Source organism: Hippopotamus amphibius, chromosome X (genome assembly GCF_030028045.1).
Source record: "Hippopotamus amphibius kiboko isolate mHipAmp2 chromosome X, mHipAmp2.hap2, whole genome shotgun sequence".
NCBI lineage: Eukaryota > Metazoa > Chordata > Mammalia > Artiodactyla > Hippopotamidae > Hippopotamus > Hippopotamus amphibius.
In genome coordinates this window covers 6,390,970-6,448,690 of record NC_080203.1, presented here as the reverse complement: position 1 = coordinate 6,448,690, position 57,721 = coordinate 6,390,970, and the positions used below count along the sequence as shown (strand labels likewise).

At 58.4% G+C, this 57,721-nt stretch overlaps 4 protein-coding genes across 8 annotated transcripts; 2 read left to right on the top strand and 2 right to left on the bottom strand.

Annotated features, from left to right (window-relative positions):
• Positions 1–8,542: 8,542 nt before the first annotated feature.
• Positions 8,543–20,425, bottom strand: LOC130842305 (melanoma-associated antigen 8-like). The gene is made up of 7 exons (XM_057718940.1): positions 20,297–20,425; positions 19,578–19,661; positions 13,672–13,764; positions 13,256–13,431; positions 9,697–9,793; positions 9,509–9,605; positions 8,543–9,396 (listed from the first exon to the last, which is right to left on the bottom strand). Exons 1-7 carry the CDS (start codon positions 20,423–20,425, stop codon positions 8,543–8,545), a joined length of 1,530 nt encoding a protein of 509 aa, XP_057574923.1.
• Positions 20,426–20,519: 94 nt separating this feature from the next.
• On the top strand, positions 20,520–21,578 carry LOC130842304 (melanoma-associated antigen 10-like). The gene is made up of 2 exons (XM_057718939.1): positions 20,520–20,633; positions 20,835–21,578. The coding sequence occupies exons 1-2, from the start codon at positions 20,520–20,522 to the stop codon at positions 21,576–21,578; spliced, it is 858 nt and encodes a 285-aa protein (XP_057574922.1).
• A 21,398-nt stretch (positions 21,579–42,976) lies between these two features.
• Positions 42,977–44,483, top strand: HSFX4 (heat shock transcription factor family, X-linked member 4). The gene is made up of 2 exons (XM_057718938.1): positions 42,977–43,462; positions 43,884–44,483. Exons 1-2 carry the CDS (start codon positions 42,977–42,979, stop codon positions 44,481–44,483), a joined length of 1,086 nt encoding a protein of 361 aa, XP_057574921.1.
• Positions 44,484–45,080: 597 nt separating this feature from the next.
• Positions 45,081–50,509, bottom strand: EOLA2 (endothelium and lymphocyte associated ASCH domain 2). 5 transcript variants are annotated; one of them, XM_057719364.1, is made up of 4 exons: positions 50,372–50,509; positions 48,738–49,423; positions 46,789–47,068; positions 45,081–46,027 (listed from the first exon to the last, which is right to left on the bottom strand). In XM_057719364.1, exons 3-4 carry the CDS (start codon positions 47,039–47,041, stop codon positions 45,804–45,806), a joined length of 477 nt encoding a protein of 158 aa, XP_057575347.1. In that variant the 5' UTR covers positions 47,042–47,068; positions 48,738–49,423; positions 50,372–50,509; the 3' UTR covers positions 45,081–45,803. The 5 variants fall into 5 exon arrangements, with proteins under 5 accessions (XP_057575347.1, XP_057575346.1, XP_057575350.1 ...); XM_057719363.1 differs by having other exon boundaries at positions 49,352–49,423; XM_057719367.1 differs by having other exon boundaries at positions 49,352–49,423; positions 50,380–50,495.
• Positions 50,510–57,721: the final 7,212 nt, after the last annotated feature.

Here is a 57,721-nt window from a genome sequence, read left to right as displayed (position 1 = left end):
ATGAGCAGTCTTTAAAGGTGAGTAACCTGAATCAAGTTTGTTAGCTGCTGAAGCACCAGAACCCTGTCCAGAGTTTTGATCTAGCTCCCCTACCCATCCTCCAAGTGGAGTCCAGTGTCTACCCCTGAGGGGTTCCTAATGAACATATAAATATAGAAGAGAAAGATGAGGCGCAAAGAAGCTTGTATGATGTGCCCTTAGCTGCCCAGCTACTAAAGATGTAGGACTTGGGGTCCTGCCGAAACTGCAGCCCACACTCTGCAAGAAAGAGGTACTTGCCAGTGACCAGATTGGCCAGCACCACCTTAATTACTGGTGGCCTCATCCCAAATATGCATCAAGATTGAGATTGTCAGGTTAAGGCACTTGAGTACCAGGTGCTGTTGCCCTTTCAAGAGCTTCACAAGGTAGGCTGCTCAGAGTCCAGAGCCTCGAGGGCAGGCACTAATCTGGTGAGGTCCTGGGGTGTCCCAGAGCTGACCCACTGCTCTGAGGCCCGCAGTGCCCTCTCCCCCACATGACCAGGCCATGGGGGCTGCCTAGCCTGGGGAACAGGACACCAATACACAAACAACTGTCAATGTATTCTCTTGCTCTGACAAGCCAAATTGCCAAGAGAGCATAGAGGCCTGTACACGAGGACATATGGGAAGAATTGGACTACCCAAGGCTTCCCATCCCCAACCTTCGAGAAATGGATGAACCTAGACTGCATCAACTTTATTGGCGGCCCCACCATGTACTCTTCTGGTGCTCCCATGGAAATAAGAATCAGAACATCCGGGAGTCCCTCCTGTCCCCTCTCCAACAAGTACAAAAACCCTTGCTGCCAATCTGCTGCCCACCTCAGACCCCTTGCTCAGTATCTCACCCTGGGCAGAGGCCCAAAGCGTCACTGGCCTGTGCGGACAGACCCATGAATGACCTGAACATTGAGGAAAGACCCTGAGCCATGCACAGGATGACACCCTCATCCTCTCCTCTAGCCACCTTGGACTGGCCACCACATTTCAAAGCCACCTTACTTAGAGGCTCCCAACAATTTTCACACACAGGCATGAAATGGCTCTGGATTGAAAAGGCACGAGCCCCAAATAAGCCAGAAAGAACATCCATGTGGCTTTGGAGTGGACACATGTTACAGTGTTCCAGAAAATTCAGTGTATATCTGGACCATGTTTTTAAAGACTATCTTGGATTTGTGCCACCCTTCTGATAAGTTGGTGGTTTGTCCAATCCAACATTTGTATTGACTCCAATGTGATGGGGTGGAGGGCAGGCTTCTGAAGAGCAGGGCCCTGAAAGAAGAGAATTCTGGTGCCTTCAGACACTCTGGTCATGGAGGACCTGCGTCAGGGAAGGAAGTGGCTGTGGCGCAGCTCTCCATGCCACCAGGGCTCCTCCCCCAGGTCACCGCAGCAGCAGAGTGGAGGGGCATGGAGTAAGAGGACTTAGACCAGCTTCACATCTGCTCCAGTGGAGGGAGGGACAGCTGGGAGCCAAGCCCGGGACAGGCAGGGGTGGAGGGGCGCCTAGCCCAGGGTTCCTGGGGGACCAGCTTGACAACTTCTTCAGCCAGGCTGGCCCTCTCTCAACCAGAAATTCTCCACTCTGATTTCCTAAAAGGCCACACCCTGAATGCCACCAATGAGAAAATCCCTGGAGTCCCCAAGACTTCACTTGCAAGACGCACATGCCCCCCACTCCCCACTTTCTGAGAGCACCCTTTGTTTCTGGCTACTTGAGCTTGACTTGGTAAGTACATGGTCTTTCTGGTCCTGAGAGCTCCCTGGGAGGCAGTTGGAGCCTGGCAGGGGTGCAGTAGAACACAAGGGCTGGGTTTGGGGGCCTGTGAAGAGGCTGGGGTGCAGTGGAAGGGACTGAGGTGGTAGAATCTTTGGTTCTGCTTAGATTGCAGCAGCCCCCATCTTCTGTAGAGCCCATGAGGGGCCACCCCTCACCGGAGAGGCTTCGCTCAAGACTTGCAAACTGTAGCTCCTGAGACAAGAGGGAGAGAGGGGCGTGTCAAGGCCCCACTGGCCCTCTTGTCACTTGGCCCTGGGAGCGGGTGGATGAGCACCTCTCCTGAAGCAAGCTTCCCAGGAGGAAGGTAGCAGCGGCTGTTTCCTGTTGGAAGGGCAAGTGGTGAGGCGGTATCTGGGCCTCTAGAGCCACCAGGATGTCCTTGTGCTTCCACTCCGGACCTCTCTTGCCGCCAGGGGCTCCAGGAAGGCTTCCCAGGTGGAGACGGAGACTCCTGGGCCTCTGTGAAGCAACATCTCGGTAAGGCAGTTCTGTTGTAGGAAGGGGACCCCTTCCAGGGCCCAAGAGTGGGCTCTTGTCTAACACTCAGAAACGAATTGTCTGAGGAGATACACGTGCTGACAAAGCAAGAGAATTTATTGGGAAGGGTGCCCAGGCAGAGAGCAGCAGAGTGAGGGAACCCAGGAAGACTGTTCTGCTCCGTGGCTCGCAGTCTCGGGCTTGATGGCAATGGTGTTAGTTTCCAGATGGTCTCTGGCCAATCATTCTGACTCAGGGTCCTTCCTGGTGGCACATGCATCACTCAGCCAACATGGATTCCAGCAAGAAAGATTCTAGGAGGTTGGTAGGACATGTGGACTGGCGTCTCCTCTCTCCTTTTGACCTTTCCTGAATTCTTCTGGTTGGTGGTAGCGTGTTAGTTCTGTGCTTCTTACCAGGACCTCCTGTTGTAAGATAACTCCTGCAAGTGGTTACCATCATGCCTGGCCAGGGCGGGTGGTTTCCGTCAGTGGTTCCCCTAACAACTCCATACATTTGTCAGACAGGTAGATTGTTTTGTCACAGTCTCTGGTCTACGCTGGGATCCTGCTACCTCCTAAAATGTTTTCTCCAGCCCCATGGACAGAGCCCCACCCTGCCCTGGCCTCCCTGCATTCTGGGGTGAGGGTGGGGGGTCTCCCGGACCACTGTCTCCTGAGGGCTCAGCTCAGGAGGTCCGTGGGCTCCCCGCTACCCCCCTGCACCCCTGCAGCCCGGTATACCATAGGTGCTCAGCGAGTGCTCAGGAAATGAATTTGGGAGTCTGACCCACCCAAGAGCCCCACTAGCAAGCAGCTCCCCCTCCTCCCAGGCCTCAGCCTGGGTCCCCCACCTCTGCCGGAACCAAGATCTCTGCTTCCTCAATTTCTTTTTAATATTTATTTATTTGGTTGCGCTGGGTCTTAGTCATGGCAGACAGGCTCCTTAGTTGCAGCTCACTGGCTTCTTAGTTGTGGCATGCAAACTCTCAGTTGTGGCAGCATGTAGGATCTAATTTCCTTACCAGGGATCGAACCCGGGCCCCCTGTATTGGGAGTGTGGAGTTGTAACCACTGTGCTACCAGAGAAGTCTCTGCTTCCTCAGTTTCTAGTAACTGCAGGCAATATCTGTGGGCAGCCGCCTCGCATTTTCCCACCACATTCTTGCAGGGCATGGACACCCTGAGGCTTTTTGAGTCTTATTATGGAACAAGTCATACCATATTTGCATAGATGTGAGACACTTCATCCATTTGATAACATATTTTATTTTTAAAAAACATTTATTTATTTATTTACTTACTTACTTACTTATTTGGCCATGCTGCATCTTAGTTGCACCACACGGGATCTTAGTTGAAGCATGCAGACCTCTTGGTTGCGGCATGCACACGGAATCTAGTTCCCCGGCCAGGGATTGAGCCCGGGCCCCCTGCATTGGGAGTGCAGAGTCTTACCCACTGGACCACCAGGGAAGTCCCTGATAACATATTTTAAATGGAAAAAGAAAAAAATGCATCAAGCAATGTACAAGTGGATCATAAGACATGTACAGATTCGGGAATGTTAAAATGTGGGGGAAGATACATCTTGGATATTCAGTAATAATAGCTCCTTGTCATTGAGCACCTACTTTGGGTCAGGCACTTCATATGCAGGTGACGCCTTGTGTCATATTTGTTATGGTTTAAATTATGCCTCCCAAAAGATATGCAGAAATCCTCATCCCCAGTACCTGCGAGGGGAATTTATTGGAAAATAGGGCCTTTGCAGATGTAGTCAAGTTAAGATGAGGTCATTAGACTGGGCCAAATCCCATATGACCAGAATCTTTATAAGAAGAGGGAAAATTGGATGTAGGCATGTCCAGAGGGGAGACAGCCATGTGAAAATGAAGGCAGAGACTGGAGTAATCCAGCCATAAACCAGGGAAGACTTGGGGACATCACAAGATGGAAGTAACAAGAAAAATCCTCCTCCAGAGCCATCAGAGGGACCATGGCCCTGCCAGCACTGTAACTTTGTTCCCTTAAGCCTTCAGAAACGTGAGAGAAGTCGCACCTCCCACCCCCAATTTGTTGTACCCTGTTGGACAGCTCTAGGAACCTAGTACAATCTCATATCAAGGCTCAGAACTTGTATGGTTATACTCTCCATTCTACAGATGAGGAAACTGAGAGCCTGATGCTGGACCCTGCCCACAGGGGCCTTCCTAAACCCCATCAAGACATCACCTTCCTTGAAAGGAAGATGAGACCCTGGAGGAGAGGTGGGACCTAGCACAGAGGGTGTGAGGAAGGAGAAAGGTCCTGGACATGGAGGTCAGAGGCACGGCCCTCTGAAGGCAGCTCTTCTGCACAGGCATGGGCCCTGCTCTTTCATTCCATGGACCACTCTGCTCCCCTTCTCTCCCAGCTGCTTGGTGGCCCCACGTGCTCCTACAGGCTCACTCCCCTGGGCAGACTGGATGTCAGGCAGGTGGCAAGCCTGTCTTCAAAGCACAGCAACCACGGGGCTGATGGACTCTCACAGCATCCACACAGGTGTGAGTATCTGAGCATCCAGGCCCTTTGGATGCAGCTTCTTCTGGATGCTTGAGCACACATGGCTTTGCACCCTGTTACTGTCTTGTGAATGTCCCTTGGCTTCACACCCTGTATCCTGCCACCATCCCAGCCCTATCCCTGTGCCCAGCCTCAGCTCAGTGACCAAGAACAGGCAAAGACCTGGGACCCCTTACTTGCTCATAAAGGCCCCTAAAGCAGCAGTCAGTGATATTTGCCACAGAGGAGGGAAGGAGAGAGCTTGGCAGGTGGTCAGCCCTTTGCCAAGGAGGCTGGAGTTCAGAGCAGACATTAGCTGTGGCAGGGGAATGGAGGCTTCTCAAGAAACAGGGGCATGGCGGAGACAATGCACACAAGCCCCTAAGGGGGCAGGCTCAGGGCACTTAGAGAAGATCAGACCTTCCTGCTGATGGGTAGGGAACTCCTGTGTGCTCTGCCCCACCGTAGTTAAGACTGGCTGGATGCCGGGGTGGTGTGTGCTCATCAGGAGTCAATTGGGGAGGATATGCCCCTGGAAATGCCTCCCTGAGTGTCCCTGGGGTGCTCTGAGCATGAGTGGGCATCTGCTGCTCTGCCTGCTGGCGCCCCTCTGAGTGAGCATTGTCCCCCATCAATCAGTTCACTTCATGAGAGGGCACTAGTAATCCCTGCTTTCCCCCGGGAGAGCCCCACGGGGGTCTGGTCCTGGAGCACCCATTGTCTCAAAAGCAGCAATTTCATGACGTGGTCCAGGGCTGCAGCTCGCCTGCAGCGGCATCTGCTCCCACGTCCCGCCCCCGGCCAGCCCAGCGCAGGTCAGATGGGATGTGGTGGGTGCTGCCCCGTCCACCTCTCTGGGGCAGCTGACTCCTTTCACAGCCGGCATCACCGGGACCCCAAAGCCCTCTTCTGCCTGGCTCCTTCCCAAATCCTCATTCGAGTCTGGGGGCCTCTGGAGCCTAGGGGAGCACCCCAGGACCACGCCTGCCATCTGCTACAGCCTGTCCTCTGCTCAAACACCCTGATCGGGGACACCAAAGCCCTGGCTGGCCCTGTGGGTGGCTGACAAGACACCCCTCTGCCTCTCACACTCAGGCTCAAAAAGCAAAACCTCATAGTCACATTCACAAGACCATCAGTTTACTCAAAGCTTTGGGCATGACACAGGGAAATATTTGAAAATAACTTGGAATCATGGAGATTCAACCCACATTCACACGGGAACGATGATCATTTACCAACCGCCAGGAGACTCGCCGAGGGGCTATGTCACGTCCTGCCCACTCCACCTGAGCCACGGTGATATCTGTGGAAGCGGATGCTTCTCTGGGACTTTCAGATAAACATACGTGCATGGGGTCATCAGGAACGGGGCCCAAGTGGCTCTTAGTCGGGGGAACAGGCGCGGCAAAATGCAGGCTGTGCAGACCGAGGCTGGGCCCCACGAGGGGGACGCCCCCAACCCCAACAGGGCCATTCGGCAGCTGGCTGCTGCCCTCCTGATAGAGACTCAGCACAGCCCTATGTGGATTGGTGGGTGCAGCTCAGGGGCCTAAGGGTGCAGGTGGCTTGAAGGAATTCCCACAGCCAGCTCCCTGGGGGGCAGCCTCTCTCTGGGACAATTCCAACCCTGCCCAGGGCCTGAAAGGCACAGAGTCTGGCGTCTCGCATCTTAAGGGTCAAAGGTGCAGGACTTAAGACCCTGGGAGAGGAAACACAGTGGTCTGTGCCTGTGTGGTCATGGCTTGGGGATTAACCCCCGGCTCCGGTGTGCCTTCTATGCAAATGGCCGTGACAAAAATGCTTCTGCTCAGAATTCAGTGGCACAAGGTCATCCCATGACCCTTCCTAAGTAAAGAGGGCTGGCTGTGTCGTGTCCCCACTTGCACAGGGACATCTCTCCAATTCCACACTGCCTAGTAGATGCTCAACAAAAGCAGCGGTTACAATTGGTGATGACAAAATCCCCTTTGTTTCTGGGAGGAGTGTCTGAGCAGGTCACATCGGCCTTGAAATTCTCCACCTTTTCCAAGTGTCCACTCACCATGTGGAAGGTGCTTCAGATCTGGGACCACGTCTAACGTTCGTGTTGCTCTATGACGCTCAGCAGGGAGGGCTGCCTCTTCTGTCTGCAGCACCCACCTGCACCTCCCACCGCAGTGACCTCACAATCTCATTAGGTCCAGAGGTCGCTCCTTCCTTTTCATGCCAGGTCACACAGCCTGAACCTGTGAGTCTCTGCTGCCGCCACATTTCTGAACCTGTCTGAACCCGGGGACACTGGCGGACGGTGCATCTCTAGTGGCTAGGACTTATTTCTAGTATTACTCTGATCCCAGACTCTGTCCCTCTCTCCTCTGGAAATCGTTTTGTTTTCTTGACATCTCAGAGAATTTGCAGCTCCATAGGAAACAGAATAGAAAACCAGCCAAAATTGCTGCTCTGTGTGTTTTCCTCCTGGAGGATATATTATTCAATTTGGATTTGGGGGGGGGGGGGGAGGGGGGATTCCCCAGCTGGGGGCAGCTAACTCAAAGCTCCCAGGATTCCAGTCACACAGCAAGTCCTTTCCACTTTTGCAGCTTCTCTTCGTTCAAAACACCTATTTTCACTCATTTCATCCCACTGCAATCGAAACCAGCAGTCCCCAGCCTTTTTGGCACCAGAGACTGGTTTCTTGGAGGGCAATCTTTCCCCAGGGTGGGGGTGGGGGAGATGGTTCCCGTGGTAATGCGCGTGATGGGGGAGGAGCACATGAAGCTTCTCTTGCTCTCCTGTGTCTCACCTCCTCCTGTGTGGCCTGGTTCCTAACAGGCCGCGGACCGGTACCTCCCACAGAAGGAAGCCCCGCTTCCCAAAGCCCCAAATTGCCCTGGCTCGGGGCACTTACACTCGAGTGCTCGCTCCTGGACCCCCACCGCCTTGCCCCATGATTCCTCGCTCTGTGGGCCTTAGGGGACATCTCAGCATCTTCCTCACGTGACTGCAGCTCCCAGACCATCACTCTAGGTGTGGCTGTGTCCTGCTGTTCCTAGTGTCCCCACCACTATCACAGGGCCTTCCAGAGGGCAGAGGCTCTGTGAAGGTCTGCACAATAAATGAACCAGAGAGCAGGGGCTTATTTACTCAGACCAGTTTTCTCCTAATTTCTTAAATAACCCATGCAAATCCAACTAAACAGAGATAGCATACTTGTACAGAATGACAGACAAGAAGGAAAACAAGCAAGAATTCACGAAAATTACTTTTATTTTTCTTATGCGTCCCCCATCTATATTACTGCTAAGCACTTTCACATTTCTAAAATAGTTGTAATTCCAATTCCATGTTATCTTGCTCAGGGTCACAAGATGAAATGGGAGATTTCCCAGTCTCTTTGACAAAACAGCAAATCTCTTTTTCTTGAACTGGGTAAGTACAAACACATTGTGATCAATGACATTCACAAAGTTAGACCCTGAAGCTTGCTTAGACGTCTACAAAAGAACCAACATTTGAAAAATTCCTAAAGAAAACAGAGGTGAAATTTCCTGTGATCACACACAACAGGAACCCCAAAATGCTACACACCGTGTTCCCCCAACTCACCCAGGCCCTTGCTACTTAGAAGGCTGACGGCTCCCTCTTCAAACTCAGTGAAGGAGCAGCCTCCCTTCCTGCCCCGCGGGAGAAGCTGCTGGACGTGGGGCTGGAAGGAGCCTGGCTGTTGCGCTGGCTCAGGCCCCCTCTTCCTCATCGCTCACAGGCTCTGCACACAGGGATAGGAAGGACCTGGGATCCCATCGATTGACCCTGTGCAGATACTCCCGGACTTGCAACCTGTTAATTTCCGCATGGGCCCGGGGCCCCCACAGGAACTCGTAGCGGGCAGGGTTGCTGTGGGGCACCTGCCGGTATTCCACGTAGCCCTCCTGCACCCACACTCTGGTGAGCAGCTCCCTGGGCTCCCCATAGATGTGGTGCTCCCTCAAAGGACGCACCCCCATCTTCCTAAGTGCTCTCCAGACTTTCTGCTCAGAGGCCCGCTCGCCTTCCAGGGCGATCACACCCAGAAGCATCACTAAGAGGCCGGCCTTGGGGAAGCTCTGCCCATCACTCAGCATCGCATTGCAGGTGAGGCCCAGGGTGGGGACCAGCACGTAGGTGTGCTCCCTGGGGTCCACCTCCTTCACATCCATGCCAAAGACCAGCTGCATGCACTCAGAGGCTTGGCCGAGGACCACGGGGAAGTGGTCCTGATGGTCTTTAAGGACCATATTCAGGATTTCCGCCTTGGAGGTGGGCTCCTTGGCGCGATACTTGCGGAGCAGGAACCACACCAGGTCAGCCACCATCATGTTAAGTGCCTCCTCCAGCAAGGCGTCAGCACGGGCGGCAGAGGAGGAGGCTACTGGGGGGGAGGCGGTCGAGGGGGATGCGGCCCCCTCCCCCACAGCCCCAAGCAGCTGCACTTCCTCCGGGCCCTGGGCCTGGACCTGGTCTTGAAGGTCGGCCTCAGTCTCGTGGAGCTCACTTCTCTGGAACAGGGGCATGATGACAGTGGGCGGGGTGACAGATGGGGACCACAGGCCTGGAGGAGAGACAGGGTGTGAGTGGTCTCGGCTGAGAAACGCACCCAGGGCGGCTCTGAGAGAGCCCACTTACTTCCGGGTCTCCTCTTCAGGGGTGCTCTCAGGCCTCACAGGGGCGGTCCTCCTGGGCGGTCTGTCCCCTGCAAACCTGAAGGAGGAAGTGAGGGGGCTCGTCAGGGGGCAGCCACCTCAGCCTGAGGTTCCGGGGCTGACAGAGGGTGGGGGGATGTGGGCGTGGTGCGGGCCCCTCTGTTTGGGGATAGGCAGCTCCTGGGGACACACTCAGGGCAGCTTCTCACCTTGACCCCTGGCACTGCCTGGGCCTCCTCTCCTCGCTGACCTGAGGACTCACTCAGGATGCAGGACCGGGCCTTCACCTCCAGGTTCCTGGAGCCCCTGGAAGAGGAATGAAGGCGCCCCTCCGGTGTAGTCTGTGCCACAGCCCCGGGCCCCAAGTGCTGGCAGGAGAGCTGGGCTCTGTGAGGTCCTCTCTGTTCTGGAATGTGTGGTCCCCTCCGTGATCACTCAGGGTCCTCACCTTTCCCTGGCAACACCTGGCCCTCCCATTAGTCGACCTGAGCCCTGCTCCTTAAACCAACTCTCCCATCTCTCTCCCAGACCAGGATAAAGAAGTCAGGAAATTCTCCGTGGCCTTATCCTGCCAGATGGCCTCATAGGGCCCCCTAAGTCCTCCCGCAGGGTCCTCACTTCCACTCCTGGCAGGACCTGCGATTCTCCCCTCTGCCCTCCTGAGGCCCCGCCCCTTATCCCAGGTCCCCAGTGTCTCTGAGACCCGATGTCAGCAAGTCAAGATAGGCCTAATGTGCTCATCCCACCACGGGGTATCCCAGAGCCGAGTGCAGGGCCAGGGATCGGTGGGGTACCCTCAGATTGGGGTCCAGGGTGCCCTCAGTCCTCCCTCAGGGTCGTCCCCTTCACTCCAGCAGGACCTGGGATTCTCCCCTCTGCCTGCTGAGGCCCCGCCCCTTACCCCGTGCCCCCAGTGTCTCTGAGAACCGGATGTCAGGTAGTGCTGCACGTGCTCATCCTGCACTATGGCCTCCCAGGGCCAACACTGCTCTGGGGTCCAGGGTCCTCTCAGTCCTCCCTCAAGGTTCTCACCTGGACTAAACACGGGACCTGAGATCCTCCCTTCTCCCCACCTGAGGCTCCCGCCTTATACCAGATCGCCGCCTGTGTCTCTGAGACAGGGATGTAGAAGTCAGGACAGGGACCAAGGGCTTATCCCGCCCGGGGCTCCCGAGGTCTGACTGCAGGGGCCGGGGATATGTGGGGTCCCATCGGACCCCCTCCGGGTCCTCAGCATGAACCCTGGCAGGGCCTGGGATGCCCCCTGTGTTGAACCGAGGCGGGACCCTCACACCAAGGCCCTCACGGCCCTGAGACTCCCCTGGGAAGGCTGCCGACATCACGTCAGGCCACCAAGCCCAGGACTTCCCAGTGGCTGAGGTGATCCCACAGGGTTCCTCAGCTCTCCTGCTGCTCCTCACCTTAACTCCCACCTGGCCTGGGCTCCTCCCTCTGCCCACCCGACTGTGCTCCCCTTAGACCCAGGCCCTCCCCAGCCAGGACCCCTGAGAGGAACGTGGGGAGTGAGGTGGGGGCTCGTTCCCACAGCCCTGCTGGGGTCTCTCAGGGCTGAGAGCAGGGCCAACCTGGATGCCCTGCGGCCTCCGAGTCCCCCTCACGGTTCTACCTGGACTCCTGGAGGGGCTGGGCTCCTTCCCTCTGCCGACCTGAACCCGGCCTCCCTGACCCAGGCCCTGCCCTCCCTCTGCCAGGGGGATCAGTTCTCTTCCCACCTGGACCCCGTGCCCAGGGGCTGGGGTCCCAGGGCTGTCCCGAGGGCCCCAGATGCATCTGCTTGGGGCCCTCAGTCCCCCCTCAGGGTCTTCACCTCTACTCCCAGCAGGACCAGGGATTGTCCCCTCTGCCCTCCTGAGGCCCCATCCTTTATCCCAGTTCCCCAGTCGGTCTGAGACCCAGATGTCAGGAAATGCTACACGTGGCCAACCCGCCCTATGGCTTCCCAAGGCCCCTCTGTTCTGAGGCCCAGGATCCCGTCATTCCACCCTCAGGGTCCTCACCTCCACTCCCGGCAGGACCTGCGATTCTTCCCTCTGCCCACTGAGGCCCCGCCCCTTATGCCATGCCCCCAGCGTCTCTGAGACCCGGATGTCAGGAAGTCAGGACAGGCCTAATGTGCTCATCCCACCACGGGGTATCCCAGGGCCGAGTGCAGGGGCGGGGATCGGTGGGTTCCCTGTGACTGGGATCCCGGTCCCCTCATTCCACCCTCAGGGTCCTCACCTCCACTCCCGGCAGGACCTGCGATTCTTCCCTCTGCCCGCTGAGGCCCCGCCCCTTATGCCATGCCCCCAGTGTCTCTGAGACCCGGATGTCAGGAAGTCAGGACAGGCCTAATGTGCTCATCCCACCACGGGGTATCCCAGGGCCGAGTGCAGGGGCGGGGATCTTTGGGTCGCATGTGATTGGGGTCCGGGTCCCCTCATTCCACCCTCAGGGTCCTCACCTCCACTCCCGGCAGGACCCGTGATTCTCCCGTCTGCCCTCCTGAGGCCCTGCCCCTTATGCCATGCCCCCAGTGTCTCTGAGACCCGGATGTCAGGAAGTCAGGACAGGCCTAATGTGCTCATCCCACCACGGGGTATCCCAGGGCTGAGTGCAGGGGCGGGGATCGGTGGGTCGCCTGTGATTGGGGTCCGGGTCCGCTCATTCCACACTCAGGGTTCTCACCTCCACTCCCGGGAGGACCTGCGATTCTTCCCTCTGCCCGCTGAGGCCCCGCCCCTTATGCCATGCCCCCAGTGTCTCTGAGACCCGGATGTCAGGAAGTCAGGACAGGCCTCATGTGCTCATCCCACCACGGGGTATCCCAGGGCCGAGTGCAGGGGCGGGGATCGGTGGGTCGCCTGTGATTGGGATCCGGGTCCGCTCATTCCACACTGGGGTCCTCACCTCCACTCCCGGCAGGACCTGCGATTCTTCCCTCTGCCCACTGAGGCCCCGCCCCTTATGCCATGCCCCCAGCGTCTCTGAGACCCGGATGTCAGGAAGTCAGGACAGGCCTAATGTGCTCATCCCACCACGGGGTATCCCAGGGCCGAGTGCATGGGCGGGGATCGGTGGGTTCCCTGTGACTGGGGTCCCGGTCCCCTCATTCCACCCTCAGGGTCCTCACCTCCACTCCCGGCAGGACCTGGACCCCGCCCTCTGCCCACCTGGGAAGGCGCCATCAGACCAAGCCTCTGAGCCCTGAATTCACTGAGGAGGTGGGGGCGGGGTGGGGTGCGCAGCCCGTCAGCCCCGCCCGGGTCCCCCAGGAGTCCATTGGGGGTGGAGTTCCATTCGGTGGGACCCTCTGTTCCGGGCCGGCTGCACCCCTCCCTCCTCACTCAGGAGGGTCCTCCTCAACCCTCGTGAGACAGGCTGCAGTCCCAGCCCAGATGCCGGCTGGGGGGCTGCCCCGCCCATGACCGTGGGGGAGCACAGAGCCCCGCACAGTTTCCCCTGGGGGCTCCTCACCTGCCCCCATACTTCCAGCACCTTCTGTATGAAAGATTTAGCTTTAGTTGAAGCAGCTGAGCAGATGAGTCCAGGGAACTCTTGGTGTGATGATTAGCTAATATTACCTGTTGGAGTGTCCTGATTTTGAATGCCTGTTTCTCATTCACAGTACGGAATGCATTTTACATGTCTATGTAGTGTATGTCCTCTATGTATCTATAACATGTGTGTAGATTACATGTGCTCACATACACATACATGGACATACCACATATAAGTATCGGGAACATGTCATGTGTGCTCCAGTACCCAGACGGAGGTACCTCCACAGGGCCCTGAAGGGCACAGACACGCACGCCCGTGTGGATGCCGTGAGAGTCCACCAGCCCGCGGTCGCTGTGCTTTGAAGACAGGCTTGCCGCCTGCCTCACATCCAGTCTGCCCAGGGGAGTGAGCCCGCAAGAGCGCGTGCGGCCACCAAGCAGCTGGGAGAGAAGGGGAGGAGAGTGGGCCTGGAGTGAGAGAGCAGGGCCCACGCCTGAGCAGAAGAGCTGCCTTCAGAGGGCCGTTCCTCCGACCTCCACGTCCAGGACCTTTCTCCTTCCTCACACCCTCTGTCCTAGACCCTCCCCCTCCCCCACGGCCCTCTTGTCCATTTCAGGAGAGACGGTGACCCGATGGGAGTGAGGAGGCCGTGTGGACAGAATCCAGTGTCAGGCTCTCACAGGCACCAATGCCTGGCTCCCTGTGTTTTCTACATCTTGTGGCGTCACGCAGCAGTGGTAGGACACCGTGGAGGACAGCTGGGTCCCCCTTGACTGTTGGGGAAATAGGTCTGGCCAGTGGGGGGATCGGGTTTTGCAGCTACATGCCGTTCAGCTTCAATACGAGTCCTGCTACTGATAAGCCGATCAAATCAGGGAGACTCTATGCCTCGATTTCTCCTTCTGTAAAATCGTCCTCGTAATAGTACAAGGTGAAAACATTGGTGTGACTTTCCACATGATGTGAGCTCTGTGTACAGAGCCTGGAACTAATGCAGTGGTCAGTGGATGTAGCTGTTGTTCCTGAATGTCTAAGATGTACCTTCCCCCACGTTGGGAAGATTTCAAACCAGTCCATGTCTTCCAACCTCGTGTACATTCATTGATGCAATTTTCCTCTTCTCGCTGAAAATCTGTTAAGGAGAATGCTTCGTCTCCCATATCAGAACTGTTCAACATGATATACCTTGTTCTACACCCAGCTGTGTGCCGGTCAGGGCTCCTGCACCAGGGCGGGGCCAGTGCATTTACTGGGCTGTGGGACTTGGCTGGGGAGGGAGGAGGCCTCAAGACCTCCTCCAGGTGCACCATCCTGACCCAGTCCCCACCACAGAGCTCCGCGAGGGGTAGGGGTCCTCTCGGGGGACCCACTGAATGTCAAGGGAAAGTGCTTGCCTTGGACCTGCCCCTTCCTGCCAAGTGCATGTTCCTGCAGGCCGGGAACCACATTCCAAAGTCTCCCCTGCACAGCTTGGAATTGGAGGGTCTGCCCCCCACGTGGTTATCTCGAAGCCATGCTTGCTCAGCCAAAGTCTTTCAAGGTGTCAAAGGCTTTCAGTCACCTCTTTCTGATCCTAAAGTTCTTCTTGCTCTAGGATTTCCAATTTCATTTTGTGCTTTTCCCCCTAGAAAGCAGCCAGATTAGGAATTATGTCCAGAGGACATGAGCCTGCACACACAATGTGCCCGACCCTGCCTCCTGATGCTTTGGGTAGGACTCTGCAATGCTTTAGCCTGGCTGTGCCTTTTCCAGCTTGATGACTAGTGAGCAGTAGCCGTGAGTAGTCACTTCATGATGTCTCTCTCTCTCTCTCTCTCTCTCTCTCTCTCACACACACACACACACACACACACAAAAACTACACACTTATTAGAATTGCCAAAGTCTGGGACAGGGACAACACCAAATGCTGGTGAGGATTTAGAGCAGCAGGAATTCCCATTCATTGCTGGTGGGGATACAAAATGGTAGTCACCTTGGAAGACAGCTTGGCAGTTTCTTACAAAACAAAGCAAGCTCTTCCTGTATGATCCAGCTTCCATATGGGTATTTACCCCAAGGAGCTGAAAATTTATGTCCACACACAAACCTACACAGGAGTGTTTTTAGCAGCTTTCTTCATAATTGCCAAAACAGATGCAAACAAGATGTCCTTCAGTCAGCCAATGCATAAACTTTGGTAGCTCCAGGAAATGGACTGTAACTCAGTGCTAAAAAGAAATGCGTTATCAAGTCATCAAAAGACATGGAAGAACCTTAAATGCAATTACATAGGGAAAGAGTCATTCTGAAAAGGCTGCATACAGTAAGATTCCAAGATGACATTCTGTGAAGGCAAAACTATGAAGACAGTGAAAATATCAGTGGTTGCCAAAGGCTATGTGGGAGGAATGCATAGGCAGAGGACAACAGAGGATGTTAGGGAATTGAAAATACGCTGATACTATTATGAGGGATACATGTCGTTTTATTTTGTCCACACCCATCAAATGTACAACACCAAGAGGAACCCTGACATGAATGATACTCTCTGGGGGACTATGGCGTATCAATGCAGGTTCATCGCTTGTGACAAATGTACCTCTCTGCTGTCGTGGTTAATAATGGGGGAGGCTCTGTACGTGTGGGGGCAGGAAGTACATGGGCAATCACTGTATCTTCCTCTTTATTTTTCTGTGCCCCTAAATGTGCTCTAGAAAACACACAAAAAACAAATGGGGAATTCCTTGGCAGTCCAGTGCTTAGGACTACCCGTTTTCACTGCCAAGGGGCAGGTTCAACTCCTGGCCCAGAGACTAAAATCCCACAAGTCTCGCTGCGTTGCCAAAAAAGAAAAGGAAAAAATGAGCTTAGAAGAAAAAATAAAGTCGCTAAAAAAACAAATAATGAAAACAAACAAAAAACAGACACACGATATGGACAACAATATCTAAGCAACAAAACATGAGAAAGCCCTGTGGAAGAGTCATGACTGGGGAGCTGGTTCCTGTGTTTACGGTGAGGGGGGAGCGGGCTGCATAGGTGCAGAGGGCGCAATGGGTAAGGAGAAAAGATTCTAAACTTTGGACCTGGTTCATTGCACAAAGCTGAGATAGGCCCCCAGAGCACACATGTCTGTAGCCCGGGGTAATACCAGGACAGCAGGAAAGGTGGGGGGATGGAGACATTTGACTGCTGAGTCTGTGCGAATACCCACCTGAGATCACCTCCCTGGTGAGGACTGGCCTTTCCAAAAAGACATACTATCTTAATAGATATAAAGGGGTCTTCCCTGGTGGCACAGTGGTTAAGACTCCGCATGCCAATCCAGGGGACACAGGTTCGATCCCTGGTCCAGGAAGATCCCACATATCTCGGAGCAGCTAAGCCCGTGTGCCACAACTACTGAGCCTACTCTCTAGAGCCCATGAGCCACAACTACTGAGCCCATGTGCCATAACTACTGAAGCCAGCATGGCTAGAGCCCATGCTCCACAACAAGAAAAGCCACCGCAATGAGAAGTCTGTGCACCGCAAGGAGTAGTCCCCACTCACCACAACTAGAAAAAGCCTGCCCAAAGCAAAGAAGACCCAACACTGCACCCCCCCAAAAAATTAATTAATTACCAAAAAATAGGGCCTTCCGTGGTGGTGAAGTGGTTAAGAATTCGCCTGCCAATGCAGGGGACATGGGTTCTATCCCTAGTCTGGGAAGATCCCACATGCTGCAGAGCAAGTAAGGCAGCAAGCCACAACTGCTGACCATGCATGATGCAACTACTGAGGCCCACGTGCCTAGAGCCCTGATCCCCAATAAAAGAAGCTACCAAATGAGCGGGCACCACACCACAACGAACACTAGCCCCCAATCGCCGCAACTAGAGAAAGACCACATGCAACCAAAACAATTTCTTAATTAAAAAAAAAAAACAGTAAATAAGTTCATAAAAATATAAAAACAGAAAACTAGAATGGACATAGGATAGGATGATGGAGCGATTCACACATAGTAATAGACACTCATAACTTAAGTATCTATATAGTCCACCTATAAACATATATATAAATACATGTGAAATAGAAATGTACCTACATATGTACGTGTTTAGTACATATATGGGGGTATGTCATTTAATGTGTATATAAGCACATACAGTCTAGGTACATGCTATAGGTACATATAGCACATACACTAGGTAGACATGTAAAATCTATTTCTCCCTATGAATCAGAAACAGGCACTGAAAATCAGGACCCTCCAATAGGTAATACTACCGAATCATCAAACCAAGGATTCCTCGAACTCACCTGCCGCAGCTCAGCCTCTTCAGCTCAAAATAAAACTTTCATACAGAAGGGGCCCGACATCTGGGGGCAGGTGAGGAGCCCCCAGGGGAAGCTGTGCGGGGCTCTGTGCTGCCCCACGGTCATGGGCGGGGCAGCCCCCCATCCAGCATCTGGGCTGGGACTGCAGCCTTTCTCGCGAGGGTTGAGGAGGACCCTCCTGAGTGAGGAGGGAGGGGTGCAGCCGGCCCGGAACAGAGGGTCCCACCGAATGGAACCCCGCCCCCACTGGGACTCCTGGGGGACCCGGGCGGGGCTGACCGGCTGCGCACCCCACCCCGCCCCCACCTCCTCAGTGAATTCGGGGCTCAGAGGCTTGGTCTCAAGGCGCAGTCTCAGGTGGGCAGAGGGCGGGGCCCAGGTCGGCAGTCGAGGTGAGGACCCCGAGGGAGGACTAAGGGCACCCAGCGGATGCACCTGTGGCCCTCCCGACAGCCCTGGGACCCCACCCCCCGGGCATGGGGTCCGGATGTGACGTGCGCTGAACCTGCTGCGAGGGGGAGGGGAGGGCCTGGGTCAGGGAGGCCGGGTTCAGGTCGGCAGAGGGAAGGAGCCCAGCCCCTCCAGGAGTCCAGGTAGAACCGTGAGGGGGACTCGGGGGCCGCAGGGCATCCAGGTTGGCCCTGCTCTCAGCCCTGGGAGACCCCAGCAGGGCTGTGGGAACGAGCCCCCTCCTCACCCGCCCACGTCCCTCTCAGGGGTCCTGGCTGGGGAGGGCCTGGGTCTAAGGGGAGCACAGTCGGGTGGGCAGAGGGCGGGGCCCAGACCAGGTGGGAGTCAAGGTGAGGAGCAGCAGGAGGGCTGAGGGACCCCGCGGGATCATCTCAGCCGCTGGGAAGCCCTGGGCTTGGTGGCCTGACGTGATGTCGGCAGCCTTCCCAGGGGAGCCTCAGGGCCGTGAGGGCCTTGGTGTGAGGGTCCAGCCTCAGGTCAACACAGGGGGCATCCCAGGGCCTGCCAGGGCTCAAGCTGAGGACCCTGAGGGAGGACCGAGGGGACCCCACAGATCCCCACCCCTGACATCAAGCCTGGGCGGCACTTGGCAATGAGTTTTGACTGCCTCATCCGGGTCACAGACAGCCTGGGGTCCTGGAATAAGGGGCGGAGCCTCTGGTGGGCGGAGGGGAGAATCCCAGGTCCTGCCAGGAGACAAGGTGAGGACCCTGACGGAGGAGTGATGGGACCCTGGACCTCAGAACAGAGGGGGCCTGGGGGGGGGCATAGGGCGGGAACGCCACATGTAGCATTTCCACACATCGGGGTCTCACACAGACTGCGGACCTGGGATAAGGGGCGGGGCCTCAGGTGGGCAGAGGGGAGAGTCCCAGGTCCTGTGTAGCGTGAAGCTGAGGACCCTGAGAGAAGACTGAGGGGGACCCTGGACCTCGGGACAGAGGGGCCCTGGGAGGCCCTGGGGCGGGGTGGCCACGTGTAGCATTTCCTGACATCCGGGTCTCAGACTGGGGGGCCTGGGATAAGGGGCGGGGCCTCTGGTGGGCAGAGGGGCGAGTCCAAGGTCCTGCCGGCAGACAAGGTGAGGACCATGAGGGAGCACTCGGAGGACCCTGGACTCCAGAACAGAGAGGGCCCTGGGAGGTCACAGGGTGGGATGGCCATGTGTAGCGTTTCCTGATATCCGGGTCTCAGAGACACTGGGGACCTGGGATAAGGGGCGGGGCCTCGAGTGTGAATGGGGGAGAATCCCAGGACTTGCGTGGAGTCAAGGTGAGGACCCTGACGGAGGAATGAGGGGACCCTGGACCGCAGAAGAGAGGGGGCCCTGGGAGAGCCTGGGGCAGGATGGCCACAGGTAGCATTTCCTGACATCCGGGTCTCAGACAGATTGGGGACCTGCGGTAAGGGGCGGGGCCTCTGGTGGGAGGAGGGGAGAATCCCAGGTCCTGCCAGGAGACAAGGTGAGGACCCTGAGGGAGGACTGTGTGGACCCTGCACCCCAATCCTAGGGGACCCCACAGATCCCCGCCCCTGCAGTCACCCCTGAGAGGCCCAGGGTGGGGGGAGGGGATGAGCACACTAGGCCTGTTCTAACTTCCTGACATCGGAGTCTCAGAGACCCCGGGGAGGTGGTGAAATGGGCGGGGTCTCAGGTGGGCAGAGGAGGGAATCCCAGGTCCCGCCCAGCGTCAAGACTACCATGAGGAAGGACTGAGGACGTTAGACCCCAACACCGGGAGGGATCGTTGCCCTTGTGCGGGGTCTTGGAGGCCCCAGAGCAGGGTGAGCAGATGAGATGTTTCCTGACCTCTGGCTCAGGGGTCTCGGCGGGGTGAGGTGTTTTGTCTGAGGGGTGAGGCTTCAGGTCCGCAGAGGATGAACTCCCAGGACCCTGAGAGAGGACCGAGCAGACCTCACCCTGGGCACAGGGGCCTCAACAGAAACCTGGGCCTGTGGTCAGTACTGGGAGGCCAGGCAGGACGGGAGGAGGAGGAGAGGATCCATAGCTCCCCATCCTAGGAGCCGCGGGAGGCCCAGGGCAGGTGCGGCCACATGTGGGCCCCTCACTGCTTTCTGTTCAGTCTCAGGGTCTTCTTCTGAGTTTCCCGTCAGGCCCCCAAAGGGGAGGGTCCAGGCTCTGCCCCAGGGGAATGTGAGCACGAGGAGTGAGGCCCGAGGGGCCCACCCACCCCAGAACTGGGGGCACCTCACAGAGTCGCGCCTACCCCTGCCAGCAGCACAGAAGGGCTGTGGCACAGGCTACACCCGAGGTGCCCCCTCCAGTCCTCTTGCAGGGGCTCCAGGATCCCGGGGGTGAAGGCCCAGTCCTGCAGCACGTGTCCTCAGGTCACTGAAGAGAGGAGGCCCAGGCAGAGCCAGGGGTCAAGGTGAGAAGCTGCCCTGAGTGTGTTCCCAGGGGCTGCCCATCCCCGAACAGAGGGGCCCGCACCACGCCCACATCCCCCCACCCTCTGTCAGCCCCGGAACCTCAGGCTGAGGTGGCTGCCCCCTGACGAGCCCCCTCACTTCTTCCTTCAGCTTGGCAGGGGACAGACCGCCCAGGAGGACCGCCCCTGTGAGGCCCGAGAGCACCCCTGAAGAGGAGACCCGGAAGTCAGTGGGCTCTGTCAGAGCTGCCCGGGGTGCATTTCTCATCCGAGGCCCCTCACACCCCCTCTCTCCCCCAGGCCCGTGGTCCCCATCTGTCACCCCTGCCCACTCTCCTGTTGGGGGTAGGACCCCGGTCATCATGCACCTGGTCCAGGTGAATGAGCTCTGCCAGCCTGAAGCCAACCTTAAGGACCCAATCCAGGCCCAGGGACCGGGGGAGGCACAGCTGTTTGGGGCTGAGGGGGAGGAGGATGTAGCATCCCCTTCTTCCTCCTCCCCCTCCTCCTCCTCCTCCTCCCCCTCCTCCTCCTCCTCCTCCCCCTCCTCCTCCTCCTCCTCCTGCTCCTCCTCCTCCTCGTGCTCTTTCCTGTTCCTGGGCGCCCGGGAGGAGGTGTCTGCTGCGGCAGCCCCCAGCCTCCCCCAGAGCCCTCAGGGTGTCCGCCCCTCCTCCCAGGCCATGGCCGCCACTCCCTGGAGCCCGACGGAAGACAGTGGCCTCAGCAGCCAAGGGGAAGAGGGGCCGAGCACCTGGCACGACCAGGAAGGTGCCAAGTCCTTGCTACCAGAGGCACCACGTCTGAAGATGGCTGACCTGGTGCGGTTCTTGCTCCTCAAGTATCGCACCAAGGAGCCCACCACAACGGCAGAAATGCTGACTATGGTCCGCAAAGACCAGTGGGACCACTTCCCCGTGGTCTTCAGCCAAGCCTGCAATTGCATGCAGCTGCTCTTTGGCGTGGACATGAAGGAGGTGGACCCCAGGGAGCACACCTATGCCCTGGTCCCCACCCTGGGCCTCACCCACAATGGGATGCTGAGCGATGGGCAGAGATTCCCCAAGACTGGCCTCCTGGTGTTGCTCCTGGGCCTGATTGTCTTGGATGGCGACCGCATCCCTGAGGAGGAGGCCTGGGGAGCACTTAGCCAGATAGGGGTGTATGCAGGGAAAGAGCACTGCATCTATGGGGACCCCGGGGAGCTGCTGACCAAAGTGTGGGTGCAGGAGGGCTACCTGGAATACCGGCAGGTGCCCCACAGCGACCCCGCCCGCTACGAGTTCCTGTGGGGGCCCCGGGCCCACGCAGAGATCCGCAGGGAGCAAGTCCAGGATTATCTGCTCAAGGTCAATAGCTTGGACCCCAGGTCCTTCCTACCCCTGCCTGCAGAGGCTGTGAGCGATGAGGAAGAGGGGGCCTGAGCCAGCGCAACAGCCAGGCTCCTTCCAGCCCCGCATCCAGCAGCTTCTCCCGCGGGGCAGGAAGGGAGGCTGCTCCTTCACTCTGCGTGTGAAGAGGGAGCCGTCAGCCTTCTAAGGAGCGAGGGCCTGGGCGAGTTGGGGGAACACGGTGTGTAGCATCTTTGCGTTCCTCTCCTCTGTGATGACGAGGAAGCTCATCTGTTCCTTTACTGATTTTTCAAATGTGATTCCTTTTAAAGATTTTTTAATGTCAGCCCATTTCATTTCTGATACAGTTTTTAAAGGTTACACTCAAGCTACAGTTATTACAAACTAATGCCTATATGCCCCATGTTGTACGGCACATGCGTGTAGCCTGTCGTACACCCAGTAGTTGGTGCCTCCCACTCCTCCATCCCTGTGGTGCCCCTCCCTCGTCCCCACTGAGAACCACTAGTTTGTTCTCTACATCTGTAAGCCTGCTTTTTTTTGTTATATTCACCACTTTGTTGTATGTTCTAGATTCCATTTGTAAGTGATTTCATGCAGTATTTGTCACTCTATGTCTGACTGATTTCACTTAGCATTGGAATAGGAATTTACTTGGAAATGTGAAAATAATTAACAGTATAATTAATGGGGTCAAGAAATAGAGAAATCAAAGTAAAAGGGAGCTAAGTCTTGGCTTGTTATCCGTGTTCTTCTCTCATTCTGTAAAATAAAAATATGTGTTTATAAGCTGGATTTGTTTGGCTTGTTTAAGGAAGTAGGAGAACATTGATCTGGGTAAGTCAGTCCCCTGCTCACTGGCTCAATCATCCGCAGACCTTCACGGAGCCTCTGCCCTCTGGAAGGCCCTGTGTTAGTAGTGGGGACCCTAGGAAAAAAAGGACACGGCCACACCTAGAGTGATGGTCCACGAGCCGCCGTCCCATGAGGAAGATGCTGAGATGTCCCCTAAGTCCCACAGAGCGAGGAATCATGGGGGGTGAGGCTGTGGGGCTCCCGCAGTGAGCACTCGCGTGTAAGTGCCCTGAGCCAGCACAGTCTGGGGCTTTGGGAAGCTGTGCTTCCTTCTGTGGGAGGTGATTCAGATGAAGATGGCTGGTGGCAGCCCTCAGACATGCAGATGGTGTGTCTTGAGGGTGAGCGGACAGCCTGACATGGGACATGGTTTTAGAAGTTCCCGTTGGATCCTGGATAAATCTCCTGGGGCAGGAAGGAAGGGGCGCTTTGGGTAGAGACCCTTACACCCCTGCTGGTCCTGCCTGAGCTTCTAAGTACACTCAACAGTCTCCAGATGGGGAGGGTGTGCTCTGGAGGGAAGAGGGTTTACCCTGCCTGCTGACATTCACGAGAGCCTGGGAAATACATCAGAACCTGTATTTGAAAGTACCTGTCCCAGAGTAGGGACTAGAAACAGCTGCAGACTCAGGGCACGTTTGGCTTTCTCAGAAATGCCTCCCACTAATGAAGGGAATGTGTTCATCACAACGTAGAGCAGCCGCTTTCTGTGGAGCAACGAGTACCCAGAAGTGCAAGGGAGAGACTCCAGCTCCTGGTCCACATTCGTCTTCCTCTGCTTCCTGGAAGCTGCCTGCAGGGCATAGAGGATCCTCTATGCAAACCTACAAATAGTTCAGAGTAAAAAGGCTTCCAACGTCACTGTTTGAAATCCAAAGATGGAAGAACAGTTTCATTCATTAACAACAATACATTGGTGGGAAGAGAGCCTGTGACGGGCGCTGCTTGCTGGGGTGGATTGGAAAGATATTTTGGGTGCAGTTGGTGCCTCATCTGCGGGGCTGGGCTCCCACAGAAGCAGGAAAGGCTCCTGAGTGTGGTGGAAGCTCTGGCCAGGCTACGTCCATCTAGGGCCAAGGTGAGGACCTGGGCGGCTCCTCCCAATGGCGCAGTCGGGAGGTGGGTGTGTGTCTGTGGCCGTCCTGCTGGTGCCCTCAAGGACAGCTGTGATGTAGACAGGTGGACGAGGGAGGAGCATTTTGACTTCTGGGCACTGCAGAAGGTGTCGTGGGGGAGGTACACCCAGAGGGACCGAGGAGGGGCCAAGACCCCTGGGAGCAGGGGGCAGGGATGCAGCTGAGCAGGCTGGAGCGGAGCCACAAGCAAGAACCACGTGAGGACTGCGCACTCCTCTCCCCGCCAGCCTCCTTCCGGGCTCAAGCCTTCTCTCCCCTGCCCTTCCGCACGTGGCAGGGCCTGGCCAGCAGCAGAGGAGACACGGGGATGCGGCACTGGAGCCTGGCCGTCTAGGGAGAGGAGCCCACAGTGCCCAGGTGGGAACCATGGCTATAAGTCAGTAGGATACTCATCGTGTGTCCTGGGGCAGCCTTCTCCCTTTGGGAATAGCATGTCTGGCCAGCCCTGTCAGGAGGGCATCCAGGAGCCACACGAGGCTGCTATGGAGATCAGAGATGTGGTTAGCGTGTCCCAGGGCCTGGACTTTTCCCTTAAAATGATTGAAAGTTCAATGTAAACAGCGAGAGGCGGCTCACGGCTGGACAGCCCCGGTGTGGAACGACAGACCCTAAACTTGGGGGACAGGACGCACAGCTTCCCATGTGGGTCCCTGGCCGTGATGGTAGGTGGGGTCCCTCTAGCCTCTGGTTCAAGGACCATGGATCTTATCCAGTGATGGGGACTACTGACGTCAGATGTAGAGTGTGTCCGGCCCCCTGGAGGACGACCCCCTGTCATCATGGGCTCTCCTCTCCAAAGGTGCACCTCATGTGTGCTTTGTGGAGCCCAGCAGCTTCTGGAAGGGGCAGGCCGAGATAGCAATTTTGCATCTCATGACCATGTGCCCTCTGAACCCCTCGCTTGCTGGGGGAGGGTCTCTTGGGCCATGATGGTCCTGTGACCTATCCTGGGTCCGTCCATCCTGCATTTTCTAAGGCTTCAGTTAGCGGTGCCAGACAAGGCTCTGCAGGAAGGAAAGTCAAACCCACATCTAGCATGTTTATATGTTTCAGTCAAATGACCCTCTCCCTCTTCAAGGATGGACGTGAGAGGTGGCCATCAGCTCGCCCCAAGTTGCTCATTGGTTTCCATGTGGGATGGTGCCACACTGAGGATTCGGCATTAGTCTCTGTGACAAATAGAATAGAATAGTATATATATATATATAGCAACAGAGACAGACAGAGACAGAAACAGAGAAGAAAGCACAACAAGATGGGAAGGATGGGCAGACCCATGGTATATTCAAGACCCATACATTTGGGGAGACAACACACAAACAAGAGGCTAATTACCATTGCAGACATTCACCCCACATTGCCAGCAGTCTGTGCCCCCCCGGCACCTCAGCCTGTAGGTCAGGCAACCAAAAAACACGCCCACAGAACATCTGGCTTTGAAGGTGAGCAGGTCTTATTTTCAAGAGAGCCAGAGAGTGGTAGGAAGTAGAGTCTCCCCTCTTCACGTATGCACACAGAATCTCACCCATTCCAAGACCCTGTGCAGAAGCAATACCTTGAAAGAGTCTGCGTCAGGCACACCTGCTCATCTCAGAGAGCCTCCTGGAGAGGCAGTAGGTAGATGGAGCGCACAGTGGGGCATAGATACTGGGGGCAGCCAGTTGCGGAAGCTCGTTCGACCACAAGGACACGGGTGCTGGCAAGTGCCATTTGGAAATCCTCCCTGGAGCTTATTAGCAAGGGGACTCAGCCCTGCCCACCAGCCCACTGGCACCAGGCCTGGGAAGCCTCGGGCCAAGCAGCTATGAGAGTGTGGACTCAGCCACACCACCAGCAGGCCAGCGGTATCAGAACCCTCTGAGCCCCAGCCCACCCAGGACCTGACCCTGGCTCCAGAGTGCCCAAGATGTTGTCCCACCCATCAGTGTGGCTGTCCTAGCCCTGGGACCCTCAGCCCTGCAGCCAGCTGCCCAGACCCTGCCCCATCCACCAGCGGGCTGACATCCACTTCAGCAACCCCAGGGCTCTGCAGCCAGAGACCCTGGGACCAGCTCTGGCTACCAGCCAGCTGGCACCTGTACCCGGACTGCAGCCGCTGTCACCAGAGACCCCAGGAAACAGCCACAACAAGGAGTGGTCTAACACTAGCCCCATAATTGCGCTGTACCCACCGGTGAGCAGGTACCAGCCCCGGGACCACCGCAGCCCTACAGCCAGCCACGTCAGGTCCAAGCCCACCCGCCGTAAGCCCAGCAGCAGACCTGTGACCCCATAGGCCATGGAATTTCCAGACCAGCAGGCTGACACCTGCTTCAGGGCACCCTGCACCCCTCACCTAGCTATGTCAGGAATGAGCCCCAACCAACAGTCGGCTGACAGTATATTTGGGAACCCTTGGCCCTGTAACCGCCCACCCCAGAATCCAGTTCCCACCCACCGTGGGCCAGCACTAGCCCTGGGACCACCCAGGTCTCAGCAGCCAGATACCTCATGACCCGGCCCTGCCCACCAGGGATCAGCAGCCTCTGCACAAGGCAAGGCCTGCCACCCAAGCAGACCAGGGGCCAGCCAGGCCTCCCAGGCTGCCCACTCCAATCAGCCTGCCACAACAGAAGGGACCTCCCAGTCCCCATAGGGGGAAACACTAGAGCGTACAGCTCCAGTCACAAGAGGGCCGTGGACTGCTGGGATGCACAGGTTGTCTCCTTCAAAAGACCTCTACTCCAGGATCAAGAAGTATAAGCAGCCTGCCAAATACATAGAAATAGAAACAGTGAATTAGGGAAAATGAGGTGACAGAGGCGTATGCTCCAAATGATGGAATAAGATCAAACCTCAGAAGAAGAGGGAAGGGAAATGGAGAAAGCAACGTACCCAGTAAAGTGTTCAAGGTAATGATCCTAAAGATGCTGAGAGGATGTGGGAGGAGAGTGCATGAACACAGTGAGACATTTAACAACATGCTAGAAAGTTGAACAAAGCCCCATCCAGAGCTGAAGAATACAATAGCGGAAGTTAAACATACACTGCAAGAGATATCAAGAGGCTGTTCGACAATACAGAGGATATCAGACGGTATTGAGAGGGTATTTGATGATACGGAGGAACACATCAGTACACTGGAGGACAGAGGAGTGGAAATCACTCAAGCCAAACTGCTAAAAGAAAAAAGAATTTTTAAAAATGAGGACAGCTGAAAAGACCTCCGAGACGACATCAGAAGTACTAACATTTGCATTCTAAGGGTCCCAGAAGGAGGAGAGAGAGAGAAAAGGTCAGAGACTAGCATGGAAGACATAAGAGCTGAAAAGTTGCCTATCCTGGGAAAGGAAACAGACACGCAGGTCCAAGAAGCACCCAGAGTCCCAAACAGGATCAACCCGCAGAAGACCACATCAGGACCCTTTGCAGTTAAAGCAGCCAAAATTAAAGATAAAGAGAGAATATTAAAGCAGCCAGGGAAAAGCAGTAAGCTACGTACAAGGGCAATTCCATTAGGCCATCTGCTGACCTCTCAGCAGAAACGCTGCAGGCCAAACTATGTGGCCCCATACTTCTAAAATGCTGAAAAGAAAACACCTGCATCCAAGAATGCTCTACCCGGAAAGCCTATTGTTCAGATTTGAGGGCGAGATCAACAGTTCTGCGGGAAAACCACACGAAAAGATTGCAGCACCAAGAAACCTGCTTTACAAGCATTTTTAAGGGGATTTCTTGACGCCGAAAGGCAAAGGTCACAACTGAAGATACGAAAATTGTGAAGGAAGATCTCTTTGATGAAAGGAAATGTACAGTAAATGTAGTAATCGACCACATATAAGCGTGTGGAAAGGTCAAATGATAGAAGTAGGATAATCATCTATGTCCACAAAGGTAGCTGAGGGATAGGCAAAGCCAAAGGACATATGATGTCCACAGCATCAAGCGTGGTGGAGGGAATACAGTGCAGTGCTGTGAAAGTGCATTTGATTTGAACAAATCAGCAACTTAACCATATATACATAAATTATACATCTCTCTCTCTTCATACCACATATACATACATGTGTATAAACATACAGCATAGACCCATACATGGATACATATATACTCACATACACACACACAACATATACACACACATATACATACCTATATACACACACACATAAACACACAGCACACATATACACATTAGACATGCATATATACACACGCAGAAACATACAGTAATATACACACATGTATACGTAGACACACATTCAAAACAGCATAGGTATACTTGTGTGTGTAACACACATATACACACAAAAGACACAGCACATATATACATGCATGTATACCCATATACACACATATATGCACATGTGTATGTACACATACATATACACACGTAAAGATGCATCATATACAAGGATGAGTCAAAAAGTACCCGCTCTTCGGACGTAGACTTTATTTTAATTAACTTTTAGAAAAGACAAAGACATCATTTTCCGACATCATCCCCTTGCTTTTCGATACCCTTTGTCCCTCTGTCAACAAGCTTTTGTATTCCCTCATTAAAATATGTTTTAGGCTGAGCTGCCAGCCACCAATGCGCCGCTGTCTTCTCTTCTTCACCAGAAGAGGCTCCGGCTCCTTCTTGATGGCTAGCACTTGTGAGACCGTCCTTGAACTCCTGTATCCATGCATACACACTTCTTTGCCACAAAACGCTTTCTCAATACTGTGCACAAAGGCTTTGATAAGTAACGGCAGCAAGTACACCCTCAGACCACAAAAGACGAGTCCCTGCACGCCGCTCTTCTTTCGTGCAAATCACACGTGCGGCATCCATTTTTGCTTGCGCCACAGTTACAAATGAACTCATGGAACATGTTCACACCTGCACAGGAGACAGCAGCCTGAAAGGAAAGTGCCGATAAGACAGTCCGGCCAGCAGAAATTTTAATATACATGGAGTGTCCATAATTTTTGCCACACTCTTGTACATACATATGAATACATATGTAAACATACACTCTCTATAACCATATGTATGTGTACACATACACACAAACACACAGCATATCTCTACAAGTATATGTATGCATGCATATATACACATATGTAATCATACAGGACATATATACACAGGACAGTATATACACACAGAGAAACACACATCACATATACACACGTGTATGTATATATACATATACACACATATATGAACACACAGCATATATAAAATATGTATACATATATGCACATATAAAAAAGCATGTATACACGTATGTGCATACCTATATACATGTGTGTGCATGCATACATGTATACACATAGAAACAGGCAGCATCTATGCATATATGTATACACACATAAACATAGATCGTGTGTATATATGTGTGTACACGTAATCACACAGCACATATATACTTATGTGTGTACACATATACATATATACAGTTCGGTACAAATTACAGCACAACCGTGCATGTATGTATACATATATACACACATATGTATAAGCGATGTGAACTGTTAGAAGCATTCTTATGAGGGGTAAGTCCTAGAAATATGCTATCACCTCACATTCGGGAAGCTGCACTGAAACAGAAAGGCAGAGCTATGAAATTCAAAAGAAATAAGAAATATGTATGTTCAAAACAATTAGTATTTCGTGTTACAGCATGCTCCTCTCTCTAGCAAATTCAAAGGAATCGTCCCATGGAATAGTGACTACATAAACAAGAGGCTTCAGAAACATAGTGGAGGGAAGGTCACCACAGCCAAATCAAGATCCTAGCCGGGCAAGAGCAATAACTAGTTACAACATATAAGAGACAATGCCTCATTTTAAAACTGCAAGACATTGTAAGCCTTACCTGAGAAGAAGCCTAACAAATACATAGACGAGCTCTTTACGGGAGCACCACACAAGTTTCCTGGGAGCCTCAGGTTCAAGCGTTCCCAAATAAATAGAGCCGCGTAGCATATCCAATAATGGGGACAGAATACTGCGGCCACGTCAGATCTCCGTGTTTACAGGTTTACAGAATGAGTGCCAGAAACTGACCTGCCAAGGGGACAATCAATCTTCAGCTTTTGTCTTGTGTTCCCAAAATCAATCTTGGAAACCTATAGAAGGGAGAATGAAGGGAGTAAAAACTATCTACACATCTCTATCTCTATATATCTACGTCTATCTATAGCTGTAGCCTGCACGGAAGCCCACGACAGGGTGGGTAAGAGGAGAGCTTAAACTTCTGCCCCTGCTTCACCGTGGAAATTTGGGAGACAGTATCTCAGGCCACAGATGCCAGAAGCCACAGGGTAATATCAGGACAGCACGAGGGATGGGACGATTGAGCCAGTAGGGCTGCAGAGTCCGTGCCAATACCCACCTGAAATCCCCTTAGTGGCTGAGGACTGGCCTTTCTGAAACCGACCCCTGAAAGAGCAGGCGAAGGTTGCACTAGAAAGAAGAGTATGGAGCACCGAGCGAGCCTCGCAGGGAAGGAGGCAGCGGAAGAGTGGGTGTTCTCGCCCCAAACTCGGCGAGAGGTAGCATACAGCTCTGACTCTGGATGAGGCTTCAGAGCGTGCAAATCAGCGCTCTGCACTGTGGAAAGTTAGAACCTTGACTCCAAAGGCCTCACCAAACCCCGCTGCTCAGCCTCTTCGGTGCAGAAAGAGACTCTTTTAGAACACACTGTAACATCTGCTGCTGGCGAGGAGGCACCCTGGACGGGGTGCTTCTGCCGGGATCCTCCCCCGCGGTCAGGGGCGCTGCAGCTCCCGCCCAGCACCCCCTCTGGGACGCAGAGTCACTCCCTGCACGGGCTGCAGCTGGACTGTGGCAGCCAGCCTGTCATCCAGCCCCCAGGAGCCCAGGCAGGACCCTCAGGAGTGAGTACTGAGGAGGGGGTCCAGAGAGTCCACTCCTCATCCCAGCCCTGCGAGTCCCCGGGGCGAGCCGTCCCCATGTGACGTCCCCTGACGTCTGCCTCGGAGGCCTGCGACAGTGCGGGCCTGGGTCCGGGCGTAGGGTCCAGGCGGGCAGAGAGGAAGCCTAGCGCTCCCTGGAGGCAGGGTGGGAGCCTGAGGGAGGACCCGGACCCCACCGGATCCATGGCCTCCCTGGTGGGCTTGTCAGGGTGTGTCCCTCCGCCGGCTCCACCTCGGGGGACGCGGCGGGGAAGGGCCCGGGTCTCAGGGCAGGAAACTCAGGTGGGCAGGGGGAGGGGCCCAGGGCCTGAAGGCAGCCAAGGGGAGGAGCAGAGGGAGGACTGCGGGGTTCCTGGAACCCAGACCAGGGTTGGAAGGTGGGCTGGCCCAGAGGAAGCCGGCCCTGCTGTCCTCCCTGGGAGGCCCCAAGGCGGGGTGAGCGCATGGCAGCGTGTCCTGACTTCCCCATCGGGGGTCCCGGAGAGACTGCGGACCTGTTGTGAGGGGCGGGGCCTCCGGTGGGCCGATGAGAAGCCTGGGGCCTGTCAGGACAGAAAGCGAGGACCCTGAGAGCGGACGGAGGGGACCCTGGACCTCAGAAGGGGGACCCTGGGAGACCCTGGGGCGGGATGGCCGCGTGTAGCATTTCCTGACATCGGGTCTCACGCAGACTGCGGACCTGGGATAAGGGGCGGGGCCTCGGGTGCGCAGAGAGGAGAATCCCAGGTCCTCTGTGGAGTGGAGGTGAGGACCCTGAGGGCGGACGGAGGGGACCCTGGACCTCACAACAGAGGAGGCCCTGGGAGGCCACAGGGCGGGATGGCCACATGTAGCATTTCCTGACATCCGCGTCTCAGACAGACTGCGGACCGTGATAAGGGGCGGAGCCTCAGGTGGGCAGAGAGGAGAAGCCCAGGTCCTCTGTGGAGTGGAGGTGAGGACCCTGAGGGAGGACGGATGGGATCCTGGACCTCAGAAGGGGGACCCTGGGAGACCCTGGGGCGGGATGGCCGTGTGTAGCATTTCCTGACATCCCGCTCTCACGCAGACTGCGGACCTGGGATAAGGGGCGGGGCCTCAGGTGGGCAGACGGGGAGGCACCTGGGACCGCAGGGAACGTGAGGACTGTGAGGGAGCACTGAGGTTAACCCACTGAAACCCGCCCCCGGCCTGGGAGGCCCTGGGCGGGATGCGCACACCTGGTGTGTCCCCAGTTTTGCGCCTGGCTCTCCGAGAGACTGGGGGCCTGATGTGGTGGCTGGGGTCTCTGGATGAAGACAGGCCAGCCCAGGACCTGCAAGACCCCAGAAACGAGGGGCATCTTTCCGCCTCTGCCGTCCACCCCATCCCCCAGGGCATGTAGCTCCAGGTGACCCCTCCTGCAGCGTAACCTCACAGGTTGGCCCAGATGAGGGTCTGGTTGAGGGGTGGAGGTTCAGGGCCTGTGGGGGGGGCAACCCACCCCCCTTGGGCTTGGGTCCAAGGCGCCCCAGGACGAGCCAGGGAGGGAAAGGCTGAGCCCACCCAGGTACCCGCTCCCGGAGACAGAGAACCGCACGCACCAGGCCGTCCCCTGTCCCCAGCAAGAGCCCGGGCAAGGAGGTCAGCGTGATGTGCAGTCTATCTGCCTCGTGCTTGAGGAGCCTTTGGTCCTCAGGCTTCAGGGGCAATCGATCAACAGGGGTCAGGCCAGGCTGCTCAGGAAAAGGCGCGAGGGTCCTGAAGATGCACTGAGGACACAGCCCCCCAGGACAGAGGGGGCTGTGAGCGAGGTGGGGGCAGCCGGCTGGGGAGGGGGGACCCGGCGTGGGAGGACGGCGTCAGGGCATCTCGGGAGCACATCTGCTCAGCAGCGGGGGGAGCCCTGGTGTCACCAGGAGTCAAGGTGAGGACTCTTAGGGAGGAGCCAGGGGACCCCAAGCCCCAGCACAAAGAGGGGGCTGACAGGAATCCCTGCTGCCAGCCCTGGAAGCCCGGGCGGGGCCTCACACCAGCCTCCTCACCCAGATGGCTGGTCTGGGCCAGGGGGCCTTGGTCCGAGGGTCTGGCCTCAGGCCCTGGCAGGGGTCGCGGTGAGCACTGGGGAGACCCTGCCTCACACACAGGACTTGGGGCCCAGCCTGCCCTGCCCCTTATGTCTCCTGTGGGTGGCCCAGAATAGGTGGGTACATTGACTCCCCCTCACTTCCTCTCCTGGTGTCTTATGGATGTAAGGTCTTTGCTAAAGGACATTGGTCACAGTCAACAGGGGGAGCTGTCGCAGGTCTTGCTGGGTGTCACGGTGGAGACTGAGCTGAGCACCCATCCTCCCAGCACAGATGGAAACCCTGGACTTGGGCCACCCTTCTTGTCCCTTGTGACCGCTGTTAGCCCCTGGGCAGATGTGGCCAGGATTCAGGGCCCCTCACATCCTTCTTTTCCGTGCAGGCAATTTAGTTTGAGAACTTTGCTTCCAGACAGCAGCCAGAGGACCCAGGCCCTGCCAGGGGGAAGGGGAGGGAGGGCCCTGCGTGAGCACGGAGGGGACCACCCACGCTAGGACACGGGCAACCTCACAGAGTCCAGCCCAGTCCTCCTGCCAACACCAAGGAGCCCAGGGCTGCGGCACAGGCTACACCCGCGGTGCCCCCTCCAGTCCTCTTACAGGGGCTCCAAGAACCCGCAGGGGAAGGCCCAGTCCTGCATCACGTGTCCTCAGGTCACCGAGGAGAGGAGGCCCAGGCAGTGCCAGGGGTCAAGGTGAGCTGCTGCCCCGAGTGTGTCCCCAGGGGCTGCCCATCCCCGAACAGAGCGAACCCCATCACGCCCACATCCCCCCACCCTCTGTCAGCCCTGAAACCTCAGGCTCAGGTGGCTGCACCTTGACGAGACCCCTCACTTCTGCCCACCCAGGAGGACCGCGCCCGTGAGGCCCGAGAGCACCCCTCAAGAGGAGACCTGCAAGTAAGTGGGCTCTGTCAGAGCCTCCCGGGGTGCCTTTCTCACCGAGGCCGCTCACACCCCCTCTCTCCCCCAGGCCGGTGGTCCCATCCCTCAGCCCTGCCCGCACTCCTGCCGGGGCACGGACCCCAGTCATCACGCGCCTGGTCCAGAGCAGTGAGCTCCGCGAGAGTGAGGCCGACCTTCAAGACCCAAGGGAGGCCCAGGCCCCGGGGGAGGCACAGGCCCCGGGGGAGGCACAGTTCTTTGGGGCTGAGGAGGAGGGGTCCTCTTCACCCTTGTCCTCCTCCTCCTCTGGCTCCTGCTCCTGCTCGGCCCTGTTCCTGGGCGCCCTGGAGGTGACGGCTGATGCTGGGGACCCCAGTCCCCCCCAGAGCCCTCAGGGTGTCTGCCCCTCCCCCCCGGCCATGGCCTCCACGCCACGGAGCCAGTCTGAAGACGACGCCTCCAGCAGCCAAGACGAGGGGGGCGCCGAGCACCTGGCGTGACCAGGAAGATGCCGAGCCCTTGCAACGAAACCCACTACGTCTAAAGGTGGCCCAGTTGGTGGGGTTCCTGCTCCGCAAGTATCGCACCAGGGAGCCCACCACAAAGGCAGAAACGCTGAATATGGTCCTCCAGGATGACCAAGACCTGTTGCACGTGGTCTTCGGCCAAGCGTCTGAGTGCATGCAGCTGGTGTTTGGCGTGGAGGTGAAGGAGGTGGACCCCAGCAAGCACAGCTACGTCCTGGTCCCCACCCTGGGCCTCACCTGCGATGGGAGGCTGAGCGATGGGCAGAGCTACCCCAAGGCTGCCCTCCTGGTGATGCTCCTGGGCGCGATCGTCCTGCAGGGCGACTGTGCCTCTGAGGAGGAGGTCTGGGAAGCCCTGAGCCACATGGGGGTGTATGCAGGGAAGCAGCACTGCGTCTGTGGGGAGCCCAGGGAGCTGTTCACCCAAGTGTGGGTGCGGGAGGGCTATGTGGAGTACCGCCAGGTGCCCTACAGTCACCCCAGCCGCTACGAGTTCCTGTGCGGGCCCCGGGCCCACGTGGAGACCAGCAGGCGGCAAGTCCTGGAATATCTGCTCAGGGACAATAAAAGGGGTCCCAGATTCTTCCCATCCCTGTGCGCAGAGGCTGCGAGTGATAAGTAACGCAGGGCATGAGCCAGAGCAGCAGCCAGGCTCCTTCCAGCCCCGCGTCCAGCAGCTTCTCCCGCGGGGCAGGAAGGGAGGCTGCTCTTTCACTCTGCGTTTGAAGAGGGAGCCGTCAGCCTTCTAAGGAGTGAGGGCCTGGGCGAGTTGGGGGAACACGGTGTGCAGCATCTTTGGGTTCCTGTTGTGTATGATCACATGGAGTTTCATTTCTCTTTCCCTTAGGAATTTTTCTAATATTCTTCATTTTAGAAGCCGCCTTAGGGTGCTTCAGAGTCTCTGTTTGTGAATGATATTGATCACACATGTATTTGTACCAGTTTAGTTCAAGGACAAGCGTTTTGCTGTTTTGTGATACAAATTGGAAGGCTCCCCTACTCTCTTGACATCCTGAGGAAGATCACACGGTGTGGAACAGGAAATTCTTGCAAATGAGAAAGAACTTTAGAATAAAATTGACGGGGACAAGAAAAAGAGAAATAAAAGTAAACGTTAATTCCTACTTCTTATGGCTTCTTTTCTGTCATTTCACACAACTAAAGATGTAAGTGTATCTGATTTGCATGGGTTACTTAAGAAATAGCAGAACATTCATCTGACGGAATAAGCCCCTCCTCACTGGCTCATGCATTCTGCAGGCCTTCACGGAGCCTCTGCCCTCTGGAAGGCCCTGAGTTAGTAGTGGGGACTCTAGGGAAAGCAGGACCCAGCCACACACAGAGTGATGGTCTAGGAGCCGCAGTCCCATGAGGAGGATGCTGAGATGTCCCTAAGTCCCACAGAGCGAGGAAACATGGGGGGCGAGGCTGTAGGACTCCAGGAGTGGGCACTGGAGGGCAAGTGCCCTGAGCCAGGGCAGCTTGGGGCTTTGGGAAGTTGCTCTTCCTTCTGTGGGAGGAGATTGTGATGAAGCTGGATGGTGGCAGTCCTCAGACACGCAGAGGGTGTGTTCTGAGGGTGAGAGGAATGTCTGAAATGGAACACTGTTGTCAGATGTCCTTTTGGATCATGGATAAACCCGAGAGAAGTCGTCTCCTGGGGAAAGAAAGGAAGTCATCCTGGGTGCCTGTCACATTGCACTTGAACAGAGTGAGGAGCTAGGTGTTGTATATCCATCATCGCCAAAGGTTTCCTGAGAAAGGAGTGAATCTCGCTTGAAGTGAGGCCCAGCACCCACAGGACAGGAGGGCTTCTTCCAGGTCTCAGAAAGCCAGGAGCGCCTCCAGGGAACTGACCAGATAGCTGTTACCTTGAGTGTCATTTGGCCAGTTTTAAGCAAGGTCTAGACTTTTGTGGGGAGGAAATGAATGAAGAGTGGTTTGGAAGGAAGAGAAGCTACCAAAGAGGGGAGGAGTGGTGAAACATTCCAGCTGGAGGGAAGCACTCTCTTCGTTGTGTTTCCTTTCAACGTCATTGAAGTGTAACTTGCTTCCTATAAAAGTCCCCCATTGGAAATGTACAATTCAGTGATTGTTAGTAAACTGACAAAGTCATGCAGCCATCCCCACAGTCCACTCTGGGAACATTTCCATCACCCAGGAAGATGACTTCTGCCCACATAGGCTTCATCTGGGTTTTTCCAGCCCCTCCCACGCAATCGCTAAGCTACTCTTCTTCCCCTCTCTGAGGATTTGCCTTTCCTGGAAATTCCATATAAAAAGAATCACATGGCTTATTCGGTTGAGCCATGCGGTACCACGGACTTGTAGGTCTTTCCTTTTTATTCCTCAGCTGACCTCCATTGCAAGCATATGGGAAAACACTTTTGATTTTTGATGAATTACAATGTATTGATGTTTTCCTTTCATGCATCGTGCATTGGTGTTGTGTTTGATTAAATATTGTGTAAAGCCAAAGTCATGAAGATTTTCTACCATGAATTCATTTTTGTGCGTGTTCTGAGGAAATGGTGTAAAGTCACATTTTGGCAGGTGGATACCCCCATTTCCCAGCACCATTTGTTGAAAAGTCTATCCCTTCCCTGTGGATTTAGCATATGAGCACCTTGAAAAAACCCATTAACCGTAAATAAATGGGCTCATTTATGAAGTCTCAATGCTGTTACATGGACCTCTGCGTCTACCCTTATAGCAAAATTGTCTTGTCATGATGGCTCTATCATTATTTTAGGTTTTGAAATCATGCAGGGCAAGTAAGTCCTTTACCTTCCCCCCAAGCCCCTCCCCAAAGTTTGTGTCTATTCTGGGTCTTTTGTGTCCTTATGTAAGTGTTAGGGTCAGCTTGTCAATTTCCACATACACATCTACTGGAATTCAGGTGGCAATTGCGGAGAACCCAGACATCGATTTGGAGGGAACAGCCATCTGACAACATTGCCTCTCCTGACTCATGAAGAGAGTGCATCTCCGTCTTTTAGCTGTTTTTTAAAAGTCCTGTCAGCAGTGCGTTGTACTTTTCAGTGCAGAAGTCATGTAGATCTTGTGTTCGTCTGTTAGTCTTCTTCCTAAGTATTTCCTTCCTTTTGATGCTGTAGTGAATGGAATGGTTTTCTTAATTTTGCTTTGGGATTATGCATCACTAGTGTACAGAAATGCGGTTGATTTTTTTAACACATTGATCTTGGATCCTACATCCTTGCTGACCTCATTTAGTGGTTCTTATAGGTTTTTATGGGTGAGTTCCCTAGAATTCTCTATATGCAAGTGCATATTGTCTACACACAAAATCAGTTTCCCCGTTTCCTTCATGACCGTGTTAAGAGGAACCGTTTCAACTTCACCAATTGCTCTCACTCTTGCCCGATATGGGGCCACTATCCTCTTAAAATCACGAGGGGGTTGATGTGTAGAAATCCCGCAGCTGCCTCATGTGTGCTCACGACTCGTGGCCGAGGCCAATTTGTTCTTGCTCCCCTGGGTCCGACCACAGGAAGCTGTAGGAGGGCAGGGCCCACAGCAGCACCTGTGCTCAGGGAACTGTGACGTTCGTGATGTGCAGGTGCTGACTCCAAAGTGCCTGCTTCCTGTAATTTCATCAGTAACCTGGAAATTTTCGAGCACGTGCCCCTTCAGCTCAAAAGGTGGCACTTGAACTTCAGAATGAAGGTGCTCACCACTCTTGTAATAAGCAGCAATGCTGACGGAGCAGCCGGAGGTTCTGCCCTGAGAGAGGTACAGGGATTGTTAATAGGACATAGTGTTCTCCGCGTCAAGATAGCGGGGCAGTCAAGAAGTCTGTGGCTTAATGTGCACACGGAAAGAAATCAAGGGTGCGCGAGGAGGAGGCTGCGGTAAACTGCTCCAACAAAAAGGCGTGGGTTCCTCCCTAGTTTCCAGACCTGAGCCGACTGTCACACACAGAATCCCCTGACTAAAGGGAAGGAGGACTTCCTGTGAGTAAAGCCTCTGCAACACCACGGCAAACTTATACAGTGATGGCTTCCCAAGTCTATCCCAGAGAGACCCGCATCATCCACTTCTCACCGGAACACTGGGGCAAGAGGAGAGACCCAACCATGGTGAGGACTCCTGGAAACAGGCTGTGCACTGACACTGATACTCGATCCTTCAGCTCCATCAGTGCCCCTGCTAGAGGGGGTGCATGTGTGCGCCAGGTAGATATGGAGGCTGGCCTACGTCTGACCCAGACTCTCATGCCTGCAACTTCCAAGTGTGTCATTAAAGCAGACGGGCTTCATGATGGGCACGAGCCCCAGATGAGTCCAGGGCCATTAGCAGAAGAGCTGTCAGAGTGGCAGGGCCAAGGGCACTCCCTGTACCTGGACAATGAGACGAAACAGAAACCAAGATTTCATCTCGGGAGACGTCCAATGTATTGTTAATAAGAATTTTTATTTTAACAGCAAGGAAACACTCATTTATTCTCCACTTAAATACCATCCTTGAGATTTATATTTTAAACATTACTTACTTACTTTCTTAATTAATTAAAGGCTGCATCAGAACTTCCCTACTGTCCTCTGGCTCTCTCTAGTTGTGCTGAGCTGGGAGCTACTTTTCATTGCAGTGTGCGGGCTTCTCATTGTGGTGGCTTCTCTTGTTGGGGAGCACGGGCTCTAGTCGCCAGGGCTTCAGTAGTTGTGGCCCACGGTCTTAGCTGCTCTTCAGCATGGGGGATCTTCCCAGACCAGGGATCAAACCCGTGTCCCCTGAATGGGCAGGCAGATTCTTAACCGCTGTGCCACCAGGGAAGTCCGGAGAGGTCCAATATGAATGACACCCTTGACACCGAATGGATGCAAGGCGAGGTGGTCACCATCCCACCTACTCATCAGTCTGGGCCCTGCTAACTCCTGATGCCTCCTAAAGGATGAGTGTGGACAACCACCCCTCAGTGGACACTGCTTTCCCAGATTTGTCATCTTCGCTAGGACACATCATCACTGCCTCCGCATAGGACGTGTAGACCTTGGTCCGTGAGAGCCAGGTTCTGTCAGCCCCACAAAGTGAGATGCTTGCAACAGTAATGCATCCTAAAATGCAAGTGGTGTCTCTGGGATCAGACACAGGCAGGGCTGACGATTACAGGAAGGTGACCTCAACCCCAGTAGCACCTGCACGTGTGGCACCAGCATCTCTCCCTCAGCTCAGTCCTGGAGAGTAATGGGCCAGGAAGTTCTCTCAGGACCAGCTGCTGGTCGAGTAGCAATGCTGAGCGTAGGTGACGGACGGCTTGGCTGAATTTAAGGTGCAAGGCGAGGATGGACTCCTGCTGCAATACTGCCTTCATTAAGTGTGGCCGTGAAAGACCGTGGTGAGAGCAACGGGCCGGGGCAGAAGGAGGGGCTCCTGGCTCATGTCCCATTGTTGTTGACCACAGTGAAGCCGTAGGTGTTACATATGCATCACCTGCAAGGGTTTCCCCAGAAATACTCCCTCACTCCCTTGGTGTGATGCCCAGAGGTCCCTGGACAGGCCCTCATTTCCCTGTTCAGGGGGAACCAGAACCCAAAGTGTTCATTAGGCTCCATAATTATCGTGATTCAAACTTGGCAACTGCCATCAAGGACTCGACTTTGGTGGGCCTGAAATGAAGGACAGCAATGGTCTGGATGGAAGAGCAGCTGGGAGGGAGGCAAAGCATCGTTCCTTGATTCTATCTCTTGGAGCTCCGTGTTGTACCCCCCAGGGGACACTGCTCCACACCCGAATTTAACACATCCTGTAATTGGGAAATTTTCCTTCGTTTTATTTATGAAACATCCTCTTTCGCTCATTAGCGATTTTACATCCTGTTGAGCCGCATATTCTCTCACATGACCTGGACAAGAAACCACCCACCCAACTGCTAGAGGGGAGCGGGGAAGGGTCTGGGGCCAAACTGTAGGAGAAATAACTGCTAATCATCAACGTTCCACCAGACGCCAGGCCCTGCGAGGTGCTTCACGGACCTGACGCGCGTCCCTGCAGCCCTACGAGACAGAGCTCCTCACAGCCACCCGCTTCACAGGTGCAGGACCTGAGGCCACGGGCCGGGGAGTCTTCCCAGGGTCCCGTGCTCATACGTGACGGGGCGGAGACCAGAGCCCGCGCCGTTCCGCCCACCCCAGCCCTTGGGCGACCTTCCGACGGGCCATTCGTTTCTCTTCTCAGTGCTACGTGATGCCTTTCAGGTGACAAAAAGCAGGCCCAAGAGAGGAAGGCGACAAAAGGACAACCAGACAGCGTGGGGCGTGTCTGCGGTGTCGAGAGGCGCCTCTGCCAGGTGCCGGCCTTTCTGTCCAGGCCCGGCAGCTTCCCGCGGGACAGTGCCCGGTCCCTTCTCTTGCCCTGGGGCCCTCCTGTCTAGCTGGAAGTGGGCCTGCTCAGCTCCTCATGGCTGAGCCACAGGGGTGGGGGGGCGCACTGAGGCTGATGGGACTGAGTGTAAGGCCCCAGTACCTACTGCGAACAGGCCCCTCCATGAGCCTGCTCACATACTGGAGGGCAGCTACCACTGGCGGACACCCCGAGACTCCAGGTCTCCCCGGCGGCATCGAGGGAGGGGAGGAGGGGATCGGTGGGAGGGCCTCCAGGCTGGGGGCACCAGGGCGGGGAAGCCAAGTGCAGGGGCCAGAGAGCGAGGCTGGGAAAGGCAGACCTTGGACGTCACCAGGGCTCGTGTCTGCGCCACTCAAGCATCCCGAGCCATGGCTGCGAAAGAGCCCTCGGTGCCACACAAACCCACTGCCGGGCCCGGGTGGCGCCCGGGAGGGAGGGGCACCAGGAAGGAGGCGGCTCCCATGGGAGCCAGGGGGCGAGGGAGGGCCCGAGGGAGGGGGCGGCAGGCGAGGCCACACAGCCAGGCCCGCCCACGGAGGCCTCGGCCTTCGGGCCCCTTCTGAGGAGCCACCAGCGGCCTCCACGGAAATTTGCAGCCTCCAACAAGGTCGAGTCCGCACCGGAGGAACTGACCGGAAGGAATGCTTTGTAAACCTGTTCAGAGGCACAAAGACCAGGGAGCAAGCCCGAATCCAGGCCTGGGAGCTCCTTCCAGGACACCAGTCCTTAGGCTGCAAGGCACCTCGGGAGATCCTCTTCCACACCCTCTCCGCTCTCCCCTTCCAGCAACAAGGCAGCGGCCCTCAGAGAGGGCAAACGTGCCTGCTTAGTGGCAGAGGACAGGGACCTAGGATTCTCGCAGATGGGCCTTTCCAAGGTGCCCCTCTGTCCCCTACACAGTGACCATGCAGAACAAAGATGCCCAGAACAGCTGGAGAACACGCGTCCCCAAACCCGCTGTCTGTCCTCCCGCCTGCGGTGAGGACGGACGGCTCGCATTCGGGTTTCAGCCCGTCCCACACCCAGATCCTCATCTGTTTTCAAATACACGTGGACGGGGGCTTCCTCTGGTCCCATCGAGCTCAGCAAGCAGGACGTTTCAGTGGGAGTGAGTCTGTGTAAAGCAGGCCCCTTGAGATGCAGATACAGAGAATGGACTGGAGAACACGAGGTATGGGAGGGGGCGGGGGGTGAAGGGGAACCTGAGACGAAGCGAGAGAGTAGCACAGACATATATATACTACCAACTGTAAAATAGTCAGTGGGAAGTTGTTGTATAACAAAGGGAGTCCAACTCGAGGATGGAAGATGCCTTAGAGGACTGGGGCAGGGAGGGTGGGGGGGACTCGAGGGGGGGGGAGTCAAGGAAGGGAGGGAATACGGGGATATGTGTATAAAAACAGATGATTGAACCTGGTGTACCCCCAAAAAAATAAAAAATAAAAAAAATAAAAATAAATAATAAAAAAAAAGCAGGCCCCTTGAAAGTGTCTAACCTGACACCAGAAACAATCATTCAATGAACCTGCTGGCAAGGTAAGGGCAGGACACGGCCCCAGTGGTGGGCGGGGGGCGGGCGTGGGGAAGCAGAGCAGGGCCAGCCTGGGAGGCGACCACGAAAATGCTCGCTTTCACCAGAACAGGCCATACGCTGAAGCCCCACATCAAGCCCCTTCCAGGGCAAGGACACACGGAGACCCCAGTTGGACGTGGGAGGCCCGGATCTCGGGGAGCAGAAGCCAAACCACCCCACTGGGGAAAGGAGACAGGGCTTTAGAGGCGGCCTCCAGGGAGGCTGAATCCGAGGGTCTGGAAAGGCCACGGGAAAAGGACACACACAGGTGTCCTAAAAGGGAGCGCCCTTGGGCCACGAGAAGAGTTGCTATGGGAAGAAACGGACGCTGAAGTCAATCCCACCGTGATCTGGAGAGGGATGAGGTCTGGGGGTGGGCAGAGCTCAAAAGGAGGCTCAAAGCTCAGTGGAGGACACGGCTGTGCCCTCCCACGCAGCGTCACGTGGAGGGCCGTGTCAGAGGTGCTTGGGGAACGCTCGAGTTGTGTGTGAGGTCGGGCACGGCCCCACTCTGGGGACAGCTTGACCCGGGGGGCAGGAAAACAGGACTCTTTGTCTGAGCCCATCTGAGCGGGACGGCCCAACTGGCAGGAAGAGCCGGAAGAGACCAAACCCAGGGTGGGGCGGGCCCCGACTCGGGCGAGGCCAACCAGCCCACTAGGAACCCCCATCTTCTGGGAGGGCAGTCGCCAGGGGCCCGTCTGAGCCCTGCGATCTTGGTGGCAGCCAGAGTACGACTCGCAAGGGCCTGGCCCTGGAGGAAATCGGAAGCCAGGAACAGCCCCGCCCCTGCCCCCCCCCCACCTCTAGGGGGGGGAGTGGAGATAGGATCACGCTTCTGGACGCATCCAGGGCCTGACCCCTTGAAACCAGGTGCCTGGCACCAGATGGGAGACTTCTCCGGGAGCCTAAACCACACTTTTCGATCCTTTTAGGAAACAGGCTGGGGGCCCCGGCCCCTCCCCCACACTTGGCCAGGCTCCTCTCCAGACCACCTTTCTGACATCACGTGCACATAAAGACGATGGCGACCTTAGTGGCTGGCTGCCCCGCTACCGAGATTCCGGAATCCTGTGAACATTACACATTGGGCCTCCCCGCTCTGGTCCGAGGCATTTCTGCCCGAGCGTTCAGCGATCCGGTCTCGGGTAGCGAAGGCTCCTGACCTAGACTGCCTTCATGGCTAGTGAGAGTAGCGATGAGGCGTGTGCAGCCACGCTGGCCCCATCGGCTGGGGCGGAGCCCGCAACAGGGGACCCCTCTCATTCACCCCTGGATCCACATGTGGATCCAGGGGAGATTTCGGAGAAGCACGGGGACCCGGCCGAGGGCCCGGGGCCCGGCTCTGAGGATGCCCCAGCAGCACAGGGCCCAGACCAAGGTGCGGCCAAGCAGGAAGGAAACAACGATATCCTTGGGCTCTCCTTCCCAAGAAAGCTGTGGATGATAGTGGAGGACGAGGCCTTCACCTCTGTGCGCTGGAACAACGCGGGAGACACGGTGATCGTCGAAGCAGACCTCTTCCAGAGGGAGATTCTTCACCGGATGGGAGCAGACAGGATCTTCGAAACCGACAGCTTGAAGACTTTCATCCGCCAGCTGAACCTGTACGGATTCAGGAAGATACGCCCAACCAGCCACTCTCCACGGAAGAAGAGGCTGATGGTAAAGTAGAAAGCCCTTCTGTTGCCCCGGTCCTCTGTTACTCAAGCACCTTCTGGGGTGACCACGGGAGCCACGCGCCGAATGGGTTTCACTTCCGAGCGTGCCCTTTTCACGTGGAAGGGCAGTTGAGGAAAGATGAGAAGTGAGAGTGTGTCGTATTAAGACCCACGCCTTTGCAGAGACCCCGCAGGCGTGACTACACACCCCGAGAGGCCACTAGATGTCAGGGGGCGACAGTCACACCTCGAGCTAGGGTTGCCTCGGGGAGCGCACACTCTAGGGCGTCATGACCTGCCAGGAATGTAAAGAGACCGCTTCTCCACAGTCAAAGGAGACCCTTATGATGCGGGGGCGGGGGGCGGGCGGCAGGGAGAACGGGTATTTTCTCCCAGGATGGCGAAAGTGACTCCTTTCGTTTCAGATCTACCGCAACTGCAACTTTAAGAGAGACAACCCTCTGCTCATCGAGAACATTCAGAGGAAAGGTGGCCCGAGACCAATCGCTTGGCCCGGCACCGGCGCAACGACCCCAAAGACAAAGAAGCACGTGGCGGCTACCCGATGCTCGCCACGAATCCATCGCGACAATTCCCCTGATTCCACCAAAGGGGCCCACAGAAAGGTCCGGAAGGAGGCCCCCACTGCTCAGGGGCCCAGCAGTACCCGACCTTTCCCGTTCTCTGGCATGTGGTCTATGAGCAGTATAGCCAGAGGGGTGGCACAACAACATCCCCCCGGCGAGCAGGGCAGCCCGAGTGGGGAGGGCACCTCCAGGAACGTCATCTTTGTGCCCCCGGCTATCGCCGGAAGGGATGGTACAGGGGAACTGCCCACCGCCCCTCCGGTTTACCCAGGTTATAGCTCGGTGGTGTCTCTCTATAACACCTGTTACTCCATCCTGCTGGCGGCCCTCTCGGCCATGGCCCCGAACGAGGCCCCGCAGGCGGAGGAGGAGCAAGAGGGCTCCTCAGATTACAAGTGTGCCCTCTGCGAGCAGTTCAAGGAAAACCCCAATCCCTGAGCTCGCAGGCCACCGGGGACCCAGAAAGCCCCATCGGGGGCCCACACATCTATTTTTGGCTCTAATAAAGATAAGCACCGCTCCACGGGAGCAAAGAAAGAATCAAATGAGACCTGCGAGTCTGTGTTCTTTCTCGCCACCTCTACAAGGCCCACGGGTCACCAGACGGGCCTGACGAGGCTGCCCGCCCACGCCCCAGGCAGGCTCTGGTCCCCGCCAGCCCCCTTTCACTAGAGGCAGCCGCACGTCCCCCTCGCCCACGGACGTGGCCCGGGAGCGCTGAGGCCAGTGCAGGACGGGCTGGTCCCTGGGCCTCGCCCGCTGCTCAGCCTGGGCCCGGGCACAGCCTGGCTACTGACCTCGCGGCTGTCACCCTCCATTAGTCAGGCGTCCTGAAGCAGAAGGGTCTTGCTCCTGGTCCCCTATGACGCCAGAACTTTCTGATCAGCAACTGAGCGTCTCCTGCTCACGATCCAGGGGCGTCACATGGAGGCCTGCCGGAAAGCAGGCCCCCCCGGCCCCCCCTCCCTTCCTCTACCGCCCCGCCCCGCCCCCCCCAGGGATGCGTGAGCACTGCCCTCTGGCTCAGCAGAGACAGGCCATTCCGTCCAACGCCTGGGGGAAAGCCCAGCACCCTCAGAGGTAACAACAACTAGAAACCGTGCTAACAAATGACCCCCAAGCCCACAGACGAGTAAAAGGTTTCCACAAAGTGAACACCAGCCCTTGTTGCCGCTTTGCCCTCAGAGCTGTGTTTAGGAGCCCGTCTTTGGACGAGACGCGGCCGGGCAGCGCGTCTAACACACACGCTTCCAGGGCCAAGGGACACTTTACAACAGGGCAAGGGTCACCTGCCAGGACAGACCGCGCCCCGATTCTGGGCCCGTGGGCCTCTCCCGCCTGCACGAGGCCCGCCCCTGGCCTTCCCCCGTCGTCCCCCGATGCGGGCAAACACCTGGGAGTTTTGACCAGAACAAGGAGGGGAAAACACAGTCCTCTCGACACACATTTCTTTCAACCACCCAGAATCAGCAGGGCCAAGGCGCGCGGCGACGCCCTCTTTTCCCAAAGGTCAAAGTCCTCAAGGCTCTGTCCTTGATCCCACAGCGGCGCCGCACGAGGAGGGCCCCGGCCCCCCGGCCCCGCACCAGGCGGGCCCACCTGCTTTCGTGAACAGCACGGCGCGGGCAGCACTGCCCAGGGCAGGGCCAACTCGGCCCCGAGCAGACGTGCACGTGTGGGGCGAGAAGGCGAGTGGACGGTGTCCCTGTCGCGATGAGCGAGCCTCTCGGTCCCCTTCCTCTCAAGAGTCCAGTCCGGTCAGACCTCCTGCCCCAAGGGGATCAGGTGCTCGGGGATGTCCACCTGGAAGACGTCCTTCCCGCCTCTCGCGGGCACCGGCTGCCGCAGCCAGCGCGGGTTGGTGAGCGCCGTCAGGTACTTGTGCTGCAGGCTGGGCAGCACGGCCTGATTCTCCAGCTCCGCAACCTCGTCGGGACCTAAGTCCTCTGGGCACAGCAGGGTGTCCCCGATGTCAACCAGCCCTGCGCACAAAGACAGACGCACACAGACGGAGAACAAGGTGAGTCAATGTCGCCAGCGCGAGAGACCAAGGGCATGTCGCCCAGGGGACCCGGGGTGAACGGGGTCCCTCTGGCTGCGCCTTTCCGACGTGCTGACCTCAGTTCAGGGAACTCATTCCGGCCGAGACCCAGGGAGGGAGGGACGGAGAGCAAGGAAGAGGAGAGGCCTGCTCCTCCATGACACCACCCCAGGCACGGGCGGCTCCCAGCCCGACCTCCGTAGGCAGCAGCTACAGATCAGGAAGCCTGGCCACTGCGGGGAGCCCACGGGCGAGCAGGTCCCCAGGCCACGCACCAGGTGACAGGTGATGATGCCGGACCTCCCCCCACCCCCCCACCCCCAGCGCTTAGGGCACTTGCTCGGGAGGACACAGGCTGCGGGGGTCGGGTGGCTGTGTGCAGCCTGAGTCCGCAGACCCCCCACCCACTCCGGGTGCTGTGCTGCCTCTCACGGTCTCTGCCACGCGCGCGCACACACACGTACACACCCAGAGGCAAGAGCCACGTGCAGAGCTGGACCGGCCTCTGCCTCTCAGAGCACAAAAGGGGGCCTGAGGCCCAGGGCCGCGGTCAGGGAACCCCGGCCCATGGACCCCGCGGCCCCTCTGAAGGTGCGCTGCTTCAAGAACCCACCGGGTCAAAAGACAACCAGAGACCGAAACCCGGGTGAGACCCCCGGGGGGGGGGGTGGGGGCGGGGGGGGGCGGGAGGCGAGCACTTACCGGCTACCACGCCGCGGCCGAACTTCTCCCCGTCCCGCAGCAAGGCCTGCACGTGAGCGGGGCTCATCCCCAGCCTCTCCACCAGCAGCTCCCTCCAGGCCGCGTCCTCCCAGTCCCGGCGCGCGACGTGCACTGCCAGGGTGCGGTGCCGGTGGCCGCTGAGCACCGGCCGCCACCGCGTCTCCAGGGTCTTCACCCCATTTAAGACGAAACCCGCGTAGGGCTGCCGGAAGGACAGGCAGCCGAACTTCATCTCCCGGAGCTCCCAGGGCCTCACGCGCTGCCGGAACACAGAACCACCTCGGGGAGCAGCCTGACGCGACGGCCTCCGAGCTCGCGGCCCGGGGGCCGGACCTCAGCCCCGTGGGCCCCGGGCCCCCTGCAAGTCCTCTGACCCGGACGGGGGCACCTGAGAGAGCCAGCTCCTTCCAGCTGTCTCCCCGCCCTCAGCTGCCAGGGGGTGGCCACCTGGAGGATCCGTCCAGCAGGGAGGGCGGGACAGGGACGGAGAGGCACGTGGGCAGTGCCAGGACAGAGGCGCACAGAGGAGGGACGGCCCCTTGGCTGCACAGCCCAGCGGCCGGGCTCTGGCCCCCTCCCGGCACTGACGGGGACGGTCCTGCGCTTGGCTTCTCCCCCGCCCCCGCCCCCACCCCCTCAGCTCCCTGGCCCTGCCACTACCCATGCTCCCAAGCTCCCCCAGCTCCCCGCCCCGACCCCAGGGCTGCTGGGCGCAAATCCCTGGTAACCAACCAACCCCAGGGCCCTGGGGACGCCGTGGATCTCAGACGGCCCTGCCAGGGGGTCACTTCCCCACGCCTCGGGAGCCACTCTCCTCCCACGCTTCCCTGCACCACTGCCTGCCCGGTCCGCAGATGCTCCCATCCCGGCCCGGAGCCCAGAGGAAGGACCCATGAGGGCAGGAACTGCTGGCACGGGCGCCCGCTCCGCCTCCAGGCCAGGCCCTGGGACGGGCAGCGACCAGGGATCAGGGAATTCAACCCTCCAGTAACCCAGCAGGTTACCGTCACCTGGCCCTACAGCTGAGGACCCGCCCAGGGATAGAGAGCGCATGATTCCAGGGAACCTGACTCCACGCACCCCTGTCCTGGAGGGGGACCCCAGCTCGCTGAGGACAGAGGAGGAGCAGAGCCGTGGGCCAGAACCGCAGCCGGGTCACAGCTCTGCTCGGCGCCTCTGTTTCCACGTGGCTGTGAGGACGGGGGACGAGGCCCCAAAGGCACCAGCCCAGGACCTTCCAGGGCCTTCCTTCCCCGAGCACAGCAGCCACATTTCCCACAGGGCCCGGAGGCCCCCCGTGACCCGGCTCCTCCTCTGGCTGCCCGCTCTCCTGGCCCCTGGATTCACCCCCTGCAGCCACGAGCGCTTCCTTCCATCCCTGGAACATTCCACATGTGTTCCTACCTCAGAGCCTCTGTAGGCGGTTAGGCGTCACACCGTGTCCCACCAAATTCACGTGCAGAAGTCTCAATCCCAACTACCACAGAGCATGGCCTTACATACACAGGAAAGGTCTTCACAGAGGTGATGAAGGTCCAAGGAGCTCATCAGGACTGAGCCTCCTCCCACAGGATGCGTGTGCCCATGAAAGGGGGACATTTACAGACGGGCGGGCCCACAGGAGAACTCCATGTGAAGGTGAAGGGGAGCTCTCCAAGCCCTGGGACGCCAACCCTTGCCAGCAGAGCTCCGGAAGTGAGGGGGGAGGGACGGGACAGGGTCTCCCCACAGCCCTCACGAGAGCCAACATCAGCAACACCTAGATCTGGGGCTCCTAGCCTCCAGAACCGCAAGGCAATACATCCCGTAGTTTAAGCCACCCAGCATGCGGGACTCTGACACCACTGCCCGGGCACACAAACACGGAGGGTCAGCTCTGTCCCGGACATCTCCCCACGGGGCGGGGAGGGGCTGACTTCTCCACTCACAGCACCTCAGGAACACTCCTTCGCATCTGTACACCTTCATCTGTCACATTTCCACCGCCTACACGGTATCCCGTTGTCGGCTGTCCCACAGGTTCCTGACTCTTCCCCCACCGATGGGGACGCACAGACTGCCTGACGCTTTCTGCCACTACAGACACGCGACATGACCACATGCCGCGGCCGGAAGACCCGCGTAGGAGGAGGCCCGGGGCACACGGCACACGCACCCGAGATGCTGACACACGCCAACACGCGGCCGGCTGCAAGGGCTCCGCGCGGACACCCTCCGACCACGGGCAAGGGTGCCGTGCCCTCACGCCCTGGCTGGCCCCAAGCATCGACATCCCGCTGAACCTCTGCCAACCTGATGGGTGACCAAGGGTCGGCCTCTTCATTGCGTTTGGCTTCATTATGAGGGAGGCTGGCCGGTCCCTGGGGCCCGGCCGTGTCTATGTCTTCTACTGGGGTACGTCACTGGATCCCAGGCTGGCCCAGTTTCCCCCACTCAGTTCTCAGCCAACCCCTTTCTCCTGGGCGCCACCAGAGCCCAACAATGAGACCTGAATGGCGTGGGCAGAACCCCTGGGGAAGAAGGGGGCTGAGGGTCCTCCTACCTCTTGGTGCAGAGGGTGCCTGCCTGGCGGCCAGAGGAGAAAACACTCTTCCACTTGTCTGGGCGTCTTCACCTGCACGAGGGCCAGAGGCACAAGGACGAAAGTCATCAGCTACAAGACAGCAATGCTGGCCAAAGAACCACTGCAGTCTCCTCCTCGGCAGGGACCACAGAGAGGCACGTGGGCAGTGCCAGGACAGAGGCGCACAGAACGCAGGAGGGCCCGACCGATGAGAAACACACCTTCCGGCCCACTCAGGGCTGGTTCTGCTCGTCGCGGCAGCGGGACTGTCCTCCCCCGGCTGGGCCAGGGACCCCACGATGCCTCCCCCGCAGCACAGAAACCCATCCCACAGGCGCCATGGTGATGTGACAGCCCAGCAGCCCCCGCGCCCAACAGGAGAAAACCACACCACCCCTCACGCTCCACGCGGGAAGGATCGGGGGGCCCCACAGTCCGTTCCCCTCAGTGGACTCCTGGGCGGGCCCCACCGGCAGGGGAGCCGCCGACAAGCAGCTGAGCCCCGCAGGGCCGGGGGTCAGGGGGCCCGCGTGAGGTCACAGCCCAGGGGCCGAGCGGGAGGCGGGAGGGCAGGACTGCGGGCGGCTGCTGCGTGTGGACCAGCGCATCGCCGGGGCACGCACGCGGAAAGACGGCGGGCGGGGACCAGGGCGGTGGAGGGGACAGGAAGGTGCAGCCTGGGCCCCCGGCGCGTGCGCCCAGCCGCGGAGCCCGGGAACCTCCCGCCCGGGGGTACGGTCGGCGGACGCGGCGGGTCCCCGCTGCCTGCGGGCGGGGCGCGTCGCGGGCGCGCTGGGCCGGCCCGGCTGCGGCCACTGCACAGGTCAGTCGCCCGCCTCGGGGACCCGGCACCGCTGCCGGGTGACAGGCGCGCTGGCGGGAACCGCGCCGCGCGCACAGACGCTGACGCCCCCCATTTCCGGGGTGGGCGCAGCCACGGGCCCACCGTACGCACGCGGGCACGCAAGCACGCGGGCACGCCGTTACGTAAAGACGCACCTACGAACCAAGGCGCGTTCCCTGCAGGCGCCGGACGCTAGGGGACGAAGTAGGACGCGCCGGGCTCTGAGGGCGCCGATGGCCGCGCGGGTAGGAGGTTCGGGACCGGCGGCTGGGAGCGGGACCCGAGGAGCCGGAAGTGGGCTGGGGAGCTGGGCGGAAGGGAAGGGGCGGGGCTGGAGCAAGGAGCGGGGGCGGAGCGGGGGGAGGGGCAGAGCGAAGGTGGGAGGAGCTCGGGGAGGGCGGGGCGGAGCTGGGGGAGGGGCAGCGCGGGGTGGGCGGAGCTCCGGGAGGGCGGAGCTGGGGAGGGGCAGCGCTGAGGCGGGAGGGGAATGGGGGAGGGGCAGCGCGGGGTGGGAGGAGCTGGGGGAGGGCGGGGCGGAGCTGCTGAGGCAGGAGCAGGGCAGAGGTGGGAGGAGCTCGGCTCGGGCGGGGCGGAGCTGGGGAAGGGGCGGGGCCAAGGTGTGAGACGCTGGGGAGGGGAGAGGCGGAGCTGGGACCAGGGCAGGGCGGAGCTGCGGGAGGAGCTGGGGGAGGAGTATCTGCCGCTGAAATGTGGGAAAGAGCTGCGGGAGGAGGAGCTTCTGCAGGCGGGGCCGAGCTGCGGAGGAGCTTCCAGGAGGAGGAGCAGCTGAGGGAGGAGCAGGGTAGGTAAGGGGAGGAGTGGGGCGGCAAGGGGAGGAGTGGGGCGGGGCGGGTTTAAAGGACCCGGGGCAGAGGTGCGAGGAGCTGGGGCAGGAATAGCTGAGGCTGAAGTGGGGATAAGAGCTGGGTGAGCGGGAAGCTGAGCTGGGGCGGAGCTGGGGAAAAGCTGGGGAGGTGCGGGCGGGGGTGGAGCCACAGCAGGAGCGTCGGGGAGCAGATGCGGCTGGAGCTTTGGGCCCTGCGATCCCCCGGAGGGTGGGCGCGGCCAGCTCAGTGGCGGGGGCCAGGCTGTGCCCTCTTGAGTCCCTTGCTTAGGGGTCCAGGCTGCGCCGCCGCAGTCGGCGAGAGTCAAAGTGGCAACGACCCAGGGTCCTTCGAGACGGAACCCGAGGCTCCCAGTGGACCCCAGGAGGCGGGGAGGCGGCCAGCGGGCGGAGCCCCTGGGCTGAGTCCAGCACCACCTCCGGGCCGAGTGCCCAGGCCGGCTCCCCTCCGAGCCGCCCTGGGGCTGCCGGCCGGGTGCTGAGAGACAGTCTTTCTCTGGCGTTTTTGCAGGTGGGAAGAAAAACCCTCCCTCGGTTTCCTGCTGCCCCTGGGGCCTGGCATGTCCCAGACAAGGCCAGCTCCCCCTTCAGAGCTGCTTCCTGTCCTCTTCCTCTCAGCTGGGGGCTCGGCCCACGCAGGGCCGCCCGGCTGGCTCTGCTCCTTGCGTTCCTTACCGCTGCCCCCTCCCATGTCCTTGGTGACCCAGTCCCGGGTCCCTGCCTCCCAAGTGCCTGATCAGGAGAAACGCCCCTCTTCTTGTCCCCTCTGCTACCTGCCGAGTTCAGATCTCATGGGCTGGCCCGGTGCTGTCACCTGAGCCCCCCCACCCCACCCCGGGCCTGGACGCCTCCTGTCTCTGCTCCTCCAGTGGGTGCCCCCCAGGCCATCAGTTCCGTGTCACAGCGCACGCCTGTCTTCGTCAACCCCGGACCGAAAACCCTGCCGAGCCCTCTCCTGTGTAAGCCCCGACGCCTCTTTGGTGCCCCGGGAGGCCCTTCCAGTGGGCCCAGCTCTCCCTCCTTGTCGCCCAGCACCCTGGGTGCTGGCGCTGTCCCTGCACCCGGCGCGCACGCGCTCTCCCGGGACCCGCACTGGGGCACGTGAGGTTCCCACGCCTGGACGGCTGGCTCCTCTTGTCCTGCCCAGCTCCTGTCCTCCTTGCGGGCACAACGGTAAGGTGCCCTTGTCCGCCCGCCCCGAGCATCAGGCGCTCCTGGCTGGGAGCTCTGGTGGCGCTCTGTACCTTCCGCCCCCGGGCTCTTCCTCCCGGGCTGGAGCTGCTCTCCCCGAGGCCCCTTCCGGGGCGCCGGGTCCCGGGAAGAGGAGGACAGGGTCTTCCTGGTGCCTGTAAGCCGGGCGCCCTACGCAGCTGCTGCTGAGGGAGTGTGGACTCAACAGAGCACTGCTTTCTCTTCCAGCGCGCTGGCCCACTGTCCTTGCAGAAGCCCGAGGAAACAGGAATGCCGGCCGGCCACGAGGTGAGGGGCGGAGGTGCCTTCATGGAGCTGAGGCCTCAGGGCCGCGGGGGGCACCGGTGATCACCAGATCCAGCTCCCTCCATGCCGGCGTGCCCTCCTCGGCTCCTCACCCCAAGGGTGGTTCCCAGCTGCGTCCAGACACCCCAGAACCTCCTCCTAGTGGTTTCAAATCATGAGGGAGGGTCCCGTGAGTGGTGGGTGGGCTGCTGGTGTTCCTCCCGAATCCTGTTTTTGAAGAACCAGAGCTTGACGGTTGAGCTAGAGACATCTGATGTGTGGCTGCTGGTGGGGCCAGCGGTGATGGCGCTACCTCAGGACTCCCTCTCTGACCCTCCCGAGTGTGCTGAGAGGTGGGAGCCCCGGGTCCCCCAGGCAGCAAGGTGGGAAGTGTGCTCTGATGAGGGGGCGGTGCAGGGGGAGTGGCTGCCTGGCCGGTTCACTGCCCATGGGCGGGCCCAGGAGGAATGGCCTGGCTGTGTTGCAGGTGGGCCTGGGGTGGCGATTGAAGCCCCTGCAAGAGGGACCCCTTTGCAACTCGGTCTTGATCTCTGTACAAGGAAGCAGGCACTGAGCCTTAAAAGCATCTGGTTTCTGAATTCCTGGTGACGTTTTCTCCACCTGCTGCTTCCCACGCCCTCCAGGAGCAATGTCCTGGCAGAAACAGGCCTTCTCTCCTCTCTCTCTGCTCCTCTGGGTGTCAGCCTTGGCCTCTGGCCTGGCTGCTCCCACCTTCCGCTGCTCAGGGCTGCCGGCCCCTCCCAGCGCCTGTGCCTGGGCTGCACCCTACCTCACAGGAGTGAGTCTCCTCCTCAAGCTCTGCTTCTTCCCCAGAGGCGCTTCCATCCCCCAAGGCACCCCGTCTGCCTCTTAGGAAGTCCTTGCCGTTTCTGCCACGGCTCTTTGGGGGACGGTCCCCCCAGGACATCACCTCCTCTAGGAGCCCAGGGCACCTGCTGGGGTCAGCTTCCCTTTCTGCCCCCTCCCCATGGCACCAGCAGACCTCACTGTCCCCGCGGCCTTTCTGGGCTCTTGCCTTTGCAGTCCTTCTGGGCTCTTGCCTTTGCGGTCCTTCTGGGCTCTTGCCTTTGCGGTGGCTTCTCCTTCTCATCCCAGGTGACCTGGGTCCATCCAGCCCCCCACCACCACCCCAGCTGGGTGTTTGGAGGCCTGGAGAGGGTTCCGGTTCGCTCCTGCCGCACATTTTGGGGCGCCACCAGTCTGGGACAGGCTCGACCCAGAGTCTCGGTTTCCCTCGTGTCCTGCTTGGCAGGGCTGGTTTTCTCTCTGAGATGCCTCTTGGCCCTCTTCCCACTGAGTGGCGTGTCCTTTTCTGTGCCGAGCTGTGGGAGCTCCTTTCGGGGTCCGGGTACTCATCCCGCCCTGGCTGTTTGTGTTGCAGATGCCTCCTCCTGCCCCTTGGGGGCTGCTTTCCTCCTCTCTTTGCAGGCCAGCTTTGGGCTCAGTCAGTATTCGAGGAAGACTCTCCATATGGTAAGTGCCCCAAAGCTCAGGGCGTGTCCCAGCGGCTCTCCCGCTGGAGGGCGCCGTCCACCCCCAGGCCCGCCACCTGGGGTGAGCGGTCCCCGAGGAGATGGTGCCCTGGCGTGCAGCGCTCTGCCCGTGAGAAAGGGGCCCTTCTTGTCTGTGTAAGTCACTCGGTCACCACCTGGCTTTAGTACCGCGCCCTGGACTCGCTCACGCAGGACAAGCCCCGGGGCAGCCGTGCAGCTGCTGCGGGAAGAAGGCCAGCCTTGTTTCCTCTGCCCCAGCTCCCGGTTTCCCTCCTGCCCCACACCTGGCCTGTGTCTAAGATGCGCTCCCCTGCCCCCGCCTTCCCCTCTGTCCCCTGGGCAGCTCCTGTCGGCCCGGTCCCTCTCCACACGGCCCAGATCGAGGGGTGCGGCCTCAGAACGGTACGTATGTCCGATTTTGTCTCAGTGACTGACCCTCCCGGACCTCGGGGAGAGGCTGCACACAGGGGACCTGCAGACGCTGGTGGCCACTTTGCCGCCGCTGCTTGGGGTGGCGCCTGCACAGGGGACGTGGCACAGCACAGGGGGACCGTGGAGCTTCTGTCCACTTCTGGCGCTGCCCCACTCCCAGTCCCATTACAGACCATCCTGTCCCCTCTGACTGGGGGCGGGGCATGCTCGCTTCTCTCTCCATCACCCCTGGGCTCTTGGGTCTATGCGCTCTTTCCTGTTCTCAGTCTCTGGGTGGATCAGCAATGACCCGGGCGCCAGGCCCTCCACAGCCGGAGGGGGCTTCCCAACATCAGGCTGCGGCCCAGCGAATGGGAACAGCTTATTCGTTGGCGAGATTCAGGAGCTGGGGGGAGGGGTGGTCTGGAGTGAGTGTTGGCATCCTGTAACCATGGTTACAGGGCTTGAATGAGGGGACCCACGTGCTCTGGGGGCAGGGCCCGCTGAGCCGCCTCTTGAGTATCTGTGCTCACTGTGGCGAGTTTGCAAAGTGTAGAAAGGGTGTGAAGCGTGTGGAGCGAAGGCCGCCCACAGGGCATCTCCCGGGGGCAAGAAGGTTCACAAGTTCACGAGCGGGGCGTGTCTCCCACGCTCTTTTTTTCTGCGTGTTTCTCCTTTACTCACTGGAGTTCATGCAGGGTTACCATCCGACCTTACACTTTTTCACTCACGTGACGTGTTACCCCAGGTTCGGAAGGATTCCTCGGGGGACATCTCCCTAAGCCCTGCACCTGGTCCTGCAGGATACTGGATTCCAGGCTCTCCCCACTCAAGATGGACTGGCGAGTCCTCGGGAAAGGCCCAGCGTTCCTTGGACCCTTGACACCCTCTGCTCAGAAACCCCCACCCAGGGGGTCCCCCCGAAGCGGCCGCAGAGACCGAGTTTATTGCGTCTCCCGTATCAGTGTCGAGTTGGACCCTGTGTCTGACGGCCTCCAGCTGTCTGGTGTCCCGCCTGCCAGCGCTGGGTCTCCCGGCGGAGAGCCCGAGGTCCCTTTGGGAGGGGCCGGGGTCAGTCCAGTGTCTGCTTGTCATAGTGCCGCGTGGTCCTTCCCCGGGGGACCCGCCACGTCCTTGGGCCAGGTCTGAGCACTGGTTCCAGGTCTGAGCACTGGCTCAGGGGCAGAACCTGGGCTCGGGGTCCTGGTGTGTTTCTTGCGGTGGCGCCCTCGGCCTCCTGCCACCCGGGCTTGCTCTTCCGAGCGTCCGTTGTAGACGTACCTTGGTCGTTCGCCCATCCGTGGAGCCCCGGGAAGCCGTGTTGCATTGACCTCCTGCCCCGCTCTGTGGGTCAGGGCTCCTCCCGGTCCATGGTGGCCATCGCCATCGCCCCTGGCTTCTGGCCGCTCGGTGCCACCCCATGACCTCTGCTGCTGTCCCTGGGGGAGGGGGGAGGGCGGGAGTCATCCCTTTCCTCCCTCTCCAGGCCCGGCGCCCTGCCTGTGTCGTGGAGTGACTTCCCTCTGCTTGGGGGCCTGGCGGCAGGCTGACCACCTCTTCCCACGTTTCCTGCACGTCCTGCCTGTAGCGCTGCAGGTCCCCCAGCAAGTCCGGGTGGCTGGCTCCCCTGTCTCCTGGGACGGAGGGCACCTGTGGGGAAGGACGCGGGTCACCTTTGCTCCCTCGGGGCTGAGGTGGGGCCACCAGCTCTTTCTGGGGAGGGGTGGGCCGCAGGCTCAGAGGTTCAGAGGTGTCTGGGGAGTCCCGGCCTTCCGGGGCCTCCTCCCAGTCTCCCTGGCCCTCGTGTCGGGGATGCAGGTTTTCGCAAGTGGGCCTCTGAGGCTGGCGGGACAGACCTGCCTTGGTTCAACGTTCAGCGTCTTTGAGGTTCAGCCACTCCTGTGGAACCCTGGGTCGGATGTTTGTCCGCTGCCTGGGGTGGGGGCCCCTTTGTAAGATACCGGGGAGACCCTGGGGACCCCCTCACCCTTGGTCCTCACTCTGCTCCTCACCCTAAGCTGCTCATCCGCCTGCGGTCGGCCAAGCAAAGAAGTCACCTCCCTCTGTTGCCCCACGTTCCACACGCCTGGATCATCTCGCCTGCCAGGAAATTCCTCTGCCCCTGCCAGTCCAGCGAAAGTTCCTGCGTGAAAGTTCTGGCAGCTGGGCTGTGGCCTTGTGCCCGGGGCTGTGTGCACACCGCCTGCCCCCGGGATGGGGTCCTGGTTGCCAGTGGCGGGTGATGACGACCCCGTACCAAGACCCCGTCTCACCACCCGCTCCTTGCACCGCTGCAGCGCCCGCCTCTCGGGTTGGGTCCCTCGGGAAGCTGATCCCAGGAGAGAGTGAGAGCCGGAGGCTGGCTGGGGACTCACACCCACCAAGGGGACAGGGAGCAAGCGGGGTCGGGCAGGGTGTCCCTTCCGCCTGTGATGTCGACCTGACGGTTTCTGCCAACCTGTCGGGGAGCGGCAGAGCACGGACGGGCACGAGAGGTCCCCCCAGTGGGCCCCGGCGGTCAGGCCCTCACGGGGCCTGAGGCCTTGCGATCCGTGTGGACCAACCGGGAGAAGCAGCACCTGGAACTGGTGCCCGAGGGTGCTGTGTGTGCACACAGGGCAGGGCGCCCGCTGCCTTGGCCAGGGCAGCACCGCGCTCTGCCCTGAGGCCGGCCTGGTGGGAGGTGCTTTGGCTTCTTGTGCGTCAGACGACAGCTGGGTCGGGCAGGGGATGACGTGCTTCCCGGGTGTTGGCTCACCGGCCATCTGTGAGCACCGGCGTAAGCGCAGCCTGATGGGAGAGGGCAGATCTGGGTGCCAGGCATCGTAAGGCAAAGCCCATTGAAGTCCTCGGACACCCGTCCCGGAAGAGGCTCCTTGACGGTGCAGGGACACGGGTGCCCACTCACCCCGTGTCACTCAGGGCCGGTGGGGGAGGGGCATCTCCCAGGCCGACCTGTACGGCGCAGAGTCTGAAACGAGGCAGGAGGGGAACGTGAAGAGCGGGGAACCGCTGTCTCAGAGCGCGGGCTGCTGAGGGCTTCAGAGAGGAGGGCCGGCGGGGCCTGGTCTTGGAGTGAGAAGGGTCCCCTTAGCTGGGAGATGGGGGAAGGGGTCCCTGGAAGGGCCAGGCACGTTCAGGGAACCGAGACCAGGTGCTTGTGGAGCCAGTTCACGGGAGCGTCGGGTGGGAAACTAGGCTGGGTCCCGCTCAGAGGCCGCCCTGAGGCATCTGGCCTGTGCCCTGCGTCCAGTGCATCA

Coding starts and splice junctions, on each gene's coding strand:
- LOC130842304 (XM_057718939.1), top strand. CDS start 20,520: ATGCACCTGGTCCAGGTGAATGAGCTCTGCCAGCCTGAAGCCAACCTT. Junction 20,634..20,834: donor GGGCTGAGGGGGAGGAGGAT/GTAGCATCCCCT, acceptor CCCTCCTCCCAG/GCCATGGCCGCCACTCCCTG.
- EOLA2 (XM_057719364.1), bottom strand. CDS start 47,041: ATGAAGTTCGGCTGCCTGTCCTTCCGGCAGCCCTACGCGGGTTTCGTC. Junction 46,028..46,788: donor CGGCCGCGGCGTGGTAGCCG/GTAAGTGCTCGC, acceptor CTTTGTGCGCAG/GGCTGGTTGACATCGGGGAC.
- HSFX4 (XM_057718938.1), top strand. CDS start 42,977: ATGGCTAGTGAGAGTAGCGATGAGGCGTGTGCAGCCACGCTGGCCCCA. Junction 43,463..43,883: donor CACGGAAGAAGAGGCTGATG/GTAAAGTAGAAA, acceptor CTTTCGTTTCAG/ATCTACCGCAACTGCAACTT.
- LOC130842305 (XM_057718940.1), bottom strand. CDS start 20,425: ATGAGAAATGCACCCCGGGCAGCTCTGACAGAGCCCACTGACTTCCGG. Junction 13,765..19,577: donor CCGAGACCCCTGAGCCAGAG/GTCAGGAAACAT, acceptor TTTCCCCAACAG/TCAAGGGGGACCCAGCTGTC. Junction 9,397..9,508: donor CGCCCAGGAGGACCGCCCCT/GTGAGGCCTGAG, acceptor TCTCTCCTCCAG/GCCTGTGGTCCCCATCTGTC.